This window comes from Pinus tabuliformis, chromosome 6 (genome assembly GCF_031772625.1).
Source record: "Pinus tabuliformis cultivar Carrire ecotype Pingquan chromosome 6, CPIR1, whole genome shotgun sequence".
NCBI lineage: Eukaryota > Viridiplantae > Streptophyta > Pinopsida > Pinales > Pinaceae > Pinus > Pinus tabuliformis.
The window spans coordinates 692,121,236-692,193,324 of NC_142292.1; positions in this window are offsets into that span (position 1 = coordinate 692,121,236).

The window sequence follows — 72,089 nt, forward strand, 5'->3', positions numbered from 1 at the left end:
TCACAACTCCACAATTCCTCATTAACCATTAGATATAATGTTCATTAGTACATCAAGTAAATTGCAATAAAGGACAGTAAGTTGCATAACCATTGACCACCACTATGGTAGTGTAATAACATAAACTGTCTCATAAATCCTTGCATCCATTTCATGATTTCCTTAACCATATTAATTAATCTCATACTTGGACATTATGATTATGCCATCAAATAAAGAACCATCAACAATAAGGATTCATCATCATCAAACTGACACAAAAGGCAATCACACCATTGAACACCGATATACCGTAGAAACCACGTAGGGTGAAAACCAACAAACGTTTAATCTTGTCATTAAATGCTCATGAGGGTTTTCACCCCTCACTCAATGGCTTATAAGGGATTCCATCCCTTAACCATTGTTATAAAATTATTACAATGAATTACCATTAAGATGTCACATAACTAGCTAAAAGCTAATACAGTTTTCATGTAACCCTTTACTTACCTACCGCTACATGCAACATTCCTTGTGGCATGATTGTTCTAGCAATGTACGATCCTACAACTCATACTAATCTGCGTGGACAATTAATCCTTTTTCTGCCACAATGTTAAACATCACTTTTCTTTGGCACCAACCACCATTGTTTCCTGTCAATGTAGTCGTCAACAAGCTTTGGCAACAGGATTAGATACAATATTAATCAATCAATAAGCAACCTCTAAAAGTGATCTTTTAACATCTACTCATGTGCATGAGCAAACATAACATACTAATTAGTTAGTACATATGTTCAAGTGATTACTTGTTTTACTTCCATAATGTTTATTCACACTAATGCATAATTCTCTTTAAGATATCTAACCCATTAGTTCTACTAAAATGTATAACACAATCATGATATCTTCATACCTGTAATAAACTGTTGTTCCTATGCTTATGCACATGTGTTCTTTTCACATAGTTATTTTTCGAGAACTCAAAATAGTTTCTCTATCATACAAAGAACTTATCTCTATATCACATTGACTATTCTTTGTGCATACAACAGCTTATCGTAATAGCCCTTCTTAAATGTACGCAACTCATATTCTCTTCTCTAGAATACTACCATCATTTCATGTAACAAATTACTTACTTCTTTCTTAAAGGAAGTCATTATACCCTCAATTCTCTATCTTCCCATAGGTAGGTTCCCCATGCTCCCCTTTCAAGAAATTATTATAGATTCCATCTTTATGCATAAAAATTCAGGAAACAATAACATGGTTAACTTAACCTTTTATGCACTAAAATCAAGAAACTGACACAACTCATCTAACAAGACAATGTTTTCAAGAGATTATTATTTTCAAGAAAGTTAACATAATCACTTTCACTATGTACACACAAAATCATATTTCCAAAGTCACAATAGCTACCCTTATGTGCATGCAACATGTGTTTTTCCTAACACAATTACTTTTACTTCAATGCACATAATCTTTTCATGAAACAAGTATGGATTCTTGATATGATATGAACACTATTCATATGTCTTTTAAGAATAGGAAACTCTATTTTTGTTTCAAGAGATCTCTCATAAAAGCCATCATTTTTATACATGAAGTATGCACACTTTTCTAAAATGAAACTATATTTATGTGTATATAAAACATACTCTTTCTTCAAGAAAGTTAGAAATGAATATCTATGTGCCTAGAAGCACATCATTAGCTATTTCTATCATGCATGTAATGCATAATTATTTCCCTAGAGACTTAGACACTAGCTAGAATCACTATGCAATTAGCATATATCCATTTCCAAGAAACTTTTATTTAGTAAAAATACATATTTTAACTCAAGGAAAACTTGGCCACTTTTCACACTATGTCCCCAGGAAGTTTATATGCCTCACCATATCTTCTCAAGAAGATATTTTGGCTATATTTAGCAAGGATTTTATTCCAAGAAAATGACAAGAGACAAGCATTTCACACACAAGGCTCACATGTAGCCATTCTAGGAGGAACTACCTATTTTCTTTACTAAGAAAACATATAAAATATTCAGTTTTTTACTGCATGCATTCAAATACTTTCTGTTATATACCTAGGGGGGATAATATGGGGTACCAAGGGATGTACCCAAGGTAATAATGTAATAATGGGATGGGCCATAGTAATAAATAAGGTGGTTAACCCATCTCATTCAAGGGACCACAAGTAGTTAATAATAATGTAATGGGCCCAAGGTATTAGTTGATGGTATGAGGGAACCATGGTAATGACCCATGGTATTGTATGTATGAGGCCTATATAGAGGCTAGAGACTCCAAGTCAAGGAACATAGTCAAGGATTATTGTATGAATAGGCATATGGCTTGTGGAGTGTTCTCCTTCCTTAAGGAGTGAATGTATGGTGTTGCCCTACCTTAAGGGTTTTGATCAATAAAGAAGCATTTATATCTATTTCTATCTTGTTATTCTTGGGTTATTTCTATTATCATATATCTTTGGGTTAGATCTATAACACTTTCTCTACCAAGAAAATAGAAAAAATGTTCAATCTTTAACTACATGCATTAACATATTTTCTTTACCAAGAAAACATATCAATATTCAATCTTTTACTGCATGCATACAAATACAACAATTGGTATTAAAAACACACAGGTGGAGGATGAGGATGTTCAAGTGTATAAGGATTTGAAGATTTCTATGGATAAGTATGTGTTGCATGGTGATATTTATACTTCAGAGATGGATAATATGGATGTTGTTTTGGGATATCCTTGGATGGAATCTGTGGGTACTATTAATATTAATGTGCAAAAGAAATTCCTGAAGCTTTGGTATAAAAAGAAGAAAATTACATTACAGGATATTTCCATCAATAAACAGGTAGAGTCCATGGAGGTTGACGCAGAAGATGTTCCAGGGACTGACATATCAGGTGATGAGCAGTTGATGGTCGACAATCAAACACAAATAGAGGCTGAAGCCGAAAAGGTAACAGGTGCTGACACATATGATGAGGGTTCAGTGGTTGAAGTAATATTGGAAGATAAGGCACCACATCAGGCACCACAACATGCACCAGATAACAGTCAGGCTCCAATAAGGGGTGAATTAAAGAAAAAGACATCGTGGGTTAAAACTTCAATATATCATCACCCACATCACCCCGCAAGACAACCATCAAGATGGAAACCAAGTAGTCACATGACGGATAGTGAGGAGAGAAGATCCACCCACTACACATCAACACAGAAGAGCTGCCACGGTCAACTTCCATCTCAAGCAAGCGAGGCACCAGCGAGATCGAGGGTTCACCTTTCTCTTGGATGGCTAGATGCACGTGCATGGTATCAATGCACTACTCTTTTGAGTAGATCTTATTATTTGTGTTATTCCCATGTTTCGGGGACGAAACATGCTTAGGGGGGTGGAATGTTATATACCTAGGGGGGATAATATGGGATACCAAGGGAGGTACCCAAGGTAATAATGTAATAATGGGATGGGCCATAGTAATAAATAAGGTGGTTAACCCATGTCATGTAAGGGACCACAAGTGGTTAATAATAATGTAATGGGCCCACGGTATTAGTTGATGGTATGAGGGAACCATGGTAATGACCCATGGTATTGTATGTATGAGGCCTATATAGACGCTAGAGACTCCAAGTCAAGGAACATAGTGAAGGATTATTGTATGAACAAGCACATGGCTTGTGGAGTGTTCTCCTTCCTTAAGGAGTGAATGTATGGTGTTGCCCTACCTTAAGGGTTTTGATCAATAAATAAGCATTTATATCTATTTCTATCTTGTTATTCTTGGGTTATTTCTATTATCATATATCTTTGGGTTAGATCTATAACACTTTCTCTACCAAGAAAACATAAAAAATGTTCAATCTTTAACTACATGCATTAACATATTTTCTTTACCAAGAAAACATATCAATATTCAATCTTTTACTGCATGCATACAAATACTTTCTCTACCAAGAAAACATATAAAATATTCAATCTTTTACTGCATGCATTAAACTACTTTCTCTATAAAAAATCTAGTTACTTATCTTATCTTGGCAACCTCCTTGCCTCCATCACCTTCAACACAGAGAAAGAACTTCCTGTCAATAATAATGTGTGAGAAATCTCAATCCTTATACTTAAATCAGTAGGGCATCGAGAAAAGCTCCAAGAATAGGTTAAAACAAGCCCCCAATTATACCAGGTCCCATCACCGTCAACAGGAGCTCGCTTCCATTTGACATAAATGTGGTTGATTAGAACAATAGGCATCCATAAACCATCAGCAACAACAAGTTTCCCTCTAATGATGTAGTTCAAGGCATGAAACTGTAAGTCTCATTGCAACTACTCGAGTACGAGGCCCGTCGCAGACTAGTCTACAAAGTGGTTTTCACTATAAATCCCTAAGGAGCCATCTCCTGAACTCCATGAAAAACCAAATCTGCCCCTTGATCGATTCCCATTGTAGATCTCTGGAGAAGAAGTGGCCTCTATACCATGCTATGGACGCATATGCATTGCAATAGCAGCAGCCAAAAGATTATCGTGAGTCCCTTCATTGTAGAGAACTTATGCTTTCTCCTCGGTAACAGTCGATCTCTGATGAATAAAGAACGTTAAGACCAGTTATCAAGAAATGAACCCTAACTAAAATGGTTAATGGTAAAATTCATTATATATGAATATTTTATTTCACTTAAGTTTTTACATGAGTCTTTACACTAGGGATATTACGTACTCCCCCCCTTAACAAGAACACCGTCCTTGGTGTTCATCTCTCGTTGGAACCTTAGACTTTACTCATGATATAACCATCTAAACCACACAAAATGTGATCCTTCCTCTTTTAAAATCAAAGATTTCATTTGAAGAAATGACAACAAAAATAATAGTAATGATATAATCATAAGAAAGATCAATAGTCATAAGCATTCATAGCTGCAATATATGCAAGTTCTAATTGCCACCACTTGGCCCTTATTCAAATTCAAAAACCAAACTCTATATCAACTTACCATTACTTACCATCTACTCTTGAAAATCATGAGCACCTTCACGTAAGAATTTTAATAGTGGTTGGACAACCCATCAACCCTCCATGGTAAGTAATCTTGTAATGTTTGACAAACAAATTCAATCGCATTAGTCACAATATTCTGAGTCAAATGAAATACTTTTAACTATCAATCAATTGTGCAATGTTAGATGATTTTTAAATCATAGTACTTTTACAAGTACATTAAAGAGCTCATCACTGCTCCATAAGCACACTGAATTAATTCTCACTAAAGACATCCATAGAGTACTTCTAAAAGTACCAAAAGAGCGCCTAGCTCCCTAATCATCAAACAGTCAATCACTGCATCAAGTGAAAATTTCCTTAGCCCCTACTAAGTCATTCACAAAATTAATAATACAATAAAGGACTTAAAATTTCCAATAACTCCTTATTGTGCACTAAGCTCATTTCCTGTTAAATTTGCATAACATAACCAAATGTAAAATTTATTTTTAGCATAACATATAGCTGATTAGTTAATTTCTTTAGCTATGAGAACCATAATAGGCTAAATAATTCCCAACCCATAGGAACTAGTTTCCACAACCAGATCGAGTCATTTTCACATCCAGCCAGTTTCTTTGATAGAGACCTTACAAGGTCTATCATGGAATTCCATTGGCCAACCAGCTCAAGAATTCCAGTGACCACATAAACTCTTTTCCCTTAGTGAGATAATTTATCTCTAGGGAGAGGAAACCTGAGTGGACAAGTACCATCAACCCCACTGGGTAGGTAACTGCCATCAACCCGAATCCGGGCAAACAAGTACCATCAACCCCTCCGGGCAGGTAAATGCCATCAACCCAAGGCATTCTAGCCTTTCACAACTATCTACAACTGTCTGGCATGTTAAATTTCTCTTTTATCACTCTTTCCCAAAGTAATTTACATAATGAACCATATAATCATTATCATTAACAAAACAAACATGCATGTATACCATGCATCTACACTTAACCCTCAACATCTAGATTGATAAGAAACACAACTGACATACATGTTGTATGCATTCTAATTTCCAAATAACACAGTCATGCATATCATATAACATTATCCTTTCTCATTTATGATTGTAATTCTCATTGCAACATTTTACGTGACGAGTTTTTCTTTTTGCCATTAAGCCTACCACTACTTAATCCCATCAGCAACGTTAATTATACATATGCATCATTTAACAAGTATTCACTTCGCAAATCTTTTTAGTTTGTGGCACAATACTATCATGCATAAAAGTATATGAAAATATTTATTACTGTATAAATTCCAATGATAGTTGAGGTAAGAATCTAAACCTTTCCAATTTCCCACAATGCGTTGCCATCAACAAACTGATACAAGAAGTAAATACCATAATCACTTTCTTGCAAACTGTGATAAGCTTAAATCAAATTCAATTCACGCACATAAGTGCTATTAGTTAGTCGTAAAACACTAACCAATCACAAGTACCAATCATCTTAATGGAACCATGGTAAAACTTAGTCAAAAAATTAGTTATTACAATCAAGTCTCACTACTTGACTCATTGCATATTTTCAATATCTAAAGGGGTTGTTCTAAGCTCCTTTAAAAAAAATTTGTCATCCTATTCAAGGATGTTCCCCATAATTTATATTCATGCATTGACTCATTAAATTTAGGTCATTATAACTTCAATCTTGTTCAATGAATGCATCATTGTTATTGCCATATTTGCAAATCAAAACTTGGTAGTTGATTGTCACTTTCCTAAATGAGTGTTCAATATTGTTCATAAGCGTAATGAGTGTTCAATATTGTTCATAAGTGTGACATGAGTTTTATTTTCTTTTTCCTCATCAGGAATCCAATGTCATGAACATAGTTATGCAACAACTTTATTACTTACTACTCAAAGCAGTTATAAACATGAATCACACATATCATGTCGAAAGTAGTGCACTACATAAATCAATATGTGAATGGTTAAACTCATACCTGAGTTAATGCCCACTGACAGCATACCTCAATTTCCTTTTCGCTTACCAACTCCCAAAGGCACCAGTGCTGTAACCTTTAGCTCTGATACCACTTGTAACGTACCTCGATAAACTCACATGTAAGAGCAGGGAGTTAGAATTTTTTTTATACAAATTACCCACAAGTAATTATCCAATTCACAACTCCACAATTGCTCATTAGCCATTATATATAATGTTCATTAGTACGTCAAGTAAATTGCAAGAAAGGACAGTAAGTTGCATAACCATTGACCACCACTGTGGTAGTGTAATAACATAAACTATCTCATAAATCCTTGCATCCATTTCATGATTTCCTTAACCATATTAATTAATCTCATACTTGGACATTATGATTATGCCATCAAATAAAGAACCATCAACAACAAGGATTCATCATCATCAAACTAACACAAAAGGCAATCACACCACTGAACACCGATATACCCTAGAAACCCTGTAGGGTGAAAACCAGCAAATGTTTAATCTTATTATTAAACGCTTGTGAGGGTTTTCACACCTTACTCAATAGCTTATAAGGGATTCCATCCCTTAACCATTGTTATAAAATTATTACACTGAATTACCATTAAGATGTCACATAACTAGCTAAAAGCTAATACAGTTTCCATGAAACCCTTTACTTACAGACTACCACATGCAACATTCCTTGTGGCATGATTCTTGTACCAATGTACGATCCCGCAACTCGTACTAATCCGCGTGGACCATTAATCCTTTTCCTGCCATAATGTTAAACATCACTTTTCTTTGGCACCAACCGCCATCATTTCCTGTCAATGTAGTCGTCAACAAGCTTAGGCAATAGGATTAGATACAATATTAATCAATCAATAAGCAACCTCTAAAAGTGATCTTTTAACATCTACTCATGTGAATGAGTGAACATAACATACTAATTAATTAGTACATATGTTCAAGTGATTACTTGTTTTACTTCCACAATGTTTATTCACACTAATGCATTATTCTCTTTAAGAGATCTAACCCATTAGTTCTACTAAAATGTATAACACAATCGTGATATCTTCATACCTGTAATAAACTGTTGTTCCTATGCTTATGCACATGTGTTCTTTTCACATTGTTATTTTTCGAGAACTCAACATAGTTTCTCTATCATACAAAGAACTTATCTCTATATCACATTGACTATTCTTTGTGCATACAATAGCTTATCATAATAGCCCTTCTTAAATGTATGCAACTCATATTCTCTTCTCTAGAATACTACCGTCATTTCATGTAACAAATTACTTACTTCTTTCTTTAAGGAAGTCATTATACCCTAAATTCTCTATCTTCCCATAGGGAGGTTCCTCATTCTTCCCTTTCAAGAAATTATTATAGATTCCATCTTTATGCATAAAAATTCAGGAAATAATAACATGGTTAACTTAACCTTTTATGCACTAAAATCAAGAAACCGACACAACTCATATAACAAGACAATCTTTTCAAGAGATTATTATTTTCAAGAAAGTTAACATAATCACTTTCTCTATGTACAGACAAAATCATATTTCCAAAGTCACAATAGCTACCCTTATTTGCATGCAACATGTGTTTTTCCTAACACAGTTACTTTTACTTCAATGCACATTATATTTTCATGAAACAAGTATGGATTCTTGATATGATATGAAAACTATTCATATTTTTTTTAAGACTAGGAAACTATATTCTTGTTTCAAGAGATCTCTCATAAAAGCCATCATTTTTATACATGAAGTATGCACTCTTTTCTAAAATGAAACTATATTTATGTGTATAGAAAACATACTCTTTCTTCAAGAAAGTTAGAAATGAATATCTATGTGCCTAGAAACACATCATTAGCTATTTCTATCATGCACGTAATTCATAATTATTTCACTAGAAACTTAGACACTAGCTATAATCACTATGCAATTAGCATATATCATTTTCCAAGAAACTTTTATTAAATAAAAATAGATATTTTAATTCAACGAAAACTTGGCCACTTTTCACACTATGTCCTCAGGAAGTTTATATGCCTCACCATCCTTTCTGAAGAAGATATTTTGGCTATATTTAACAAGGATTTTATTCGAAGAAAATGACAAGAGACAAGCATTTCACACACAAGACTCACATGTAGTCTTTCTAGGAGGAACTACCTATTTTCTTTACTAAGAAAACATATAAAATATTCAATCTTTTACTGCATGCATTCAAATACTTTCTCTCCCAAGAAAACATAAAAAAACTGTTCAATCTTTAACTGCATGCATTAACATATTTTCTCTACCAAGAAAACATATAAATACTCAATCTTTTACTGCATGCATACAAATACTTTCTCTACCAAGAAAGCATATAAAATATTCAATCTTTTATTGCATGCATTTAACTACTTTCTCTATAAAAAATGGAGTTACTAATCTTATCCTCGCAGCCTCCTTGCCTCCACCACCTTCGACATGGAGAAAGAACTTCCTGTCAATAATAATGTGTGAGAAAGTTCGATCCTTGTACTCAGATCAATAGTGCATCGAGAAAAGCTCCAAGAATAGGTAAAAACAAGCCCCCAATTATACCAGGTCCCATCACCGTCAATAGGAGCTTGCTTCCATTTGACATAAATGTGGCTGATTGGAACATTACTCATCCATAAACCATCAGCAACAACAAGTTTCCCATGAATGATGTAGTTCAAGGCATGAAACCGTAAGTCTCATCACAACTACTCGAGTATAAGCCCCATCATACACCAGTCTACAAAGTGGTTTTCACTATAAATCCCTGAGGAGCCATCTCCTGAACTCCATCGAAAACCAAATCCGCCCCTCGATCGATTCCCAACGTACATCTCTGGAGAATAAGTGGTCTTTATACCATGCTATTGATGCATACGCATTGCAATAGCAACAACCAAAAGATTACCGTGAGTCCCTTCATTGTAGAGAACTTATGCTTTCTCCTCGGTAACAGTCGATCTCCGGTGAATAAAGAACGTTAAGGGCAGTTATCAAGAAATGAACCCTAACTAAAACGAGTAATGGTAAACTTCATTATTTATGAATATTTTATTTCACTTAAGTTTTTACATGAGTATTTACACTAGGGATATTACATACTCCCCCCCTTAACAAGAACACTGTCCTTGATGTTCATCTCTCATTGGAACCTTAGATTTTACTCATGATATAACCATCTAACTCACACAAAATGTGATCCTTCCTCTTTTAAAATCAAAGTTTTCATTCCAAGAAATGACAACAAACAAAATAGTAATGATATAATCATAAGAAAGATCAAAATTCATAAGCATTCATAACTGCAAAATATGCAAGTTCTAATTGCCACCACTTGGCCCTTATTCAATTTCAAAAACTAAACTCTATATCAACTTACCATTACTTACCATCTACTCTTGAAAATCATGAGCACCTTCACGTAAGCATTTTAATAGTGGTTGGACAACCCATCAACCCTCCATGGTAAGTAATCCTATAATGTGATAAGCAAATTCAATCGCATTAGTCACAATATTCTGAGTCAAATGAAATATTTTTAACTATCAGTCAACTGTGCAATGTTAGATGATTTTTAAATCATGGTACTTTTACAAGTACATTAAAGAGCTCATCACTACTCCATAAGCACACTAAATTAATTCTGACTAAAGACATCCATAGAGTACTTCTAAAAGTACCAAAAGAGTGCCTAGCTCCCTAATCATCAAACAATCAATCACTGCATCAAGTGAAAATTTCCTTAGCCCCTACTAATACGTTTACAAAATTAATAATACAATAAAGGAGTTAAAATTTCCAATAACTCCTTATTGAGCACTAAGCTCATTTCCTGTTAAATTTGCATAACATAACTATATGTAAAATTCATTTTTAGCATAACATATAGCTGATTAGTTAATGTCTTTAGCTATGAGAACCATAATAGGCTAAAGAATTCCCAACCCATAGGAACTAGTTTCCACAACTAGATCGAGTCATTTTCACATCCAGATAGTTTCTTTGATAGAGACCTTACAAGGTCTATCATGGAATTCCACTGGCCAACCAGCTCAAGAATTCCAATGACCACATAAACTCTTTTCCCTTAGTGGGATAATTTATCTCTAGGAAGGGGAAATCTAGGCAGACAAGTACCATCAACCCCACTGAGCAGGTAACTGCCATCAACCTGAGTCCGGGCATACAAGTACCATCAACCCCTTCGGGCAGGTAACTTCCATCAACCCAAGGCATTCTATCCATTCACAACTATCTACAACTGTATGGCATGTTAAATTTCTTTTTATCACTCTTTCCCAAAGTAGTTTACATAATGAACCATATAATCATTATCATTAACAAAACAAACATGCATGTATACCATGCATCTACACTTGACCCTCAACATCTAGATTGATAAGAAACACAACTAACATACATGTTGTATGCATTCTAATTTCCAAATAACACAATTATGCATATCATATAACATTATTCTTTCTCATTTATGATTGCAATTCTCATTGCAACATTTTACGTGACGAGTTTTTCTTGTTGCCATTAAGCCTACCACTACTTAATCCCATTAGCAACGTTAATTATACATATGCATCATTTAACAAGTATTCACTTCCCAAATCTTTTTAGTTTGTGGCACAATACTATCATGCATAAAAGTATATGCAAATATTTATTACTGTGTAAATGCCAATGATAGTTGAGGTAACAATCTAAACCTTTCCAATTTCCCACAATGCATTGCCATCAACAAACTGATACAAGAAGTAACTACCATAATCACTTTCTTGCGAATTGTGATAAGCTTAAATCAAATTCAATTCATGCACATAAGTGCTATTATCTAGTCATACAACACTAACCAATCACAACTACCAATCATCTTAATGGAACGATGGTAAAACTTAATCAAACAAATAGTTATTACTATCAGTCTAACTACATGACTCATTGCATATTTTCAATATCTAAAGGGGTTCTTCTAAGGTCCTTTTAAAACAATTTGTCATCCTATTCAAGGATGTTCCCCATAATTTATATTCATGCATTGACTCATTAAATTTCGTTCCTTATAACTTCAGTCTTGTTCAATGAATGCATCATTTTTATTTCCATATTTGCAAATCAAAAGTTTGTAGTTGATTGTCACTTTCCTCAATGAGTGTTCAATATTGTTCATAACTGTAATGAGTGTTCAATATTGTTCATAAGTGTGACATGAGTTTTATTTTCCATTTCCTCATCAAAAATCCAATGTCATGAACAGAGTTATGTAACAACTTTATTACTTACTACTCAAAGCAGTTATAAACATGAGTCACACATATCATGCCGAAAGTAGTGCACTACATAAATCAATATGTGAATGGTTAAACTCATACCTGAGTTAATGCTCACTGAAAACGTACCTCAATTTTCTTTCCGCTTACCAATTACCAAAGGCGCCAGTGCTACAACCCAGGGAAAATTTTAAGAACCCCCCCTAAATTTATAAATATAATAAATGGGCGAATCTTCATGGTATATAGGAAAAATGGAAGGCGATTTTATCAATAATATAATATGTATATATAATTTTTTGGCGAATCTCTCACCAGGCATGGCGAATATTTTACTCAATTATAAAATATTGTAAGATCTTGGTGAGTCTTTCACTAAATAATAAAACTTTGTAAAGTCCTAGTGAATCTTAGCATAGGCTACATGCTGGTTTAATTCCCCCATTTAAATAGGCTACATTCCAGGTGAATACCATGGGTCAATACCATGTGCCATTTTGGTGAATACCATGGGTCAATACCATGTGCCATTTTTATTTTTATTAATTCTAATATTAGGGTTAATAATGGTTTTTTGCATGGTATTAATAACAATCTAGTCCATGGTATTTGTCCCATAGTATTTTGGCCATAGGTTTCACCTAAATATAACCCATTTTTTGAGTGTTCGTAAATATAAGGTGACTTATGGAGTAAATATAAAAAAACGTTTTATTTGTTTACCATACCTGTCGTTTATTTATATTTTTATTAATTTACCATACCTCTTTTACAAATATGGTATTTGGCGAATAGGATTCACTTAAATAAAACCTCTTTCTTGAGCCTTCATAAATAGAATGAGGGTTATGGACTAAATATAAAAAGAGGTTTTATTTATTTACGATACGTCTAGTTTATTTATACTTTTATTTATTTACCATACCTTTTGAGTAAGTATAAAAATACGTTTTATTTATTTACCATACCTCCACTTTACTTATATTTTTATTTGTTTACACCCTTACATGTAGATAAGGTGACTTATGGAGTAAATATAAAAAATGTTTTATTTATTTACCATACCTCTCATTTATTTATATCTTTATTAATTTACCATACCTCTTTTATATATATGGTATTTGGCCCATAGGATTCACTTAAATAAAACCTATTCTTCAAAATGGGCGAATGGATTCACTTAAATAAAACCTATTCTTGAAAATGGGCGAATGGAAGGTTGTAAGTCCTAATTTCAAGGGCTAAATTTACCTTTTTTACCCTCTCCCTTAAAATAAGGTGGGTTATTTGAGGTGATTTGTAAAAATGTACTATGATACAAAATATTCGTCCACTAAAAATTTAAAACCCCTTAATTTCGCCAAAGGGCGAACATTCGCCCCTAAAATTATCCTTGCTACAACCTTTAGCTCTGATACCACTTGTAACGTGCCCCGGTAACCTCACATGTAAGAGCAGGGAGTTAGAATTTTTTTTATACAAATTACCCACAAGTAATTATCCAATTGACAACTCCACAATTGTTCATTAACCGTTAGATATAATGTTCAGTAGTACATCAAGTAAATTGCAATAAAGGACAGTAAGTTGCATAACCATTGACCACCATTGTGGTAGTGTAATAACATAAACTATCTCATAAATCCTTGCATCCATTTCATGATTTCATTTACCATATTAATTAATCTCATACTTGGACATTATGATTATGCCATCAAATAAAGAACCATCAACAACAAGGATTCATCATCATTAAACTGACACAACAGGCAATCACACCATTGAACACCGATATACCCTAGAAACCCGTAGGGTGAAAACCAGCAAACATTTAACCATATTATTAAATGCTCGTGAGGGTTTTCACCCCTCACTCAATGGCTTATAAGCGATTCAATCCCTTAACCATTTTTATAAAATTATTACAATGAATTACCATTAAGATGTCACATAACTAGCTAAAAGCTAATACAGTTTCCATGAAACCCTTTACTTACATACCGCCACATGCAACATTCCTTGTGGCATGATTGTTCTAGCAATGTACGATCCCGAAACTCATACTAATCTGCGTGGAACATTTATCCTTTTTTTGCCACAATGTTAAACATCACTTTTTTTTGGCACCAACCGCCATCATTTCCTGTCGATGTAGTTGTCAACAAGATTTGGCAATAGGATTAGATGCAATATTAATCAATCAATAACCAACCTCTAAAAGTGATCTTTTAACATCTACTCATGTGCATGAGCAAACATAACATACTAATTAATTAGTACATATGTTCAAGTGATTACTTGTTTTACTTCCACAATGTTTATTCACACTAATGCATAATTCTCTTTAAGAGATCTAACCCATTAGTTCTACTAAAATGTATAACACAATCGTGATATCTTCATACATGTAATAAACTGTTGTTCCTATGCTTATGCACATGTGTTCTTTTCACATAGTTATTTTTCGAGAACTCAACATAGTTTCTCTATCATACAAAGAACTTATCTCTATATCACAATGACTATTCTTTGTGCATACAATAGCTTATCATAATAGCCCTTCTTAAATGTATGCAACTCATATTCTCTTCTCTAGAATACTACCATCATTTCATGTAACAAATTACTTACTTCTTTCTTAAAGGAAGTCATTATACCCTCAATTCTCTATCTTCCCATAGGTAGGTTCCTCATGCTTCCCTTTCAAGAAATTATTATAGATTCCATCTTTATGCATAAAAATTCAGGAAACAATAACATGGTTAACTTAACCTTTTATGCACTAAAATCAAGAAACCGACACAACTCATCTAACAAGACAATCTTTTCAAGAGATTATTATTTTCAAGAAAGTTAACATAATCACTTTCTCTATGTACACACAAAATCATATTTCCAAAGTCACAATAGCTACCCTTATGTGCATGCAACATGTGTTTTTCCTAACACAATTACTTTTACTTCAATGCACATAATCTTTTCATGAAACAAGTATGGATTCTTGATATGATATGAACACTATTCATATGTCTTTTAAGAATAGGAAACTCTATTTTTGTTTCAAGAGATCTCTCATAAAAGCCATCATTTTTATGCATGAAGTATGCACACTTTTCTAGAATGAAACTATATTTATGTGTATATAGAACATACTCTTTATTCAAGAAACTTAGAAATGAATATCTATGTGCCTAGAAGCACATCATTAGCTTTTTCTTTCATGCATGTAATGCATAATTATTTCACTAGAAACTTACACACTAGATAGAATCGCTATGCAATTAGCATATATCCTTTTCCAAGAAACTTTTATGAAATAAAAAGAGATATTTTAATTCAAGGAAAACTTGGCCACTTTTCACACTATGTCCTCAGGAAGTTTATATGCCTCACCATCTTTTCTGAAGAAGAAATTTTGGCTATATTTAGCAAGGATTTTATTCCAAGAAAATGACAAGAGACAAGCATTTCACACACAAGGCTCACATGTAGTCTTTCTAGGAGGAACTACCTATTTTCTTTACTAAGAAAACATATAAAGTATTCAATTTTTTCTGAATGCATTCAAATACTTTCTCTACCAAGAAAACATAAAAAATGCTTAATCTTTAACTGCATGAATTAACATACTTTCTTTACCAAGAAAACATATGAATATTCAATGTTTTACTGCATGCATACAAATACTTTCTCTACCAAAAAAACATATAAAATATTCCATCTTTTATTGCATGCATTAAACTACTTTCTCTATAAAAAATGGAGTTACTTATCTTATCCTGGTAGCCTCCTTGCCTCCATCACCTTCAACACGGAGAAAGAACTTCCTGTCAATAATAATGCGTGAGAAAGTTCGATCCTTTTACTCAGATCAGTAGGGCATCCGGAAAATCTCCAAGAATAGGTAAAAACAAGCCCCCAATTATACCAGGTCCCATCACCATCAACAGAAGCTCGCTTCCATTTGACATAAATGTGGCTGATTGGAACAATAGGCATCCATAAACCATTAGCAACAACAAGTTTCCCACTAATGATGTAGTTCAAGGCATGAAACCGTAAGTCTCATCGCAACTACTCGAGTACAAGGCCCGTCGCAGACCAGTCTACAAAGTGGTTTTCACTATAAATCCCTGAGGAGCCATCTCTTGAACTCCATCGAAAACCAAATCTGCCCCTCAATCGATTCCCATTGTAGATCTCTGGAGAATAAGTGGCCTCTATACCATGCTATGGATGCATACACATTGCAATAGCAGCAGCCAAAAGATTACCGTGAGTCCCTTCACTGCAGAGAACTTATGCCTTCTCCTCGATAACAGTCGATCTCCGGTGAATAAAGAACGTTAAGGGCAGTAATCAAGAAATGAACCCTAACTAAAACAGTTAATGTTAAACTTCATTATTTATGAATATTTTAATTCACTTAAGTTTTTACATGAGTATTTACACTAGGGATATTACATTACTTTTATTGTTTCTCTTTTATTGTCACTAGAAACAATAGTAGAAGGAATATCCTTCATATTGACTATTTTGTGTTTGTGCATTTGTTACCTAATAATAACCTTATTCTCAATGGGTGGAATGTAAATGTTTAAAGCCTTGTTCTAGGAAAGTAAATGTTTAAGAGGAAGGCTAGAAAAGGGTGTTATTTTTAATATTTAAATAGAAAATTATAAAAGGTGTGTAAATTTTCTCTATTTTCCTTTTCCATATGATTAGAGTAACAATCCTATAAAAGAATGTTTTTTCTTTTAGTAGAATAAAAAATATATTAATCTCCATTTGTTAATAAAAAAACAAAATAAGATTTACATCCTCCATTAGTGTATTTATCAACACTATAGTTCTAGTTGAGCTCATCATGAAGGTAACTCCAAGATACTTGTACTAATTAATTTTTTCTAAGTTGTTGTTTTGAGATAACAACTATAATGCTTAGATTAGTGAGTTTATCAACAATATAGCTCCAATTAAGCTTGCTATGAATATCAACTCCAAAATACGTGTACTAACTAAGTTTTCTAAATTGCTATTTCCAGATACAAAATTAAGGTAACTAATACTCTTAGATTTGATAATCGTAATCTTTGTCTCATTAGTATATTAACACATGTATACATGTTCTAAAATATAATAATATTAAGTGTATAGTATACTATCATGCATACAAAATTTCAGCTAACCTTGTCACATTACCTTAGGGAAAGAAAATGACTTTTCTCCAAAAAAAAAGAAAGAAGATAGAATCACTTAAAAACACAACATAGTAACTCTTTGCTACAACTACAACATATCAAACTAAAAAACTTCAACTTAAAAATAAAAAATCACAATAATATCTCTTAAGTACCCAAATAAAATTTAATTATCAATAAACAATTAAATATATTATCTTAAAAATAATTTATTAGTCCATATCACTAACCCATTATCATTTACAACTTATAACCGCTAACTAATTGGATAATTAAAAATAACATGATTATATAATTAAGATATACCAAAATATTTAAATTGAACTAAATTGGAAAAAAAAAATATATTTAATAAACCTAAAAAAAAAATGTTAGGAAGCCACCACCATTAATTCATTTTATTACAAGCAATCTTTTATGTTTTTTAATGTCCATGCAGGGAAAAGGAAGAAGTGCTGCTCACGAGTGGCTCTACCATCCATATCCATTTTCCAAACTGGAGTTATCAAACGAAAACGAATTTCACTGGCTCATCCTTATTTACCATCCATATCCATTTTCCAACGTGGAGTTATCAAACGAATTTCCCTTCTTTTTTCCTTAGTAGATTTCTATTCACTGTATTTTCTCCTCTAACGGATGCTCAATGTCATTGTTCATCTCTAATAGATGTCTTCTTGTTTCTACTGCAACTTTCTTTGTGTTTTCTTTTCCGGTTATGACTTAAATATGTATTTCAAATTTATTTAAACAAAAAATTTTAAATTAATTTCATTTATATTTCAAAACTTTAATTATAAATAATCGATATTTTATTTTAACCAAGTCTAATAATAGATTATCTCTTAAATATAAATAGTTGATGTTTTATTTTAATCGAATTTAATAATAAATTATCCCTTAAATTTATGCACATCTGGATTTCAAAGCTTTAAGTTTAAATTCATGTCATCAAATATGGCCATAATTTATTTTAGTAAATTTAATAATGAATTTTCAAATTATAATTTAAATATATATTTCAAATTTATATAAAAAAAAGGTCTTAAATCAATTTTATTTGTATTTCAAAACTCTGATTATAGATGGTGGATACCTTATCTTAACCAAGTTTTATAATGGATTCTCTCTTAAATGAGACACATTTGGATTTCAAAGCTTTAGGCTTAAATAAATGTCATGAATATAAAGATAATTTATTTCAACAAATTTGATAATGAATTAGAAAAATTAGAAAGAAACATTTTAGATTTAATATATTCAAATTTAACCATTTTAAGGGAAAATGATAGTCATACTCAACTTTAATGTTAACACAGATTAGATATCTTTTATTCTCATGGTGTTTTAAATTTTATCTAACTTCAAATTTGACTTTAAAGGTCATAAAAATAAGTTACTTTTGATCTTCTATCTTAAGGTTAATGATCATGTACTTTAACTTATTCCCCATTACTTTGTTATATCATAATTTATTATTGAATTTACTTTTCAGAGTGCTTTTAATGATGTCAATATATTTAGAATTGTCTATATCACTTTTTAATAACTTAAAGCTAATTATTTACTTTCTATTATCTTAAGTATCAATATCTTTAAACCATCCTTTCTAAACTTTCACATGGCTTTTATTGTAACTAGAAACAATAAACTTTCACATGACTTTAATTGTAACTAGAAGCAATAATAGAAAGAATATTACTCTTCACATTAATTACTTTGTTTTTGTGCATGGTAAATAATAATAACTATGTTCTTACTCAGTGGAAAGAAAACGTTTAAGAGCGAGGCTAGAAAATTTTATTACTTTTTATTTTAAAATAGTAAATTACAAAAGGTATCTAAAGTCACTCTACGTTTCTCTTTCATATTATTAACTTAACAATCTTATCAAAGAATTTTTTGTTTTCCTAGAATAAAAAATAAGTTTCTCTACATTTTCTTAGAAGACCAAAATAAGTTTTTCTTCTTCCATTAATGGATTCAGCAACACTATAGTTCAGGTTGAGCTTGTCACTAAGGTAACTCCAAGATACTTGTACTAATTAAGTTTCTAGAAGTTGTTTTTTAGATAAGAAACTATAAAGCTTAAATTAGTCAATTTCTCAACACTATAGTTCTAGTTGAGCTTGTTATGAAGATCAAATCCAAAATTTCTATAGCAATTAACTTATCTAAAATTGTTACACCAAATTATGCTAACGAATATTCTTAGATGTGATGATGATGATACATGTTGTAATTTAATCTAACCATGTTACACTACCTTGGTGTGTAACTTATCATACATTGTTCACAACTTTTACCATCTTCATGTATTTGAAAGAAATCACCCTCCCTCTCATTCCGAGGAAAGAAAATGGCTTCCCTCTTTACCCCAAAGGAAAGAAAGATAATAGACTCAGGTAAGACCACATCATAATTATTGTATAGTAAAGTTACAACATATCAAATTGAGAGACTTCAATTTTAATTGAAAAAACCACAATTAATCTTCCTAACCAGCCAAATTAAATTCAACTAACACTAAATAATTATACAATCGTAATAATTTATTGATTCGTATCCGTAACCAATTATCATTTGTAAATTGATAGCATCTAAAGAATTAGATAATTAAAAATAACATGGTTACATGATTACTCTCCCCAGGATATTTAAATTCAGCTCGACGCATAACCAATGAACTTGATCTATATTTAAATTCAGCTAAGTTGATGCATAATCAATGAACTTGATTTTAAAGAGAAAATTACATTTAATAAACATAAACGAGAAAATGTTTAGAGACCACCACCATTAATTCATTTGATTACGCAAAGATGTTTTATGTTTTTCTGGGTCATCCTTACTTACCACCCAGACGCATTTTCCAATATGGTGTTATCAAAAGAATTCGACTTTGTTTTCCATGGGCAGATTTCCATTCACTCTTCTTTCTCCTCTAACGGATGTTCGATGTCATGGTGCATCTCTAATAGATGCCTTCTTGTCTCTATTGCAACTGTCCATGTCTTATGTTTTCAGATGTGAATCGACAGCTCTACAACTTTTCCCATGTGAATTCAATGGGCTTCTTATTTTCAGTTTTGAAAATCAGGCCGTTTTTAACGTTTTTTGGACTTTGATTTATTATCTATGAAAATTTATTGTTTTAACTCTGTATGCGAGTTTTGTCGAGGTTCGATTTTCAAAAAAGATTATTACTATAATATTTTTAATCCTACATGAGTGCTAGATTGATACACTATCTTGCAGAAATTATTATATATTTGTATAAATTGAGTAGTAAAATAGGGTTTATATTTGGTACTTTAGCATTTCATGTTTTTATTCATCTTGTGTTATCAAATTAATGTTCCATGTGTTTTCTTTGTGATTGTCCCTCATATCATGTATAATTATTTTCTGTAGTGGGAAGTATATGGTTTTCTATGCGAAAGATTTTACGGGTAGCTAATTAAAAGATAAAATTGAGTATTATTGAGAAATAATATTTTAATTTTTATATATGGGAATTTTTCATAAAAATAAAATAAAATTAAAAAATTATTTTCTTATTTGAAGTGTTTAATTTATTTTTCTTTCCTAATTAATTCTTTAAAACATGGTGCATTGCACATAGTTTTCAAGCTAAAACATGTTATTGATAATTAAACTTTCATATGATTTGTATGAAGGATTATATATCATGACATACATATATTCATACAACTAATATATTTTTTTTAAATGTGAATACAAGTTAACTAAATATGCATAGTGTTGTTGAAAATGACATAGTGAATTAAAATCAATATTCAACATAGTATTTATATAATAAATAACACATAGATCAAATCATATATATTTATAATGTTTTACATTTAACTACCAAACCATAGATTTTACTATTCCAATTCTCTCAATAGAAAGTCATCCTTCAGCTGGAGTTATGTGTCCACAAGAATGGGCATGGACCTATGGGTGTGTATAGTCCACTCACACAACCCAATACCTAGTATAAACATTGTATCATGAATCCTACAACAATTCCAACTTTCCAATTCTATTCCACATAAGTATGTGGAATCTAGGAGATGATATTTCCACCTCTAACATAGTCCATCATGCAATATCCGTGCAATGGATGGATGCACCAAAAAATGATCAAATAATTTATTTTATAGGAGCTTTGAGAATTCTATCTATCATAGGAGTGCTCACAACCATTTGTATGCAAGTTGTCAGATATTTTTCAATGAGAACTCCTTGTAGGAATACCAAATTAGTAATTATCATAATTGCTAGCTTCAACAAGCTATCTTCAACATACAAACACAAGTTCCTTACTTCACCTAAAACTAAAATATATTTTTCTTCACTTATGGTTTTCTACATAACTAATCATTCCTTATACTCTCATAAATGTCCTCTTTCCCCATTCTTTTTTTGACTCTCAAACTTCGCAAAGATTATTGTTGTAACAACCCTTGTGAAAATTCCATGTAATAAAAGTTAATAAAGGAAAATAATAACCACGATTGAAGGGACACTTATTCCAAGATAAATGTTGGGAAAAATCATAGTGATGGGGATCAATGGTGATTTATGAATGGCTAAGGAAATAGGAAAAGGTAATGGAAAAGGCTTTGGAAAGGCAAAGGGGTATTTTTGGCACATTTATTTATGAAAATAATAGAAATTAGGAGAAAAGAGAGGTGAAAGGTCACAAGTTGCATGTGAGGAGGAAAATGAAGGAAAATAATGGAAAATGAAGAAAATAGAGGCCTCATTAATAAAAAGGCTTATGAGGATCAGTTCACAGACCTTTTTCAATTTAGTTTTGGAGCTCTCTCTATTCTATCTCTCTCTCATACTCTTCGACAATTAGAGTTTTCTTAGAGAACTCTTGGAGAGTGTGTCATACTTGAATTTTTGTACAAAGAAGGAAAATGAAGAGAAGGAAAGCGCAAGAGGACATCGAGATCAACAGCTACAACATGTTTCACTTGCAAGTACCAAGTTGCATGTATGTTTTCCTCACTAGTTTTGGCATGCATGGTGTATGCATGTGGTTATTGGTCATGATCAGTCATTAGCATGGAGGATTGTCTCGATTGACAATGGATTTGCCTAACTTTTCAATTTCTTGGATAGCCATGGTATTGTGGGTTCATTTATTTTTTTCCTGGTTGGTTCTCATGTTTTCTTTAGCTTTGGTTGAGCTACTAGTTCTTGGAGCCTTGCTTGGATAAATGCTCTGGAGTCCTGTATCAGTTGTGGGTTCAGTTACTAGTCATGGAGCCTTGGTTGGACAACTATTCTGGAGCCCTTAGTGGGTTGAGTTACTAGTCTTTGAGCCTTGGTTGGAAAAATGTTCTGGATCCCTATATCAGTTGTGGGTTAAGTTACTAGTCTTTGAGTCTTTGTTGGAAAAATGTTCTGGATCCCTATATCAGTTGTGGGTTGAGTTACTAGTCCTGGAGCCTTAGCTGGAACAAATGCTCTGGAGCCCTAGAAGGCTTGGGTAGAGACCAATCTAGTGATGGTTTGTGATTCCCGACCATGAGGTGGAATCATTGTCTGATGGGTTGAGGTGGTTTGGCCTTTGGAAGCCTTGGATAGTTTTGATTCATGTGTTTTATGAGATCCCAAATTCATGCTTGGAATATGGCACGGGGGTGATTGGTTGAAGAGATATTTTTCTTAGTCATGTCTATAGTTGAGTGGTTCGTGGATGTCCCAAACTTGTTCAGCCTTTGCATCAATAATATGAGCCTATTTCTCCTTGTTATTTCACGAGTATTGTACTATTTTATTTGTGGATTATATGGCTATTGTTCCATTGGTCTTCCTATTGTTATTATGATGGTTATGAGAAAATATTATGATAGTGGCTATGAATTGCTCTCATCATGTTTTTTATTGTGAATGAATGAACAATATATCTATGGCGTGATATATGAAATGGAAACTAACGTGTTGAGGCATCAATTCTTCTTAGCAATTCTCAGATGAGTATGAGACCCCGATGCCCATCTCTATTGTTAAGACTCATATATTAAATATTTGTGACATGTTTGACGAAATGCCTATCATGACTAGTAGGGATCTAGTGAAGTTCTTGTTAAATTAATTGCATTTTTATCATTGTTTTGTTGTTATATTTTAGTTCTGAAGGTGTCTTTAGTTCTAGGTACTAAGGATCTAGGCCTTAAAAAGTAGCTCAAACCCTAGAGGCGCTGGCACAACACTGGGCAGAAAAGTCTCCAGACACATGCATACCCATGTTGTGGGAGTGTTTGGAGCCTCCTAGTCACATGCTTCCCCATGTCAAGGGAGCATCCAGGGGTTTAATGGTTTAAAAATGATCCGAATTTAAACAGGAATGCAAAAAATTACAGAGATAACCATAAACACAAAGATGCAGTGGAAATAATACTTCATTTCGTTAATGTAAAATACTGAGATATGCTTACAAACAGAAAATGGAAATAAACAGCTATGGCGATGGTAGCTTATCTCTGAGAAGAGATGTGGTGGCTACATGCCTCTGAACTGTGTTACGATGAGGCTCGAAGGCCTATTTATTGTTGAGAAAGAATGGAAAACCATAAACATCCAAAAACCTAACCCTAGAAGATGAAACACCAAACTGTGGGCCCTGTTTGGGTAAATTTGTACATCAATTTCCTAGGGTTGTAACATTGGCATACGATCTCCGTTTGATGTGTACAATATCTCGTTAGAAAGATCTATCTTAAAGCTATAACATTGGGAAGAGAAAGATGTCCATGGACCCATGTTGCTCCTATTTTTCCCAAAAAACATCGTTTAGGGCCTCAAAACAACTCCGGAAGTTCAGAACCCAAAAAACTGCTAAAAATAGTAAACTGTGCTACAATTAAGGAAACTGAAAAGCTAAAAGAAACCATGGTGGGGGTCCAAGTGGACTTGGTACATGGCCACCAATATCCACCTAGATCATTCCTCCCCCCTTAGAAAACAATGGTCCCCATTGCATTGAGTTCCTCCATGAGATGAGGAAACTTCTGTTGAACTTGGTCCTTGGTGAGCCACTTGCCTTGGTGAAGGAGTTGGCCTGCTTTGACAACTCAATATAGTTGGATTTTTGGCTAGAGAGTGTGCTTAATCTGTGTGTCCATGATCCAATTAGTTGTAGCTTGTTCCATGCAATATGGATTTAACTCTGTGGGTGTGAGCTGTTCTGCAATGTTGGATGTGTCTAGTAATGGTGGAAAGTATGGCCAAAGGTGGTCCACATTGAACACTAGGTGCAGACTAAGAAATGGGGGAATGCTGAGCTCAAATGCATTGTCTCCCATAGCCTTGGTAATGGTTTAAGGACCATATCAGAGTGGTCTGAGTTTCCGATAGGCTCCGGTAAGGCGTTCCTTTTGCAAATGCAGCTAGACTTTGTCGCCCACCTGAAACTTGTGTGGCACCCAATGTTGATCATGTCGCTTCTTGTACTTGGCATTTGATTTCTCTAGAATGTCATCTACTTTCTAGTGAACATGTTGGATGTGCTCAATGAAGCTATTTGCATTATCTATTTCAGACTAGACATGAGACGAACCTGCATGAGTAGCTGCAAATGGCATGGCCACATCAATGGGACATAGTGGTTGGAATCCCAAGCCCACCTGAAAAGGGTTGTGGCCAGTAGAGTTGTGGAGAGCCCGGTTGTAGTTGTACTGAACATAGGGAGGCTCTCATCCCATGTGCGTGGATGCTTTGAGTTCTACATGCACAAAATGTGTACAATCATCCTGTTGACAACCTTTGTCCGGCCATCAGTTTGAGGATGGAAAGTTGTGGACTTAGTGAGTTTGGTGTCCATCATCGACCAGAGACTAGACCAAAATGTATTGAGGAGCCTGCTATCTCGATCTGAGATGATAGACTGTGGGATTCCAAAGTGTACCCACACTCGCTCAAAGAATATTTTAGTAGTGGCTTCTGCCATGATATTCTTCTTGCAGACTGCCAAAATGGCCATCTTTGAGAACTTGTCAACAAACACAGTCGTTTCCATGCTTAGTGGAAGGAATGCCTAACATGTAATGCATGGAGATCGATTCCCAAGGTCGACTAAGGGTAGGAAATGGGGTATAGAGGCTTTGCTCCTTGATTGTCGGTTTGGCAATGACATAGGTAGTGCATGATCTAATTTACTTCCTGACATCCTGTTGAAGATTCGGCCAATAAAAATACTTCTGTAGTACTGCCACCATTTTCTCGACCCCAAAATGCCCAGCAGCCCAACTGTAGTGTGCTTCCCAAATCATTTTGGCATTCTCTCTTGAAGGAACACAAAGGTGACATAGGTGGAATAGCAAGGCATCTTGGAGGTGAAAATCTAGAACAGGCCGACCCTCGAAGAGTTTCTGTTATGTGTGGCCAAATTTTGGGTCACTTTTGTAGAGAAGTGGCCAATCAGCAGTCTCGTACCCATAAGAGTTGAGCACGGTGGTTAATGACATGATTGGTGGTCGATTAAGGCAATCTGCAACATTATTGGTGATGCCCTTCTTATACTTGATATTCAAATGGAACTGTTGCAGATATGTGGACCACTTATGATGGCGATCATTCTATAGTTTCCCCTGGGTCTGTATGAACTAGAGGGGTTGGTGGTCTGTGTGGATGACCATTTCCTTCCCAAAAATGTAATGTTTCCATTATCAGTAGGCTTGAACAATGGAATACATCTCTTTGTCATAAGTGGGATACTTCCAGACTGTGTCTGAAAGTGTCTCATTGTGATATGCCACTGGATGCTCCTGTTGAGTAAGGAATGCCCCAATAGCATAGTCAGAGGCATATGTCTCGACCTCAAATGGTTGTTGCAAGTATGGAAATGCGAGCACTGGTGCTGAGCAGAGCTGATCTTTCAACTCTGTGAATGCCTTTTGTTGAGATTTAGACCAAAATAATTTTTCTTTCGCTCCTCCCTTAGTGACTTGACTCAAGGGCCTAGTGATATGAGAAAATCCCAACACGAACCTATGGTAGAAGTTGGCAAGACCTAGAAATCTATGGAGCTCCATTAGAGTGGTTGGAGAGGGCCAATACTGAATGACTTGGATCTTGGTTGGATCCACATGCACCACCTATTCATCAATAATGTGTCCCAGATACTGAACCTAGGTCATGCCAAATTGGCACATAACTTGTGTTGCCACAGTGTTTGGAGAACCTATCGGATGTGGTGGAGGTGCTCTTCCCAACTTTGGCTGAAGATCAGGATGTCATCCAAGTCTACCACTACAAATGAGTTGGTGAATGGCCACAAGATGTCATGTATTACCCTCATGAAGGTTGCAGGAGCATTCGTCAATCCGAAAGGCATAACCAACCATTTGAAAAGGCCCTCCTTGGCTTTGAAGGTAGTCTTCCACACATCAGAGGGTGGTACTTGGTGATATTGTAGGTTCTAACCCCATACAAAAATTACCTGCATACGAATTCTAAAACACATAAAATAAACAATGCGAGAGCATAACACATAAAACACATGTACACAGATATTTTCCCCTGGATCCTAAAACCGGGACTACTAGCTTGATTTTTCATTATTTTCCTTTCAATGTTACAATAAATATTTATACATGCTAAAGCATCCAATACCATGGACCGAAAACCATCGTGTCCAAAACCATGGACTAAAAACCATCGTGTCGAAAAACATGTGCGAAAATCATGCACAAAACCATAGGTGGGTCCGCCCAACCTAAAATAGGGTCCAAAACCAAACTTTTTCGGGGCGCTGCCCCGGACCCCATAAAGTGGGGTTATAGGTACACCTCAAACCCCCTGTGACCACCACCCATGCTACACAATTGGCACAATGAAGGGGGTGCTCCGCCCACCCTCTAACCCCCCGGTTAACTATGTGGGCTAGTCGTGGAAAGAATATAACACAACCCAACATTCTCCCACTTGTTGTTTTGTTTCCATAGGAGGCCACAAGAGAGCTTAGTCATTTTTCCTGTCCTGAAACATCCATTGTTTCTCTACAACAAGAGAACTTCTCAGAGCTCATAGATTTTGCCAATGCATCTGCAGTATTCTTCAAAGTGTCCACCTTTACGAGCAACACCTTTTTGTCTTCTACCATATCCCTCACAAAGTGATACTAAACATCAATGTGCTTTGTCTTTGAATGATATGCAGGGGTCTTTGCCAAGAAAATTTCACTTTGGTTGTCACAGTTTATCCTTATAGCTTCTTGTACTAACCCTATACTTGAACGCAATCTCTGCAACCAAACTTCTTCCTTGCTTGCATGAGTGGCTATTGGGTATTCTGCCTTTGTAGTTGATAGTTCCACTACAGATTGTTTCTTACTCATCCAATTGACTGCACCTCCAAATAGGTTAAACACATACCCACTTGTAGATCTTCTTTGATCCAAATCTCTAGCCCAGTCTGCATCAACAAAGCCATGAAAATCTGACACTCTATCTAATCCTGGTCTTCCTTGGTAGCACAAACCATAATCACTAGTGCCACGCAAATACCTGAAAACCCGCTTCATTGTTGTCCAGTGCTCCTTCCTTGCTTTTGACATAAACCTGCTCAATACTCCCACTACATGTGTAATGTATGGTCTAGTACAGACCATTGCATACATCAGGTTACCAACTACACTTGTATATGGAACACAGGACATGTCCTCTTCCTCTTCTTGTGTCTTGGGACATTGTTCAGCAGATAACCTCACACCTATAGAAATAGGAACCTTCACCAGTTTACTATCTTGCATATTAAACCTCTGCAGTATTGTCTCGACATACTTCCTCTGGTTTAACCAAAGCTTCCTCTTTGTACGATCTCTTTTAATTTCCATGCCCAAAATATAGTTTGCAGCACCAAGATCTTTCATGTAAAATTTGGAGGACAATTGGGTCTTCAAATCATGGATAATTTCTTTGCCATTTCCAACTAGCAACATATCATCCACATATAAGAGCAGATAAATAACACGGTCACCAATTAATTTAAAATACACACAGTGGTCTGCTTTTCTTCTGGTGAAGACAAGTCCCCATATAAATATATCAAATTTCTGATACCACATCCTTGGTGACTGTTTTAACCCATACGAAGACTTCTTTAACTTGCATACCAGTTCTTTATTACCCTTCACCGTAAATCCTTTAGGTTACCTCTTGTAGATCTCCTCTTCCAGATCCCCATGATGAAATGTTGTCTTCACATCCATTTGTTCTACCTCAAAATCAAAAGCAGCAGCAATAGATAAAAGTAATCTAATAGAAGTTACCTTGGCAGCAGGAGAAAAAATATCACCAAAATCAATTCTTGACAGCTGGGAATAACCTTTTGCTACTAATTGAGCTTTGTATTTCTCCACTTTTCCTTCTACATTTTTCTTCTTTTTGAACACCCATTTGCTGCCAATGGGTTTCCTTCCAGCGGGCAACTCCACCAGATCCCAAGCCTCATTTTTGTGCAAAGATGCCATTTCATCAACCATGGCCTCTTTCCAGAGTTTTCCATCCTCTGAATCCACTGCTTCCTTCACAGTTCTGGGATTGTCATCAATAATAGACAAAGAAAAATTTGAACAGAAATCAGATGGACTATACCTCTCTGGCTGCCTTCTTTCTCGAACTGATCTTCTCACAGCTGGAGTTTGTGGCTTTTCATCTTTTGATTCCTCCTCTATTGTAGAGTCTGCTTCTTCCTCCTTTAGCTCAAACTCTATCTTCTCAGGTTCCTTTGGTTGGACTTCATGTTTAATAACATCTTTCACCTCTCTGAACACAACATCTCGGTTGTACACAACCTTCCTTGTTACTGGGTTCCAAAGCTTATAACCCTTTAAACCATCCTTATACCCAATAAAGATGTACTTTTTAGATTTTCTATCCAACTTGGTTCATTTCTCCTTTGGAACATGTACATATGCATCGCATCCAAATGCCCTTAGATGTTGAAGAGAGGGTTTCTCACTAGTCCATACCTCTTGTGGAGTCTTATCCTCCAACGCTGATGAAGGTGACCTATTAACCAGGTAACATGTAGTATCCACCGCCTCTGCCCAGAATTCCTGTCCTAACCCAGCACCACTAAGCATGGTTCTTGCCCTTTCCATCAATGTCTTGTTCATTCTTTCTGCAACTCCATTTTGCTGAGGTGTATATGGAGTAGTCTTCTGCTATGCTATACCACACTTCTTGCAGAATTCTTCAAATTCCTTACTGCAAAACTCTCCACCATTATCTTTCCTTAGCACCTTTATCTTCTTCTCTATCTGGTTTTCCACTAGAGCCTTAAATTCTTTAAACCTGTCAAAGACTTCAGATTTCTTCTAAGGAAATATCCATGTATTCCTTGAGAAGCCATCTCTAAATGATACATAGTACATAGACTTACCCAGTGATGGAACTTTCATAGGTCCAAACACATCACTGTGCATAAGCTCTAACATATGTTTCGCTCTCTTACCACTTGAGGGGAAACTCACACGATTCTACTTCCCTTATACACAATTTTCACAGAAATCAAAATCCAGAGAGATATTACTCATACCTTCTACCATACCTTTACCACGAAGTATTTGAAGGCCCTTCTCTCCAATATGTCCAAGCCTTTGATGCCATAGCATGGTCTTTTCTCCAGAGACCACTATATTTTTTGCTCCACTTTCAGGAACCACGGAACTATTGCACCCATCAATAATAGTGCTACCTTGCAGCTTGTACAGAGTTCCAATCTGAACTCCTTGCATCAATACCAATGCTCCCCAAACCATTTTGCAGGTATCCTTCTCGAACACTATTTTTACGCCTGCATCATCCAACTTGCTTACAGAAATCAAATTTCTGGCTAATGTAGGAATATGCAAAACACCCAGAAGTCTTCTAACCCTTGCACCTTGCAACTTCAACTTTAGTTTTCCACGACCAACGATTCTATCCTTCCTATCATCCCCCAAGAAGACATCACCACCATCATATTTCTCATACTCATAGAACCACTCTCTATGGGGAGTGAAGTGAAAGGATGCACTTGAGTCAATCAACCATGCCTCATGATCTACATGTGTACTTGAAGAAGCCAAGTACACATCCCCGCCTTCATCTGAGGTGGTTTTCGCCTCTGCAAAAGGAACCTTATCAGATCCCTTTCCTTTGTTAGGAGCTTTAGATTTACAGTACCTTTTGAAGTGGTCTTCCCTTCCGCATTTCCAGCACACCCTCTTTACAAGTTCTCCAAGAGATTTAGATCTCCCTCTAGATTTAGATCTCCCACTCAATGACTTATTTTTGTTTCTATTCTGGGACCATCCTCGTACAGACAAGGCATCACCATTCTAACTCTCCATATTTTTCCATCTCATCTCCTCCGTCAGCAAGGATGAGACTATTTCATCAAACTGCAATGCAGTTGCATTACTACCTATTGTAATAACCAGACTATCCCACCAATCTAGTAGAGAACACAACAAACTGTTGCACTTGTCTTCATCTAAAATTTTAATATCAATAGATGCTAAGTAACTTAACACAGTATTAAATGCATTCAGATGCTCTGTCACTGAGTCTCCATCTTTCATCCTCAGGTTATACAACTTCTTTCGCAGAAACAGTTTATTAACAAGAGACTTAGATTGCTACAAAGTCCCTAACTTGTCCAACAAAGCCTTCGCCATAGCTTCCCATAATACATTCAACAATACTCAATCTAAGACACACAATCATATTGTGCTCGCTACCTTCCGATCTAGCTTCTTCCATTCTTCATTGGACACTCCCGTCGGTTTAGTACCCAGCTCTACCGTGATCCACTGATCTTTATCCATCAACAAATCCTCCATCTTGAGTTTCCACAACTCAAAACTCTGACCATTAAATTTCTCGATATCTATCTTTCTATTGTTCACCATCTACTTTCACCACCAGAGTTGATCTCGTAGATCTCCCGCTGAACAGGGTCTACTACAAGCCTGAGCAAAACCCCTCAGCAACAAAGGCGTCCCCTTGAAGCCAAAATGGCTCTGATACCAAATGTAGGTTTAACCCCGTATAGAAATTACCTGCATATGAATTCTAAAACACATAAAATAAACAATGCGAGAGCATAACACATAAAACACATATACACAAAGATTTTCCCCTAGATCCCAAAACCGAGACTACCAGCTTGACTTTTCATTATTCTCCTTTAAGTGTTACAATACATATTTATACATGCCAAAGCATCCAATACCATGGACTGAAAATCATTATGTCCAAAACCGTGGACCAAAAACCATCGCGTCCAAAAACATCTGCAAAAATCATGCACAAAACCATAGGTGGGTCTGCCCAACCTAGCATAGGGTCCAAAAGAAAAAAAATTTGTGGTGTTGCCTTGGACCCCATAAAGTGGGGTTACGGGTACACCTCAAACCCCCTGTGACCACCCCTCCCCCGCTACACAATCAGCACAATGAAGGGGGTACGTCGTGCCCCCTCTAACCCCCGATTAACTACGTGGGCTAGTCGTTGAAAGAATATAACACAACCCAATAGATATCCTGACCTCAAATCGATCTTGCTGAAATATTTTCCCCCCTTTAGTTGGTCCAAGAGGTCATCAATCCATGGGATCAGGTATCTATTATGGACAATGATCTTGTTCAGCGCTCGATAGTCAATACAGAGTCTCCAAGTCCCATCATTCTTCTGTACCAATATGATCAGGCCCCCACAGGGCTATCAACTCAGACGGATGTGACCTTTCTGTAGCAGCTCCTGAATCTGCCTCTTGATTTCATCATTCTCTAGAATGGATCACTAATAGATTGGTCCATTGGGCAGCGGTGCACCTGGGGTTAGATCGATGGAGTGCTTGACCTGACAGTGTAGAGGAACCCCTGCGGGGGAGATGAAGATGTCCTCATATTCCTCCATGACCTTGTCCATCTATAGTTGTCATGCAGAGGGGACCTGTCTGGAGGTCGTGGCCACCATATTCTTCTTTTCTTGAGGGCATATCATTAGCAAAGCAAATTTCCTGGTTTTGGAAATGAGCTTATTGCATTATTTTGCAGTAATCAAAGAGATGGCAATAGGCGGTGCTACCTTCGGTATCCTGTACAACTTATTTTCCAAAGTAATATTAACAGCACGGGGCCTTGATTCATACACAGCATGTCACATCGATAAGTATGGTTGTCCTAATAATACATCACAAACTTCAAGGGGAGCAATGTCACACAATACCTCATCCGTGAAGGGCTTGATGTTGTATGGAAGGCGACACTAGTGGCTCATGCGAAGATCCCGTCCTTGGTGAAACCACCCAATGGTGTACAGTTGTAGATGTGCTATGGTGGGTAAGCCCAACTACTTCACAACCTCTACCAAAATGAGGTTCTTTTGGCTTCCGCTATCGATAATGAACTGCAGTGGGGATCCCTTTACCCACATCTGGGAGTGGAATAGAGACTCCTCCTCCTCTCAATCTTCGGGTTCATCTTTTTGGATCTTCGTGGTGGCAATAGTGGCGTTGGTCTCCGCATCGATAATGTGCTTCCCTTTGTCATTCCCCTTGTTGGGTTCTGACTCAGAGTCGGAACATGCATTTGATTCTGAAACCTTTAGCTCAGCCACCAGTGACTGCTTGGCCCGACACTCACTTGTGTTATGAGTAGAGCTCTTATGGAACTCACACCATTTTCTCGTGTCCTTTTTCGACTTCGCGACACTTTTCTTTGCTTGCTGCTTTGGTGTGTTGTCTTGGGCCACCCCGCCTTGGTTTTATCCTTTGTTTTGCGGTTTGGGAGCACCTTTCCCTTGCTTGGGATTCACAGATCTAAAGTCTCGCTTCTTCTGTTTAAACTTTTGTTCGACCTTGACGGCATATCGGTATACCATGCCGAGCGAGGAGACGTTTAGGAATTCTATTTCTTCTTGGATGTACTTATGCAGGTAGCTGCGGTATTTGAGTATCAAATTCTGCTCTGAATCCTTGATAGACAACTTTGTGCGAAGGGTATGGAAAATATTGGTAAACTCCAGCACGTCTTGGTCCCTTCCCTACCGCAACATGGTCCACTTTATGTATTGATCCTCATAGCTTCCGATAGGGTAGTACTGCTCCTTGATGGCATCCCAGAATGAATTCTAGGTGGGTGCAGTGGAAAATAGTGAGCCAATATTTCATCCTTTTGTTTGCAGTAGGTTTCCCACCAGTCCTTGACGTGGGGGGCTACTTTGAGAAGAGCGAAAACAAACCTTTCCCGACTGGAAAAATCATGAACAAAAAAATAACCCTCTAGTAGATTTAACCATTTATTGACGGCAACTATGTCAATCTAACCCTCAAATATGGGGATTTCAAAATTAACTTGTACCTTAAATGGTGTGGCATTTCAAGAGTAGCTATGGGAAGTCGATGCGTCGCCCCTGGGTAGTCACTGAAGGATCTGGGAAAAGTTGTCCATCATAGCATTCCTTTGTCACTCGAGGGCTTCTTTGAGCAATATTTTGATAGTATCTCCAGCCCCCTCATCTTTCTTTTCATCTGCCATGGGAGGTTGTCGGGTTTTGCAAGGCTAGTCTTGCAAAGGTTCGACCAGTTCAAGCCCTAACTCCTTATATCCTGACCTTGTTGGGGACATGCAAAGAAAAACAGAGGAAAAGCAGACCGTTCTGATACCACTGATATGGATTTAAACAGGAATGCAACAAATTACAAAGATAACCATAAACACAAAGATGTAGCGGAAATAATACTTCATTTCATTAATGTAAAATACTGAGATATGCTTACAAATAGAAAATGGAAATAAACAGCTAGGGCGATGGTAGCTTATCTCTGAGAAGATATGTGGTGGCTACATGCCTCTGAGCCATCTTACAATGACGCTCGAAGGCCTATTTATTGTTGAGAAATAATGGAAAATCATAAACATCTAAAAACTTAACCCTAGAAAATGTAACGCCAAACTATGGGCACCATTTGGGTAAATTGGTACATCAACTTCCCGGGGTCGTAACTTTGGCATACGATCTCCATTTGACGCATAAAATATCTCGTTAGAAAGATCTATCTGATAACTACAACATTCGGAAGAGAAAAATTCATCCATAAACCCATGTTGCTCCCAGTTTTCCCAAAAAACTTCATTTAGGGCCTCAAAATGGCTCTGGAATTTCAGGACCCAAAAAACTGCTAAAAATAGTAAATTGTGCTACAATTAAGGAAACTGAAAATCTGAAAGAAGCCATGGTGGGGGTCCAAGTGGACTTGGTGGGTGGCCACCAATATCCACCTGGATCAAAAAAATTAGTTGCTCTTAGGGGATGGTTACCTAAGTGGTTGGGATGGCTCCAAGATTTTTTTTGTTGATGTGGAAGGTATGTATGGTGTGTTTTCGTCAATTCCACTTCCTTAACTTGCACATAGGAATTAGACTCATGTCATAGTAACTTCTCATCACATGTTTACCCTGGTTGGTTGTTTACTTGGTTAGATGTGGGGGGCGCTTGTTATAGACTAGTATTAGATTATGGCTCACCCCTCATACTAGATGAGCTATGTGTTGGACATGCATTCATTCTAGTTGCATATGTGGTTCTTGTGTTGTAAGACCATGTGCTTGTTGCATTTGTATGGTATAGGTTATTGTTGTAGTGAGGTCGCCATGCGAGGTTGATGTTGTTGTTGTGGAGTGTGTTAGCATGAGTGTATGGTTGATTATGCATTGTTTATGCTCATTAGTATTAACATGTGGTCAAGTGTACAATGATGTGGTGGTTGTTTTCATGCATGAAGTCATGGTATGTGTATTTGATATGGTCATGCATTGATGACTAGACTCTAGCTAGAATGATGATTATGAGGTTATATGGCTATGTGTTATGTCTCTATATGTTATCATGATTATGTTATATATGTATTACGTTGATCTTCAGATCCTGTAACATATCCTCCTTGAATTATGTTAAAGTACATTGGTTTATTTTTATTTGGTTTAGCTAACATGATATACCTTGTAGGAATAATTTAAAAAAAAAACTAGAAAGATGGTAGAATATAGTTCCCAAAACTCTCCATATGGATCAAATAAGCCACATGATGTTGAGAATTCTTCTAATTTGGTAGACACACTGAGAAGCTTAAAGGAAGAAATAAGGAGTTGTAAGGCAGAGAATGACATAATCATACAAGAACAGGAGAAAAAAGTAGAGGTAAATGTAGTGATACTTTAGACCTTTTTAGAATTGCAGTGATAAGGACCACTTTGGATAAGCCATGAGTAGGAGGAAAAACTAATGGAGCATATGGAAACAGGTCTCATGGTGAGCACAAGTTGGATAAAGATGACACAGTTAGAGATGGAACATTGTTGGATACTCTGGATAGGAAAGGTGATAGACATAGGTACTATTCTAGCTCTAGTTCTAACATGCATCATGGTCGACATTGTTATCATCCTTGCAGTAGTGACAAAGGATATTTTTCAGGTAAGTTCAATAAAGAAAAGCCACCTACATTTGATGCAGAGATGAAGAAATCAAGGGAGTCAGAGGCATGGTTGCTTAGTATGAGTAAGTTCTTCAGATTGCATGATTATTATGGGAACATGAAAGCCATAATATCTACATTCAGTATCAAAGGTAAAGCATATATTTTGTGGGAAGATGTGAAGAATGCCAAAGGTATTCATGAGGATGAATTGACTTGGAATTCGTTTGAGAGATTATTCAAGAAGAAGTAAATATTGGAAATATACTTTGATGACTAGGAAAAATAATTCTATGAGCTAGAGATTGGATTGATGACAGATGAGGAGTACACTAGCAAGTTCTTAGAGCTATTGAGGTATGTGCCTTACCTCAAGGAGGAGAAGGACAATATTCATAGATTCACTAGTGGATTTCTAATTGCATTCAAAGACGGGATTGAGTTTCATGAGCCTAGACCATTGGAAGAGGCCATCCGAAAGCTAGAGCATTTCTATGATGAATCGAAGCGTAGATCTAAGACTAAGCTGGAATAGAAAGGTAATGCAAGGAACAAAGGAAAATGGGACAAGAAGCAAGAAAGACCTCATGATACAGGTAATAAAGAGAATGCAGTGTCATATAATAAGTGTAATGCATTTGACAGAGGATAGGGACCTCAATCTGAGGTGAAAAATAAGGAGCCCGTGTGGTGTTGGAAATGTGGAGGAGAGCATATTAGGAAAGAATGTCCATTGTATCAGGGTGGTAGACCGCAGATCTACCGTGCTCAGGAAGCACAGATAATGGGAGATGTTGGGAAGAGTATTCCTAGCAGCTATGCAGCGGTGGATATCAAAGAGGCAGATCATCAGACATTTATCATTGAGATGGATGATAATATTTTTTATCAAGGTATTCCTATTTTTATTCACCATGGATCTATAATTATAGTTATGTTAATCATGACTTGGTGGCTAAGTGTGGTTTGAATAAACAGGTTCATGCAAAGTCTTGGTTAGTACAGTTGGATACAGGTACAAAGAAGTGGGTTCATCATTAGGTAAGAGCTTGTGCATTTGATTTAAATGGTATGCCTACCACAGCGCATTTGAATGTATTACCATTGGGATCATATATCATGCTATTGGGCATGGATTGGTTGTACCTTCATAGAACTAAAGTGGATTTCTATGACAGATCCATTGAGTGCTTGGATGAAAATGAGGAACAAAGAGTTTTGTGGGGTAAGAACAAAGCAACATCAGTTACAATGGTTACAGCTATGCAAGCGAAATGTAGTCATGGGAAAGGGTATGCGTTATTTGTAATGGACATCTCTAGTGACAAAGGTAAGGAAGTTGACGATGCAGATGTTTTGAGCAGCTACCCAGTTCTACAACAGTTTCAAGATGTCTTTCCTGTAGATATTTCAAAGTTTCCACCTCATAGGGAAGTAGAATTTTCTATTGAGTTGGTGCCAGGGGTAGCTCTGGCATCAAAGGCACCTTACAGGATGAGTACACCTGAGTTGGTAGAGTTGAAGCTACAGTTGAAGGAAATGGTTGACAAGGGGTACATTAGGCCAAGTGTATTGTCATGGGGCACACTGGTATTGCTTGTGAAGAAGAAGGATGGTACTCTCAGGCTATGCATTGACTACAAGTAGTTAAACAAAGTGACGATCAAGAATAGGTATTCACTACCGAGGATCAATGACATGTTTGATTAGTTGAAGGGAGTAACAATGCTCTTGAAGTTTGATCTGAGATCCGGATATCATTAGGTACACATTAAAGAAGAGGGCGTCTACAAGACATCTTTATGGACCCGTTATGGGCATTATGAGTTTGTGGTAGTTCAATTTGGTTTAACTAATGCTCCAGCTACCTTTATGTGCTTGATGAATAGTGTGTTACACCCATATTTGGATAAGTTTTCTATTGTGTTCATTGATGACATATTGGTAAATTATGAGAATGAAGAAGAGAATGCCAATCATTTAGCAGCATTATTGAGATTGTTGAGAGAGAATCAATTGTATGTTAAGCTCAGCAAGTGTAGTTTCTTTCGTACTGAGGTACACTGCTTCGGACATGTGGTTTCAAAGGATGGCATAGTAGTGGACCCAAAAAAGTTAAGCTCTATCATGGAACAGGTAGCTCCCAGGAATGTGGATGAGGTGAGATCTTTCTTCGGGTTAGAAGGTTATTATAGGAGGTTCATCAGGAAATTCTCTCATATTTCTTATCCTATTACATCATTGTAGAGGAAAGGTAAGAAGTTTGAATGGACAAAGGAGTGTGCGACCAGTTTTGAGTAGCTCAACTAGTTGTTGACACATGCACCAATGTTAAAGATTCCAGATTTGGATAAAGATTTTGTAGTATGCACAGATTCTTGCAAGAGAGGACTTGGTGGAGTCCTTATGCATGAAGGATAACTAGTATGCTATGAGTCATGGAAACTGAATGAGCACAGGCAGAACTACCCAACACATGATTTTGTGTTGGAAGTGCTCTTACATGCATTGAATACGTGGAGGCACTATATTCTTGGCATGAGGTTTGTATTGATGAGTGATCATAGTGGGTTGTGGTGTCTATTTGACCAACCGAATCTGAATGGTAAGAAGGCTCAGTGGTTGGCCATGACTAGTGAGTTCGATTTTCAAATTGGTATATCGAAGATAAAGAGAACAGGGTGGTAGATGCTCCTAGTAGATGGATATGGGTAAATCACATAGCATCTATGAGCTGCAATGGGACATATCTACAGGGTAGGATATAGTAGGTAGGTCAACAAGATGTCAAATATATGGAGATTGTGTACAAGTCGTAGCAGAGTATAACTACAGGTACAGGTAGTGGTACAAGTGCAAGTATAGGTGCACAGGATGTGGACTATTATCTTACAACAAATGGATTGACCAGGTTTAGAGATAGGATATACGTTTTAGAAATTAGTAATCTCAAGAAGGTGATCTTGAGGGAGTTTCATGCGAAATCATATTAAGGTCACTCGGGTTATGAGAAGATGCTGACAAAAGTGAATAAATTATATTATTAGCCGACTTTGAAGAGAGAGATGTAGCAGGGTTTGTGGTTAGATGTTTGGATTATCAGTAGGTAAAGGTAAAGTGTAAGCATCTAGGTGGGTTGTTATAGCCACTTTTGATTCCATAGTGGAAATTGGAGGTCATTTCCATGGAATTTATCACAGGTTAGCCAAGGACAGTGAGACAACATGATTCCATCATGGTAGTGGAGGACAGGTTGACAAAGGTAGTGTAATTCATTACAGTGAAATCTACATTATCAGCGAGTGATGTATCACCTGTCTTCATGAGGGAGGTGGTAAGATTGTGTGGAGTTCTAAAGAATATTATGTTGGATAAGGGTGTGAAGTTCACTTCCATGTTTTCGAAGGAGTTATTTGTATGTTTTGGCACAAAGTTGGCCTTCAATACAACTTATGATATGCATATAGACAGATAGACAGAGAGGGTCAACAAGATATTGGAGGACATGTTGAGGATGTATGTTATGCATCAACAATAGAATTGGGAAGAGTACCTTCCACTGGTAGAGTTCATTTAAAATAATGGGTACCGGGAATTAGTGAGGGTGAGTTTGTTTGAGCCATTCTATGGGTGAAGTTGTAATAATCCCATTAATTAGAGTGATCCAATTAATAGGGTGCTTATTGGACCAGAGATGTTGGCATATATGGAGTAGGAAATGCATGTAATCAAGAAGAATTTGAAAGCAGCACAGGATAGGCATAAGAGCTATGTAGATCAGAATAGGTTGTTCAAGGAGTTCCAGGTTTGAGAATAGGTCTACTTTCACATCAAACTGAAGAAGATATCTTTGCAGATTGGATCATGTGCCAAACTAACACCCTAGTTTTGTATACCTTTCAAGATTATTGAGAGGATTGGGCCAGTATCCTATCGAATTGCATTGCCTCCAATAGTGAAAGTCAATGATGTTTTCCATGTGTCATTGCTTAATAAGTATGCTAAAGATGTTGATCATGTGATTAACTAGTCTATATTACAGATGGAGTTAGAAGGAGAATTCCATGTAGAACATAGTGTATTTTGCAGAGAAAGATGCTCATGCTCTGGAACCAATCAATCGAGTAGGTTAAAGTGCAACGGAAGCACTTTGGGCCCGATGAAGCTAAATGGGAGATGGTAGATCATATGCAGGCTATGTATCCTTCCTTATTGTCTAGTTGAGCATATGTTTTGGTATATGTCTTTGGTCTATGTTTCTGGTACATGTTTTGGTGATGTTGGTATATGTACATATAAATGTAGATGTAAATACCACCACGAGCTATAGTATAAATATCCAATAAGCATTATGGGTGTCATGTGATTATGATGTTAGACTTGTTATGTTATCATGTTCGTCTACTTCTTGGTAGGATAATCATTGTAAATACTGCAATGAGCTAAGTTATATAGCTCCATAGGAAGTATGTTTTTCTTAGATCAACCTTGTTGGTTTTAGTTATTGAGCACCAATGATAGTGTTCCCCCAAGGGAGAGGGTTCTATAACAACCCTTGTGAAAATTCCATATAATAAAAGTTACTAAAGGAAAATCATTACCACGGTTGATGGGACACTTATTCCAAGTTGAATGTTGGGCAAAAGCATAGTGATGGGGAACATTAGTGATTGATTAACAGCTAAGGAAATTGACAAAGGAAATGCCAAAGGCTTTGGATAGACAAAATGGCATTTTTGGCACATTTATTTATGAAAATAATGGAAATTATGAGAAAAGGGAGGTGAAATGTCATAGGTTGCATGTGATGAGGAAAATTAAGGAAAATAATGGAAAATGAAGAAAATAGAGGCCTCATTAATAAAAAGGCTTTTGAGGATCAATTCACAAACGTTTTTCAGTTCAGTTTTGGAGCTCTCTCTTTATTTTCTCTCTCTCATATTCTTGGACACTTAGAGTTTTCTTGGAGCACTCTTGGAGGGTGTGGCATACTTGGAGTTTTTCATCAAGAAGGCAAAGGAATAGAAAGAAAGTGCAAGAGGACATTGGGATCAATAGCCACAGTGGGTTTTTCTTGTAGGTACCAAGTTGGCTGTAATTTTTCCTCACTATTTTTGACATCTATCGCATATGCATATGGTTATTGGTCATGATATTACATTGGAATGGAGGATTACCTGAATTGACAATGGATTTACCTAGCCTTGCCATTTGCTGGATAGCCATGGTTTGTGGGTTCATTTCTTTGTTTTCTGGTTGGTTCTCATGTTTCCTTTAGGTTGGGTTGAGTTACTAGTTCCTAGAGCCTTCATTGGAAAAAATGCTCTGGAGCTCTATATTAGTTGTGGGTTTAGTTACTAGTCCTGGAGCCTTGTTTGGACAAATGCTCTAGAGCCCTTGATGGGTTGAGTTACTAGTCCCGGAACCCTGGCTGGATAAATATTATGGAACCTTGTATCAACTGTGGGTTGAGTTACTAGTCCTGGAGCCTTGGTTTAGACAAACGCTCTAGAGCCCTGGAAGGCTTCGGTAGAGACAAATCTAGTGATGGTTTGTGATGTCTGACCATGAAGTGAAATCGCTATTTGATGGGTTGAGGTGGTTTGAGCTCTGGAAGACATGGATGGTTTTGAATGATATTTTTTATGAGATCTCACATTCATGCTTGGAATATGGCTTGGGGGCGAATGGCTAAAGATAGATTTGGCTCAGCCATGTCTATGGCTAGGTGGTTTGTGGAAGTCCTGCACCTAGTTGGCCTTTGCATAATTAATATGAGCTTATTTCTCCTTATTATTTTGTGAGTATTGTATTGGTTTATAAGTGGCTTATATGGTTGTCATTCCCTTAGCATTTCTATTGTTATTATGATGTTTATGAGCATGTATTATGATAGTGGCTATGAATGGCTCTCATCACATTTTTTCTTGTAAATGAATGAATAATGTATCTATGGACTAGTAGATGAAATGGCAGAAAATGTGTTGAGACATCAATGCTTCTTAGCAATTCTCAGATGAATATGAGACCGCTATGCTCAACTCTACTATTAATACATGTAGATTACATATTTATGACATGTTTGACGAAATGCTTGTTATGGCTAGTAGGGGCCCATCCATTTCCTTGTTTAAAGAATTTCATTGTTATCATTGTTGTGTTGTTATATTTTAGTTCTAAAAGTATCATTTAGTTCTGGGCAGTGACTTGGGCTCTCGGATTGAAAATTTGGCTTAAATCTTAGAGATGCAGACACATCACTGGGTAGATAAGTCCCCAGACGCATGCATACCCATGTTGTCGGAGAGTCTAGAACCTCATGGATGCTTGCTTGCCCATGTCAAGGGAGCGTTCATGGTTTTAATGGTCTAAAAACTCAGTTGGTCTCTGGGGTTGGTTACGTAAGTGGTTGGGATGGCTCTTGTAGTTCTGTTTCTGATGTGAAGGTTTGTATGGTGTGTTTCCATCAATTCCATTTCTTTAACTAATACATAGGGAGTTGAATCATATCATAGTAACGTATCATCAAATGTTTACCCCGGTTGACCGGTTAGTTGGGTAAATGTGGGAGGATGGTGTTATAGTTTTACTTTGCCAATCTTCTCATCACTAAGTGAGTTGAATCTCTCACCGACCACATACATGAGTGTAATTACACCCACGCTTCAATTATTATCTAAGTTTACTATTCTCCAACCTCATAAATGAATTCAATGAATATCCTGAATAATTTACATGGGGATTATGTGGTAATGAAAAATAATTTCGAAAATAATAGAACATTAAATACAATGTATGGGATTATGCTTCATACCCCCTTCGATGATTCTCTCTTACAAAATCATAGCTCCCTATGATAATGCTTGTTTCGGTGTTATAACAATTGGGGTATTTCATTTTATTATTTTCCATACGCAATTTTTGCATATTACTTCGTTATTTCCTTGATAACTCATTATATGTATATGTATATGTAATATATATATATATATATATATAGATAGATAGATAGATAGATAGATAGATAGATATGTACATACATATAATGAGTAATCAAGGGAATAATTATGTAATATGACAATATTGTGTATGGCAAATAATAAAATTAAATATTGCAATTGTTAGAAGATAGAAACAAACAAAGTGATAGGGGGCTATGACTACCTAAGAGAGAAGCATGGAAGGGGGTAAAAGGTATATATATATATATAACATTACTAGCTATGGAGATGAAAACTATATGTTACATTCCCGTTCCCTTTGATTATGCACTAGTACAACACCACATTAAAAAATATTAATGTCATTGATATAGTGGAAGGCTTCATTTTATATACCACTGATAAATATGTAACAATAGAAATAGTAATGAAAAATAAATTATTGCAATAAAAATATTATTATTATCATTATAATTAATAATAATTATTTGTATATAATATTATTATTTAATATTAAATTTTATTTAATATTATAAACCCAGGGGATAATAATATCAGTCTGTTTGGTATATTAATCTAAGGATTCATATTCCTACAATATAATATTATTCATAGGTATATATTATTAGTATTTTAGGTTCAATATAAATCATATTCATTTAAGGGCTTATATACCTTGTATTTATAATATTTGTCCCTTGGGTTTATAATACCTTGGGGTTTTAGTATTAACCCTTGGGTTTATACTGTCAATCCCTTAGGTTCAATACTAAAAACCCCAAGGGATATAAATCCAAGGTAATGATATAAACCCAAGAGAATAATAAAACAAGGGAATTAATACTAAAACTAATGAGCCCCAGAAATGGGTAACTATATGGGCTCATTCTGCCTATTATTTTCATTTAATCCGCCATTATCCATATTTTTTTGCATGTTTTTGAATATATTTATGTTAATTGAGTGAACGGGGATAGTCAATTTACCAAAAAGTCTAATGAGTGTTTATTGTAGTTTTTCATACATTTTTGGACCAAGACCAGACATTTATGAGCAGATTGGCTGCCAAACTCGAAGAAACAAGGCTGAGGACTTATAGGAGGGGTGTATCCTGCATTAAATGACCCCTTCCTCTAGTTCTCCATCAACATCTCAGAGTTCAATAGCCCACAAAAGATGATTCCAAGGGGCAGCCGAGCAGGTCTAGTGAAGTTGTTGTTATCTTCTATTTTAGGTAGCCAAGTTCCTAAAGTTTAGGAGGACTGTTGGGAGTCCTCACTTGTATAAATAAGAATGTTTCAAGCCTTAGTAGGTTAGCCATTTGATAGTATATTTTTCATTTTAGTGCAGCCTTGTACTCAGCTCATTTTTGAGCTCTTTTTGCAGACAGTTTTTGTGATGTAACATTATTTTTTAATGAATGATGATGAATCCAGCTTTGAACCAGCACTAATCTTTCCTAGGGGGTTTTAGCTCTTGGGGTTGGGCCCAACCAAAGTGCCCAACACCTCCTTTGTGTATTTATATGTTTTTTTCTTGCATGCATGAAATTATTTCTGTTATTTAGGTTAAATCTTGCTTTGTTACTTAGGTTGCTTTTGATGATTAGAATAGTTGCTCTTGCTTCAGGTTGATTAGATAGTTTGCTACAATAATAGAAGAAGATCCATAAAAAGGCTACCAAGTAGGCCTTCATCTCCTTTCTCTCCCTTGGGACCATGAATTGAGACCAAGGCACTCTTGCTGCCACCAAAACACTGTTTTTGCTTTCCAATGCAATTGCTAGTGTGAGATTTCGAGTTGGAGAAGTTGATATCAGTTGTATTTACATGCTTAGATCTATTCTTGTTCAGTTTCCATGGATTTCTTGCATAACTTCCTGTCCATAAAGTTCTGTTCAACATTTTTCTGATTTTTAGGTCAGAATTAGGTTAAATAGGTAAAACTCTATTTTTTTAGTTCTTGTTTGGGATAGTTTTGAAAAGTAGTGTGCAACTCACTTGTAGAACACTCCAACTTATCATTCCTCCATCGCACAATCTACTCCAATCGATCTCTCAAGATTTCCTCCACTCATTCACCATACTTTCCCAAACTGCCCTAATTTCTACGTTCTTGTGAAAAATTGCTTCCTTAACCTTTGAACAAATCCAACCATCTCTTTCATGTCTGATCTTCATTGACAGAGTCCTAGACCCTTTTACACCTCCAACTAGCCTTCATTTCCATTTCCCCATTGTTTTTCCACCTTCAAACCTCCAAAAACCACTTGCGGCCTCCTCCTGTAGAACCTCGTGTAGAACTTCCTGTAGATCCCCTACGACCTCCTGTAGAAGTTCATGGGGGTGATTTTTCGAAGTCTGATCATAGTGGAAGTCTCCAGAAGGGTACTAGGGACTCCTTAGGTCCTCTCCACACCTTCCTCACCTCCTACAAAATCCAACTCCATCTCCCTTCGCCACCAAACCACTGCACAGTCACAAATAGTTAAAACACAAGCATAATAATTCTGCATAAAATTGTTCAAAAGTACAAAAAGATGATTTTTCCATATTTTCCTTTAGGTGTAGCTTGAATACATGCATTTTACATTTTCAGTAGTCAATGGCATCCATTTCAGTAGTTTCATCTCTTTTCTTGCAAAAGTAGGGCTAGTGGGTAAAATTAAGGTTTGCTAGGGTTTGCATTTCCTTTCAGTTTTCATCTTCTTTTTGAAAATAGACTAGCCCCTTTTGAGTTAGCTTTCTTCCATCATAGTTAAAAGCTTCTTCTGAGAACTCATAGAATTTGGATTAAGCTCCTAGCGAACTTGTGCCAGCTGATCAAGTGACAGCTTGCAGTAAGAGCTAGTACTTGTGCATACAACACCGTTGCTTCCAAGTTTGTTACGAACTACCGGGTTGATAAAAGTAAAGTAGGGAGTCCCTGGAGTTGCAACATCATTACTACAATACTGGAGCTCACCATCCTTTTGGCACCAATGCCAAGGAAGCGTCAGAGTATTTTTTGATTACTACTTTTCTTCTATTTTCTACTGCAACATTCTGCTAAGTAGTTTATTTCAGCAAGAGTAGAGTAGTTGTTTCATTTCAATTCTTCAATTTCAATTCTGCAAAATTAGATTAGACATTTCTTGCTTTCATTTCAATTCTGCAATTTCATTTCAGCAAGTGTAGATTAGCTATTTCTTGCTTTCATTTCAATTCTGCAATTTCATTTTAGCAAAATATATTAGTCCTTTCCTGCTTTCATTTCAATTCTGCAATTTCATTTCAGCAAAATAGATTAGTCCTTTCCTTATTTCATTTCAATTCTGCATTTTCATTTTAGCAAGATAGATTTTAGTTAGTTGCAATTTTTTATTCAATCCATTTTAGTTTTTGCAGGTACAAGCAGAAAAAGAAACAAAAATTACCCAAAAAGAGATTTCCTTTCATGCCTCGTAGGAACAGAGGCAATTCAGGAAAATTCCTATCCAACACCCCCACCACATCACTAAGTCACTCTTCTATATTCTTTGGTGGCGGTGATCTAGAAGAACCTATAGGTGAACCTCCAAAGATATACAAAGATCCTATAATAGAAGAAGAGTAAGAAACCATTCCTCCTGAGACCATGGCTGAAAACAGAAATGGTAGAGGAAATGGGGAGAGAATAGAAGGTGCCTTTCCCATCCGAGAGACCAATGGGGACACAAAGATGAAAAACATAAGTCCTTCAAACTTACCTCACTTCCATGAATTGACTACTAAAGACCCTAATACCTTCTTGTTTGAGTTTGTTGTCCTTTGCCGAACCTATGACTATGCAGAAGACGAGCAAAAGTCGAAACTCTTTCCCTCTACCCTCAAGGATGCAGCACTACGCTAGTTCATGGGGTTACCTGGAAATAGTATCACAACTTGGGCTCAGATGCAACAAGATTTTAATAACAAATACTGAGACTACTGTAGGTCAAAGGACACAAAGCAAGAAATATTTCGAATGGCCATGGGAAGTGATGAATCTTTAGAAGACTATGAAGAGAGGTTTCAACTCAGTTATAAAAGGGCCAGGTGCACACTTGACCCCGAATCTTTGAAGTTGGTTTTGCTCAAAGGAGTCCGTGAAGACCTTCTAGATACCCTCCATTTGCTAGCTAGGGGAGACATCTACTAGCTACCTTATGATGACAAAAGGACTGTGTTTAGAAACCATTCTAGGGTAGCCAGAAAAATAGGTAGGGGAAGTCAACTTTTAGCCAGTACCCCCTTATCTAGTTCATTCCTTAAAAACGAATTTGCAAATCAGATGGAAGATTTCAAAAGCGAGATGAGACAGACTATTGCCATGCAAATGGATAACTTGAGAATCCAAAAGAAGCAAGAGAAAGCCGAGAGGGCTTTGGCCATCTTTTGTCGTAGGTGCACTAGGAAGCATCCTAGGAACGAATGTCCATTGCACTCCGTAGAAGTGTGTTTTGTCTATGAAGAAGACCATCCTACAAATCAGTGCCCTTCGTTACCTGGATTTAGAGCTATGTACTAAGGGGCTGAGGGAGCCACTGAACCACTCTACTTCATGAACCAAAGGAGGCCACATGGACCCAGACCTTACCAGCAGGGAATGCAAGGGATATCCCAAACTTATTACAACCCCAATCAAGCCACTCCCATACCTTCTTAGGGTCCCCCTACTGATTCTTCCTGGTCCACACCCCCTCCTTGGTCATATCCATCTCAATACCATACTCAACCAGCTACTCATTCGTTTCATTGTCACACTCAGCCACAACCTCAATGGAATGCACCTCATTAGGGATGGAGGCCCCAATACAACTCTCCTCCCGCTCTTTTGCCTCCACCACCTGCTCAACCACAACCATTACCTCCTGCTCCTCCAAGACAACCCCAAATACCTACTCAACTAAACCTAAACCCCAATAACAGACAGGCCCAGTAGGTATATACTAGAGAAACAACATGCCCTACCTATGCTGTGGAGATTCAGGAGATCAACCTACGATCTGGGAAGGTCCTCCCAGACATCCAACCTCCTCCTAAGGAGGATGAGGAAGAGAAATAGGAAAGTGAACCAAAAGCCATTCCTCCCTTTCCTGAGAGACTAATTAGAACCACACAATTGACCCCAGAAGAAACTACACTTCTGGGAGAACTAAAATAGTTATGTGTAAAAATACCACTTCTCCAGGCCATAAAAGATACACCAATCTACAACAAGTTGATCAAAGAGAAATGTTTTAGGCACCCAGGCAAGTGCAAGAGAGATTCCCCAACTATCAATGTCATAGGACAACTATCCAACATGATGTTGGGACAGGTAATCTGTCCAAAATATCTAGACCCTGGGAGTCTTGTAGTCGATGTCCACATCAATGGCACCATAATCCCCCACACCTTGATTGATCTAGGGGCTTCCATTAATGTAATGACTAGGGACACTATGCTTAAACTTAACCTTGAGGGTTCCCGAAGAAATACCTCAACAATATTGCAGTTGGCAGACCGCTCCACTGTGACTCCTGAGGGGATTATGGAAGATGTCATGGTCTCCATTGATTCCTAGGAGTACCCTGCTGACTTCTTGGTTCTTCAGCCAAAGGCAAAGCTCACTGGGTATCCTCTTATCCTGGGAAGGCCTTGGTTAGCTACTGCAAATGATTACATTAGTTGTCGAGCTGGGAGCATGACCATCAAGAATGGACATATGTCCAAACAGTTAGTCCTCTATCCTCCTACCTAACCTCTGTTAGAACATGACTTACCTCTCTGGTTGGAGGAGGAAGATGACGATGAAGTCTACTCTGCTCCATTGTGCACAATGGAAGCTACCAAAAGGGGTCCTCAAACCGAGGGTGATCTTATTGAGAATTTGATTCAAAATCCACCCGTAGTGTGTTTCCATTAGAAGAGTTGGTGGAAGAAACCCAAGCCAATGCTTTAGTTGATCTCTGTGTGGCTAATCCAACCTCTCTCTGAGTTAAGAATGTGGAATTTTGCCCAGAAAGAACCTTGAAGATCAACTCATCCCTATCCACCTCTCAGGAGAAAGAGCTGTGTAGCTTATAGAGAAGCCATTTGGATGCTTTTGCTTAGAGCTATAAGGAGATGAAGGGAGTCCACCCTTCAGTCTGTACTCATCACATTTACATTAAAGAATATTGTAAACCAGTCAGGAAGCCTCAAAAGAGGATGAATCCATCCCTTAAGGACATTTTCAAAGAAGAACTACAAAAGTTTCTGGATGCAGGATTCATCTATCCCATCTCTGATAGCAAATGGGTTTCTCCTTTGGTGCTTGTGCCAAAGAAAAATGGGAAGTGGAGAAGCTATGTAGATTATCGAGAACTTAACAAGGCCACCAAGAAGGACCATTTCCCTTTGACTTTCATAGATCAAGTATTAGATGGCCTGGCAAGTAAGAAGTTCTTTTCCTTCCTAGATGGGTTCAGTGAGTACAATTAGATCCAAATCAGCCCAGAAGACCAAGATAAGACCACTCTCACTTGTCCGTTGGGTACCTTTGCCTACCGGGTCCTTCCCTTTGGGTTGTGCAATGCTCCTGCCACTTTCCAGAGAGAAGTACTCAGCATATTTGCTGAGCTGGTTCATGATTTAGTGGAAATCTATATGGATGACTTTACCCCTTATGGTTCTAACTTCCAAGAAGCTTTGACTAACCTAAGCAAAGTTTTAGCCAAGTGTATTGAAATGAACCTATCCCTAAGTCCTGATAAATGTGAATTCCTAATGATTGAAGGGACTGTGCTAGTTCATACAATTTCTCAGCAAGGATTACAGGTGGATCCCAGCAAGATTCCTATCATCCAAAGGGTCCCACCTCCTCGAAAGGTAAGAGATGTTCCATTGGCTGGATAAATCATTCTTGCAGACAAGACCGATCTCCCTAGTATCACAAGATAATCTAGCAACAAACAAACAAATAAATCTATCTTTCTCTAGACATATGCAATTCACAAATAAATACTATAGAGGTGTTATGATCCTACCTTAGATCCAACGCTTGTTCGTTGTACTCATCCCTCGATCGTCCGAAAGAGTTATCCTTTAAAGACCTACAAACATGAACAAGAAAACATCAAATAGCACCTGCATAGCAAATATCATAAATCATGTCTATTATGGTGATCAAGGAATCCATAAAATAAACCATAAATGAACAGCTTGTTGAGAAAAACAAACTTATTTGTATTAACTTTGAATTAGAAGAACCTTACAACCTTTTCAGCCTTGATGTTAAACAAGCTCTTCCTGGGGTCCGAAACAGGAATTTCCTTTACTTTGACAAGCCTTGCACTCTTCCAAATGAGATCTTATAGGTATGTAATCTCTCCTCATAAAAGCTCAACTAAGAAGACTAAGTTTCAGCATCATTTCAACTCAAAAATATTCAGCTTTTTAACCTCCTCAGTAACTAGCCCAATGCTTCATTTTATAGTGTAGAGAAGGAGGTTAGAGGTCCACCTATGACGGGATAGAGTCCTCCTTCAAAGGGATAAGCTCCTCACATCAAGGGGTTAGCTCCTTAAGGTATGGGATGCATGAAGCTTAAGAGAGCAAACTTGCCACCTCAAGATTCCTTCCAGAAGCTTCTAGAAATGACCAAAAGTGAGTTTCTAGAATATACCCATGCCTTTTAACTTTTAGAGGGGTCCACACCCATAGCATAGATATAGAGCAGTCAGGTGCGCAGGAGACGTGACCATTTGGTGCGGAACCACAGGTAATGCAAAGAGAAAGTGCAGAACCAGAGTTTTAGAGACTTTTGAGGGTTTTCTCTTATTTTCAAGGCTTGATATGAGGAACTGAGGCTTAAGACTTGTAAAGGAGGAAAGTATGAGTGATAATGGACTCACACAGATTGCAGAATGCCAAGGTGACAATTTTTAGTGCAACATGTTCGGAGTTTCCTAGGCTTAGTAGGGTATTATAGAAGATTCATTAAGGATTTTAGTAAGCTAGCCTCTCCATTGCTTGGTCTTTTGGGAAAAGATGTTGAGTTCATATGGACTGACAACTGTTAAGAGGCTTTGGATTCCTTGAAAGGTAAGCTGATAACTAACCGAATCTTGAGAGGTCCAAATTGGGCCCTACCTTTCCACATTCACACAGATGCCTTGAAAAAAGCGATAGGAGCAGCCTTAGGACAAGTTGAAGAGAAGCTACTGTATGCCATATATTTTGTCAGTAAGAACCTGTCCAAGGCAGAATTAAACTACACTGTAACTGAAAAAGAGCTCCTGGATATAGTCTATTCCCTAAAAAAGTTCAGACACTATATCACTGGCTATCAAACATTCGTACATACTAATCATGCTACAATTAGGTATTTGATAAATAAACTTGATGTAAATGCCTGTATCATTAGATGGTTACTTTTATTGTACCAATTTGATTTGACTATTGTTGATAAGCCAGGTAAGGAAAATGTTGTTACTGATTTTCTGTCTAGACTAGATATACCTACAGGTGAAGAAGGAATGGTGGATGATCAAATGCCAGATGAACACCTATTTTCTATTTCAGTACTCTCTCCATGGTTTGCTGATATAGCAAATTATTTGGTTTCAGCATAGTTTCCGCCACACCTGTCCTCAGAGAAGAGCAAGATCATGAGGAAAAGTGCCCCATTCACTTGGATTGGGGGCAATCTTTTTAAACTTGGCCCAGATTAGATATTGAGGCGATGTGTCAGGGAGGAGGAAGTTTTTGACATCCTCCTAACTTGTAATGATGGGCCCTGTGGGGGCCACTTTGTAGCAAAGAGGAATGCCTTCAAAATTTTGTAGGTAGGCTACTATTGGCCCACTCTTCATCAAGATGTCAGGAGATACATCAGCCAATGTGACCAATGTCAAAGTATGGGGAAACCTACTCCAAAGGATGAGATGCCCTTGTAGCCTCAAGTGAATTCCGAGCCATTTGAGAAGTGGGGCATCGAATTTGTTGGTCCTATCAACCCTCCTTCAAAATAGAAGTCTTACATCATTGTGTGCATGCATTACCTAACAAAGTGGGCAGAAACAAAGGAAATCAAAGCAACAACAGAACAAAAAGTAGCTGAGTTTTTTAGGGAAAATATCTTCTACAAGTTTGGCCATCCAAGAGAATTAGTCATAGATCAAGGAAGTTAGTTTACCTCCAATTTTATTGAAGACCTGCTCACACATCACAAGATTAAGCACAGAACTTCCACCCCTTATCATCCGCAAGAAAACGGACAGGTGGAAGTCACTAACAGAGCTTTGGAATGGATTTTGACTAAGGTAGTAAGCAGCAACAGAAAATATTGGGTAGATCGATTGGTTGAGGCCACCTGGGCCTATAACACTACTTGGAAAGCCACCACAGGTTTCACACCCTATGAGTTGGTCTATGGGAAGAAGGTTTTGTTGTCCATAGAATTTGAATATAACGCATTGAGGATGGCAGCTCAATTGGACCTAGATCTCAGCCATGCACAAAAGGAAAGATTGCTTCATCTAAATGGATTAGATGAACAGAGAATGCAGGCCCTTCTGCACTCAGAAGTATTCTAACTTCAAAGAAAAATATGACATGACCGGCACCTCAAAGAGAAACAATTTCAGCCGGGAGATTGCGTGTTGCTGTATGATTTGAGATACAAGGATTTCAAGGGTAAGTTGAGGACAAGATGGCTGGAACCATATACAGTAGAAAAATGCAATGAAAATGGTTCAATCCTTATCCGAACCATTGATGAAGAAGCCATCCCCATGCTCGTCAATGGGAATAGATTGAAGATCTACAGGAAGCCCTTTTCCAAGTAGAAGTTCATTGAGACTCTAGGTAAATCAGTGTTGGTAGTGGAGTAGGTCCCTGTCTCCACTCCACCCACACCCTAAACAAAAAAAAAAAAGAGAGAGAAAAGAAACAGAAAAACAGAGAAAAACGAAAATGGAATAAAATATCCCTGGGTGAAAACCTCTTGGAGGCGCCCAAGGCAGGCAGTGAGAGTGAAAACCTCCTGGTGGCACCCCAGCTATCTTAGAAAAAAAGAGAAAAAGAAAAAGGAAAAGAAAAACCTAACTTCTTTTGAATAAATTACAGGTTGCAGGAAGGTCATTGAAGGTTGTAGGAGGGTCGCAAAAGAGGAAAAATACATGGCCATACTGCATGCACCCTTCACAGTCCATCCCCCCATCACCGTTATCCTTTCCCAAGTTTTGGTCTCATTTGTTCTAAAATTTCGCATCCTACAGGAAACTCTGTGTATTCTACAAGAGGATCCTATAGAAATTACAGAAAGGCCAAAATCAATCTCAGAGAAGGACCCGAGGGTTGGAAATTTGTATATGAAGACTTTGAACCTCCCTGCCACCATCCATCTTCTGATTTCACCATTTCATCCCTGTACACCTACATTTCCACTCATTTATTTTGTGTCCCTCCACAGTCACATACAAAAATTCTATTTCTTTCATTCCGCAAACCAAAAAAAATGATGACAAATAAAAGCAGCGACATTTTTACTCATTCCTACCTGATACCTTCCAGCTGTGATTTCTTTTTAGTAGAGACCTTCTTCAGCAGTTTTAGCCCTACTCAAATGTTAGCTTGAATTTCAGAAGGAGAAGTAGCTACAGAAAATCCTACACGATTCTTGTAGCAGTTGATCTCTTTGAAAAACATACTCCAGAGATAGGGTCAACACAGTGGGATGTATGAAACATGCAAGGAGAAATGTTTGAATGAGAGATCATCAGCATAAGCCCAAGGCCAAGCATGCAGAGCGCAAGTAGCAACAACAACGAGGAAATGAGGTGCCAAAGTCTGAAATATGCATAACACAGCAACAACTAAGCAGGTAAGTGCCTAAACATATTCCTTGATTGCACGGATAATATTTCAAAATTGCATGAACTGTGGGAATGGTCACGATTGAATGCAATCGGTGGCTAGCTAACTGGCCACCCTCGTTCAGTTACACACCATTGTGGAATTCAAATGTGCCCCGTCAAATTCAAATTTCTGATCAAATAGGCAGCCAGCACGTGTGGTATGTCAATTCGGGAAAAACATTTGGGACTAGTAGTGGTGGCGGTGTATAATGGGAGTAAGGGAGGTGATGGCAGTCAGGCGGCATGTAGGACCATTATGACCATGACGTAGGACCAACGGTCTAGATGGGGATAACGTACCCATCTGGCCACCTGTTATAGACATTTTTGTGCCTCGCAGCATGGAGCATGAAATGTCGATAATTACAGGGATCCAAAGTCCCTAAACATGTTGTTCTTACCCCTAGAGGAACAAGGTCAGCAAACCACAGCACTTCCTATCAGTTCTCCACCTGAAAACACTCAAAAACAGGCTATTTTTGGATCATGTTAGCTGCTCCACTGAGCATCTGCGCTGAATGTCAACTGCTCCTCCTTGTACCTGCGCTGAAAGTCAAAACCAATGAAGGCTACCTGCGCTGGGCGAGATTGGCCAAGTGGCACAGTCATTCTGCAAGGTGTCAACTGCCCAGGAAGCTTCCAAACTGACACTTGGTTCAAGGAATTCGCCCTATGATGAGTAAGAGGTACTTGATCTCCATGTGGAAGCAAGGATCTCCAAGTGGACTCAAGAACTGAAGTTTAACTGAAGAGGGAGAGGACACAAGGCAGCTTTATGTCAGTCTCAAGCTGACTCATCCTTTCTCCTTCTACCCTATATATAGAGCTCTTCTATGAGGTCTAGGGAGGCGGGAATTTTGTGCAAAGTAAGGAAGTGCTGTTGGTTTACAGTTAGAGTTATTGGGTGATTGCTTTTATAGAGGAGAAGAGGAGATTTCTTGCTGCTGGGGAGGTGCTGCTGGATTGGAGCCATTTATGGTTGTAACCTTCTCAGAACCTTTATCTTCTATCAATAAAGCTTTTGGTGTTCTCCTATATACTTGTATTGCAATGATGTATTGTTTTTATCTGTATATTTGATCCATTCTAATCCATGCATCAGTTATGAGTACATGTTTCTTGTAGTTTCCCTCTCTTGTTTTTGCAGGATCTTTGTGTAGCTGGACCGGCAAAAGGAGCAAGGAGCTGGGAACAAGAGGCAAAGAGAGAAGACAGGATCGACGAAAGCGAAAGACATCGGTTGGTCAATCTTTTCTTCCTTCTCTGTACTTTCATAAAGGAAAAATATCAAAGCTTTACTTTCAGTTGTTGCTAAGGAACTATCACCCTTAGAGTTGGGATAGGGTCATTCCGAGTCGGATACTTTTCCCCACAACAAACTGGCGACTCCGCTGGGGAGCTAGTATCTTGTTGGTTTATTGTGTTTCTTGCTATTCATCTCATAAACAAGGAGAGCACCAAATCGAACTGCAATTGAGTCCTTCAATTGCAAAGTAGAGGGCAGCTGCTCTGGCTCAGTTTCTGAGCAAGTTTATGATTTGAAGAGCTGATCCACAAGGACTCTTGTGCTCTTTGTGATAGATTTTCATCCTCTTGATCATCCCTTAGCTTGTACTTGACCTATAGCTTTTTATTTCAGCAAAAACAGTGAATTTTTGAGCTTTTTATGACCCGGAAACCCTTGTAAACGCAACTCCCGTGTCTCAGTGCAGGCTGCCCAAAGGCAGTCTGCATTTCAGCGCAGGGGGAACTGCGCTGAGAGTCAGTTTGACAGACCAGAGCCTGCGCTGAACCAGTTAGGCTATGTCTTCCTGAGGTTTCCCACTGAGTCTTGGCCCTGTTTTCACTGTTATTTTGCTGCTGATTGCTTGTCATTTGTACTTGCTATAAACCAACATTCCTTGACATTATTCCACCTCAGTTGTGTGATGAAACTGTAATTGTTCTTTCAGTATTTCTTGTTTCAGTTACAGTTTCCCATTGTGAAAAGCAAACCAGTATAGTTGTGGCCTCTTAGATCCTGAACTGTAAAAGTGTCTTTGTGATCTTAAGAGCTAGTTTTATTACTGTTCATGGCTGTTTGAGTTTGTTTGTTTTTCATTTTATGGTTTGAATTCATACATTTTTAGTGTCGAAACAAATACCTGTAAGGCGTCTTTTGATTTTAGACAAAACTTGTGTGTTTACGCTTCAAATTGAATTCGAAAATTATACGACAGTTTCCTTTTGTCTTACATCAACATTAAGGGAAAAGAAAAGAAATACATGCATCTTGCATTTGCATTTTTTGATAAGTTTGCGTGATTGATCTAGGAGAAAGTGCATTAGTTTGTGCTTTGTGCTCTGTGTGGAAAGATTATGTTTTTTCTCTCCCCTCAGTAGTTAGGATTTTCAAAGCTAAAAAGATTGTAAAGCTTGCTTATCATTTTAGCTGCATTTAGGAATTTGTACCAATACATCTCGTGGTGATCCTGAAAGATAAACTGCTAAACAAGATCAACTTAAAATATATTGAATGAATCTAAAAACGCTTTGTAACATAACGCTCACAATAGAGGTCTAGGTAGAGACGTGTTCCGGCGTCGTTAAACGTAGTGACTGTCGATCTCTACGAAGGTGGGTGATTCCTCCTGAGGGACGATAGCACTAATACGGACTTGTGCTCCCGCGTACCGTCGCGTATATTGGGAGACCCCTATAGGCATTTATCCTTTATCCTTAGGAAGCCGTGTCGGCCGCCCTACTGATCGCGATGCAGTGAACACAGCATTCACGAAGATCGACCACCCGTACCGTAAAACGTATTCTGTGGTTTCGCGAAAGGTTTGGCACACCCTCTGCCTAGATCTCCAGAGCAGTTTCTTTTGGCCTTTTTCAAACTCTATAACTAAAAAAGTCCAACCGAGCATTTGTCACTTCGGGCTCGTTAATACATCGAAGGCGACTAGAGTCATCTTTAGCTTTTTCTCGACTCTTAAAACATGAAAAAGCAAAGTTGTGTCTAAAAGCGTCTAATAAAATTCATTCAATACGGAAACATAATTCCCCCCTTTTGTATTTTAGTTGATCGAGTAATCTGCAACCGTGGAGGAAAGTCAATTAAAACTCCGTCGTTCGAGGAGACTCGCGAGTCAACCGTCTTTGTCTCCGGAATCGAGAGTAGTACAGACGAAGCGAACTCGCTTGACCAGGTCAAAATCTCCCATTAAAGTTAGAACAAAAGTTCCGACAACATCTGAGATTCTGGTCACTCCTAATATTTCTGGAATCCCTGCCTCTATTGAAGAAGTTCAATAGCAACAGAGGGACAGTTGTACTGATCCCAGTCTGAGGACAAGTACTTGCATAACTGAACCAGTTCCATCTGAAACCGGTCCACAGAGTCTTGTTGCTCAAACAACTGTCGCTGTCGAAGCAACCCCTTCTTCGGCACCAGAAATCTTTTACGGACCTGACGGTCTTCCTCTTCCTCCTGGTCTGATTGCAATAGAGGAAATCGTAGAGGACCAGCAAGCAAATACTCCAACTCATTTTGGAGTAGGCGCCACTCTTTTTCCTTCTGCATCAGAAGTTTGTCCATCACCACTGGAAGTTCCTGTAGAATCGTTAGGCAGTTTATTGGATAGACTTAAAATGTCTGAGCAACCGTCGACATCTAGGACTGTGCCAAATGACACAGCGACAGCAGAAGCTCCTGCTGTCACTCCAACGATGTTTGCCGGCATACCAGTTGTCCCGACTAGCTCTCATCAGCTAGAAGGAGTCCACCCAGGGACTATTACGACAACTTGGTCTGTTCCAGTTTGTTCTTCCGGTATAATACCCGGTAATTCTTATGTTGAAACTAGACAAATTGATCCCTTTGGAAATCAGTCTGGGCCATCCAGTCCTCAAAGGCAATCTATACCCTTGAGTTCCGGATTGTTACCATATGGGGGGCAATATGCCCTTTCACTTCCCCTTCCGGGGGGATACCCATACGGCAGTTTTCAACAACATTCAGGTTTGACTGAAGTAACGACGAGTGGTTGGGTACCTATGTTACCCCAATAACCAAGAGTTGTATATTCCATGCAACAGTGTGTACCTATGTCTAGTATCCCGATGACGCCAGCAATTGTAACCGTGTCGCAAGTTCAATCGATGCCTGTTGTATGTCAACCCCAAGTTGTAATGCAACAGCCCATTGAACCTGCAACACAACCACAATCGCCAACTGCCGGGACGACATAGACACAAACGGGAACCATAACCCCGCATCTTGGTCCGTCGGTTAGTATCGCACAGCAAAACATGGCTTCGCAACCATGGATGGTGCAATACCAACAACCTCAGTTTCAACAGGTGTACCAGGGATCTGAACAACAGATCTTTGTGAATAGTGGGCAACCCTATATTCAGAACGGGTTAAATCAACCACTTTACAGTGGCCAAGCCCACCAGCCATATCAGTCATATCAACATCAGTTGCATTATGCTGGTATGCAAAGGCCTACTGCTCAGGCGATTCCATCGTATCCTGGGTACGCCTCGCCAAACCTGAATCAGCAGTTGCCATTCGTGGCAACTCTAGAATTACCAGATTTACATCGGTTGACGAACGATCCAATCGCCTATGCCCATTGGTGGCCAGCGATTCCTCACAAACTTCCTTCGGACATTCCTAAATTCAATGGAAATCCTGGCGAAGACCCGTCGAATCATGTGATGACATTCCATCTGTGGTGTTCGTCGAATACCTTGAATGATGATTCGATAAGGCTTCTCCTTTTCCAGAGGACATTGACTGGTCCGGCGGCTAAATGGTATATTGAATTACCTAGAGCCTCTTTCGACAATTTTAGTTCCCTAGCCACGACTTTCTTAACACACTTTCAGTTACCTATAAGGTACGAAACTGGAACAGAGATCTTGACCAATTTCAAGCAGACAACGGCCACACATATATCAGATCATATACATGAGTGGCGTCGTCGTCGCAGAATGGTAAAGACCTATGTTCCAGATCAGCTATTAGCTGAGTGGTTTATAAAGTCGCTTCTTCCTGCTATAACAGAAGATGTGGCCAAGGGAGACGTCGTAACAGAGGAGTAGGTTATTGCTCATGCTCAATATTTGGACTTAGTATATACTCAGTCGGGCACGCTCTATGATAAGATACCTGACGCCCCCAGACCGGAATTTTCAATCCCTCCTCCTCCCGGATCGAATAGTGACTCTCATGCCGGTGATGGCGTGATTGGAACTGCAAATGCTAAGTCGACAAAGGATTCAAATAAGAAAGCCCGTAAGACTTCGAATCAAAAAGCAAATCAAGAGATTCTTGCTTCGGAGATAAATGTTGTATCTACGGATAAAGGCAAAAACTCCAATCAACCAGGAAGCAAGAAGAAATAAAACAAAGGGAAGAAGAAGAAACAGGGTGAGTCATCCCCTCAAAAAACTCCTTCAAACCCTCCTGGGCAAGGGAAACAAATTTATCCATGTCAGATATGCGATGAAAAGGATCATTCGACAAAGAACTGTCCGTTCAAAGCTGAGTTAAAGAGGTTCTTTAAAAGTTCCCAAACTTCAGCTGTGTTGACTGATCCATTTCCCACCCCAGGTCAAAATATGGTTGATAGTGGAAATGCTTCCCCGTCACAAGTGCTTATGTTGTCGGTTTCTAAGCAAAACGATGCTTTGATCTCGACCAGGAATAAAGATTATGGGAATCCGCCGGTGTCGAACGACAAAGGGAAAGATCAACCCAGTAGTTCGACAACAACTTCGGCAGAAGCTGTACCCCCCCTCACGCATGAATTAACAATAAAGCCACCTAAGGGAGTAGTACACAAGTCGACATTTAATCCTCGCGCCAGAGCGGCGCAGCATTATAACATAGTGGAAGATTTGGCCCAATCGCCATCTGCTATGTCGACTCTTGAGGTACTGCAAAATTGTCCATCCCAAAGGCAGGCATTGTTATCAGCAATAGGTGGAGTGGATCCTAAAGATTCCAATCTTGTATCCTTTGATCACAGAGGATATGATCCTCAGTTACCAGCGCAACTAGCTTTCCTTATTCAAGTGAAAGCACTCAACAAAACTGTTCATAGAACGATTATTGATGAGGGAGCATCGACATGTATCATGTCGATGAGTTGCTGGAAAACTCTTGGATCTCCAACCTTGTCGCGATCTTCGACGACATTGAAAGCATTTGACGGTAGGACGTACACTCCGTACGGTATCCTAAATAACTTTAAGGTTGAACTAGGAGGAAAAACAGTGGAAATTGATGTTGAAGTCATTGATGGCAATCTTGACTATAACATCCTACTGGGAAGACCATGGATATATGCCATGGCAGCTGTAGTGTCGACATATTTTAGGAAGATCGCATTCCCGTTTGAAGGAGGGATTACGATCGTCGATCAACAGAATTTCCTCCCTAATGGTTCACAAATTACTGGAAGCATTCCCATGATCCATGGGAGCGACCATTCAGTGCAAGATATCGGAGTAGGCTTGCTAAAAGATCCCACAATGATGGGAACTTTCGCGCTGCCACCTCCTTCCCATGTAAGGGATATCCCGTTTGTAGCAACATGCAACATGGTATCTTCTTCGAAGGTCGCAGGAGACAAAGTCGTCATGGATTATCAAGAGGTTTTGCCACCTAGCCCTATAGAAATATTGTAGCAATCAATGTTTCGGGCATGGGAGGCAAGCCCAAATCAACGCTCGTCAAGCGTTTGGGTAGATAGGTCTGGAGAATATGGTACCCCATTAGATCCATGGTCAAAGGTTCATGGGACTGACGAAGGAATCTTACAATCAATGATGATTGAGGGGGCACCATGGAATGATCACCACCATCGTTCCCTTCTTCCAGAGTGTGAAGAAGAAACTCAACACGACCTATATCACCCTTCAGTGTTTGAATTCCTAACAAATACTGTAAATACGGTGGATTCAGAGCGAAACCTATCCAATATTGAAGAGACCATAGCCATAAACATCTCGACAAAACCTGATATTGTAGAGAATATTCATGTCGGCAAAAGTTGTTCCCCTTCAGAACTGGAAATATATGATGCTCTCTTTCGCGAATTTAGAGATGTCTTTGCATGGTCATATGATGAAATGCCAGGCATTGACTCGAGCATAGTTGAACATGAGATTAAAATGTATCCTGATGTCAAACCAGTAAGACAACGGCTTCGGCAGGTGCACCCCAAGAAAGCCGCTGCCATTAAGGCAGAAGTTGAAAAACTTCTCCATGCTGGATTCATCTACCCGGTTCCTCTAACCGATTGGGTATCGAATATTGTCCCTGTTATGAAAAAACAAGGGACGATAAGAGTGTGCGTCGACTATAGGGATGTAAACCAAGCTTGTCCAAAGGACAACTACCCTACACCCTTCATCGACCAGATAATTGATGAATGCGCCGGATGTGAAATATTTTCCTTTATAGATGGATTTTTCGGGTATAATCAAATAAATATCCGCCCACAGGACCAGTCTAAGACTGCATTTATTTGTCCGTGGGGCACATTCGCTTATCGAAAATTACCCTTTGGTTTAAAGAACGCAGGGGCGACGTTTCAGAGGGCAATGAATTATGCCTTCCATGACATCAAGAACATCGTTCAACCTTACCTCGACGATCTTCCGGCTCATTCGCGGAAGCGGACTGATCATCCGCGACATTTGAGAGCAATATTTCTACGTTGCCGACACTACAAGATAAGACTCAATCCGCACAAGTGTGTGTTTTGCGTCAGTTCTGGTCGTTTACTTGGCTTTGTAGTCTCTAAGGATGGGATTCGTCTCGACCCCTGTAAGGTTCAGGCAATCATTAATTTGCCTCCACCTTCAAATTTGCTTCAGATTTAGAAACTCCAAGGGAAAGCAAACTTTCTGAGGAGGTTCATTCCAAATTACGCAGAACTTGCCAAAGGTTATACTCGTCTTTTGAAAAAAGATGTACCTTTTGTCTGGGACCAGGTTGCGCAAGCTTCCTTTGACGCTCTGAAATATTCCCTAGTAAGAGCGTCATTAATGTACGCCCCGGACTATCAAAGAGATTTTAACCTGTATCTAGCTGCAGCAGATACGACCATTGCGATGGTCTTAGTGCAAGAAGTCGATGGAATTGAACATCCTATTTATTATTTAAGTAAAAACTTAAATGACACCGAAAGTAAATGTTCCTATGTTGAAAAACTAGCGCTTGCTGCTGTTCAAGCGATTCAAAGGTTTCGACATTATGTCCTCTTTAGGAAAACTACCATTCTGTCAGATTGCAACCCCATGACGTATATACTGTCACGACAGTTGCTTGGGGGCAAATATTCAAAATGGATAGCAATCCTTCAAGAGTTTGATTTGGATTTTGTAAAATCCAAATCGAAGAAAGCTCTAGTTTTCGCGGAATTATTATGCGATCTCCCATCATCGTCCAACGATGAAACATCAGAAGAGTCAATCGTGGATGAAAATTTGTTTCTGATATCAGTAAGCGATGAGTGGTATGGAGACATCATTGTTTATCTCCAAACCCAAAAATTTAGGCCTAATACTTCACACTCGGAACAAAAGCGTATACGATACCAATCTAAAGACTACATGATCGTCGGTGATACACTTTACCGTCGTGGTGTCGATACGGTTCTGAGGAGGTGCCTGACCCATGAGGAGGCCGAGAAAGCCCTGAATGATTGTCATTCAGGCACGTGCGGGGGGCATCAATCTGGATATGCAACAGCACAAAGAATCTTACGAGCAGGATATTTCTGGCCAACTATGTTTAAAGATTGCATAATAGCTGTCAGAAGTTGCCATGCGTGTCAGATCTTTGATAGCAAAACCAGGAGACCGCCCGCACCTTTGCAGCCTATAGTTTCTGTTGGGCCTTTCGCCAAGTGGGGCATCGATTTCATGCAATGTAACCCCACCTCGACCGGGGGGCATGGGTATATTATAGTCGCTGTTGACTATTTTACCAAATGGGCCGAGGCGATGCCTACATTGGATAACACTGGTGAAACAGCTGCCCTTTTCTTTTTTAATCATGTAGTCGCCAGGTTCGGCATTCTGCAGGCTATAGTGACAGATCATGGATCGCATTTTCGCAATCACATGATGATTGAATTAGCTGCCAAACTAGGGCTATCTCACGACAGCTCTACCCCATATTATCCACAAGCCAACGGACAAGTTGAGGCAATCAACAAGGTCCTGAAGCGTATGTTGCAAAGGATGATCGGGGTTCACAAAAGAAGATGGCACCTACTCCTGTACTCAGCATTGTGGGCTTACCGAACCTCGGTAAAGAACGCCACTGGGTTCACACCATTCCAATTGGTGTATGGCCTGGAGGCAGTCTTACCGATCCAGTGCGAAATTTCGTCTCTTAAACTCGCAATTGACCTCCTCCCCGAAACCTCAGAAGAAGAGGCTCGTTTCTTGGAATTGATCCAGTTGGATGAAAACCGTCGTGATGCCGCTTTGGCGAACGAAGCCCATAAGAAACGAGTCAAGGCACAGTTCAACAAGAATGTCAAACCTCGTATCTTCTCTGAGGGTGACTTGGTTTTGCTTTACGACCAAGAATCCGACAAATTAGGAGCAGGAAAATTTAAGTCCTTATGGATGGGTCCCTATATTGTTAAAAGGGTGTTAGCAAAAGGAGCCTACGAGTTAATGGATTATGACGGGATACCACTGGCGCAACCCCGCAACGGGTTGTACCTCAAGCGTTACTATGCCTGAATAGTAACCTGAGTGCTTTTGTTGTATTTTGTTTTCGCTAAAGTGTTTGTTTCGGTTTAGTAATCCACCCTTCTCGTTTGTTGCAGATGTCGAATTTTTCTGAGACATATGTAGGATATGCCGACGGAGCGAGTCGTAGTACGCGGAATTTGTCCTCCGCAGCCTGGGCCATTTTTGATCCAAGCGGCGAGTTAGTGAGTTTTAGAGGTGTGTGTATTGGGCAGTCAACGAACAACATCGCTGAGTATAGCGCGTTGATTGAACTCCTCTCTGATACCATCGCTCATGGTATACGCCGACTAATTGTTAGGCTAAACTCACAGCTTGTGATACTACAACTCACTGGTATATATTCAGTCTGCAATCCAGCTATTTATCGAATGTTTCTAAGGGTTAAGATTTTGGAAAGAGAGTTTGATTCAATTCAATACCAACATATTTCCAGAAACTTGAACACATTAACAGATTCATTAGCAAACTATGTATTAGATAGACATTTACGACATATATAAAAAGAGATGCATCGGTGCTAATGCAAGTGGATCACAAATAAACCAGAATAAACCCCGAAAATCAAAATATATAAAGCTGTTTATAGTTTGTACATGATGTGCTGTAATCAAAACAAAATTGGTCGTATGACCTAGAACTCAAAAAGATGCTAGGGGGCACCCTAGCCTAGTGGTGCTCATGATAGTACGTCACGGTCTGTGCAATCATGCGCAAGAGACGAGTCCATCGTCTAGGCACGCCAATAGTGTGCCGCTGCAACTGTAAAGGTAACTCGTCAATCTGTACATCCGGAAGACCACGAGTAAGGCTCTCAACCTGCTCCTGCACAACTGTAAGTGTCTCAGTATCACCAAGGTCGCGAATAACAACTCTCCTAGCAGGCTCTGCTGCTGGGGCAGCAGCTGGCAATCGTGGACGGGCTGCTGGACGAACAGGACCAACATCTGCATGCACCCAAGAATTTGATTAGTTTTGCACAGTAACATCATGAGTAAAAACAATAAACAGTAATATGGTCAGTGATTTTACCAATAGCGCCCCATTGCTCGCCATCCGGTAGCACCAAGTCCGGATCACCTCGGTAGTCCATACCCACATATGGATACTTAGAAAACACCATCTCCTGACGCTCGAATCACCTAAAGAAGGCCTTAGTGAAAGTAATCTGAGGTTGACCAGCATGTCGGGACATGTGGTCAACCCACCTCTGCATGTGTGACTCGGTCGGAGAAGGCAAGTCAAGTATGATGTACTGAGGCTGCATCAATGGGATTTTCTCCAAGGCGAAGGCAGTCAGAATAGAACCAAATCCAAAGTTCTTTAGCCTCCCGTCCTTTACCTTGGTCAATTGACTTTTCATCTGAACAAGTACTGCATCACACCAGTTAAACACTTTCGGTTGGAGACACTCCAAGGCGTGCTGCATGTAAGATCTGTTGGCAACATGTAAAGCTGCACTACCGGCCATCCTACCAATGGTAAACAGAATGGACCTAAGAGACCTGTTAGTGATGTCACGGATATTGATCTTGCCGTCTTTGCTCGGCTGTGAACCTTCCCGGCAATACAGGCGGATATAGTCTCTGGTGGAATTAGTCCCTCGAGCCGTACCTGACAAAGAAATGGGGGCACCCCGCCTTGACAACCCAGTCAAGAAGTACATGTCCTCTATGGTCAAGGGGATGGTTTTCCCCCTAATCTGGAATACTTGGTTAACAGGATCCCAAGCATCAAGCATATACTGCAGTAAAGAAATCTGTGCTCTCATGCTAGAGATACGGAAGAACTTCAGTAGGCCACAGTTCCGAAGCGCGTTCACCGTGACCGGGTCATGGAGTGCAACCATGTCCTCTGCTTCATGTTCTCGTTCTCGCCATGTAAGGGACATTTTGTTCAAAGTTTCCTGCAAGCAAACAAGAGAAGGAGTAAGTTCCTAATTTTGATGAAAAACTGGCGAAAAATCATCGAAAATCACATGCAGGATCAGTTTTTCTAGGCCCAGCGCAGGCAGAGAGTCTCTCCCTTGCGCTGAGGCGCAGTCTGCCTTAAGACAACTTGACATGCAGCGCAGGTTTCGAAAGGAGAACCTGCGCTGATGCCAGGGCGCCTTGATGAAACCCCTGAGGCTCAGAAACCCTGAAAAATGTGCATGAAACTGAAAAAGGAAACCATGAAAGTGAAGGGCTAAGGTTTAGCTCCGACCTGGTCCAAACGGCGCCGAAAATCGTCCACAGAATCTCCCGGAATCAGCTGGTGAAAATCAAGGAAGAAGAGGCACCTCCAGAGCTCCAACAAGCAAAATGCAAATAAAATGGTAAATGAGAGGTAAAAACACCTTTTTATGACTTTTTACACAGTTTAAAGTTAAATATTAGGGTTATAATCTCATTTTCATGCAAATATTGTCCATTTCTAACAAAGTTTGTTGCAGCAATTGAAGGTGAAGTACTACATTTGAAAAGAGAAAAGCTAGTAAAAGTAAAAAATCAAATTTGACCATGAATCGAGCAGTTTTACCGCGGAATTTATGCTCGTTAAAAAATAGAAAAGCGTGAGCAAAAGTTTCCACCAGAGTTCAAGCTCATTAAAAAATGAACCTGTCCCGGTAAATAACCATTGCGATCGTAAATTTATCAGCCTTAGAAGCCTTGGTCGTGTTTTCATCCATCACCTCCACCGTCATTTGGCCGGTCGTTCACCCCCATATGATTGTTTACCCATTTTGAGGAACATCTGCGAAGAGTGATTTCACCTAGCCATCCTTGTGACACTGCCGTGATTGGAAAATTCCAACTTGTACCTGGAATCAGTTGCTATCCCTGTTCATCACTCGTTCCTCAAAAGACGAGTCCTCTTTGAGCTCTTTTCTGACTAGTAAAATATGAAACGTTTGCCGAGTTCTGGCCTTCCAGCTCGTTAAAGGGACCGGAAGAGCTATCCCTCTTTTAGACTTTAATCTTTTTGGACCTGAGGGATTATTACACAAAAAGATCGAGCGCTTGTCTTGTTCGGCTCGTTAAAAGTACCGAACACCCATCCCTTCTGTATTGTTTTATACTTTTTCAGACTTAAGGGATTAGATGACGAAAAAGGAATTATGGAGTTAACTTTCTGTACCTTTTCAGACTCTCTAAAAATGAAAAGGACCGAGTTTTCCTTGTCGTTAGACTCGTTAAAATGATTAAATAGCGACAAACTTGTCTTTAGACGAGAACGAGTTTCCCTATCGCTAAGCTCGTTAAATCATAGCGATGGGCTTGCCCGAAGGGCAGGTTATAGAACAAGCATATGTTATCCTCCTCAAGCTTGACAAAAATAAAGAGGTACTGGTCAGAAATGACTAGGGAAAAATTGGGAGAACATCGAAGCTTAATGGTAGCAAGTCGCTCTTGAACATGACACTTTTCTTCCGTACCACATCGGGTTGGGTTGTTTCATTCACCGGTCTCATCACCATGGTCTTCGCCAAACCATCCACATTTTGGGGTAATGCTACCGATCCGTCGCATCAGTGTCGTTATATGTTCAAGAGAGGTCATTCTGAAAGTGTCAACCGTGTCCCATCCACTGCCATACATTATCCTTCATCCATTCATGATCGCCACCCTGAATCATATATCACAGTTTGTTTTCACCTCCACTAAAATCATTAGCTCCGTTCCGTGTCATTGATGTGGGATTCATTAAGGCCCTCCTTTGACGGATCGCTTCTTGTCGACTTCAGCTCATTATCCAAGAAGTTGATCTAGGAATAACCCCATCAGTACTTTGAAGCTTGCATGCCTCAATGGCAAGTTTCTCACTTCCGGCGACAGGTATACATCAATGGCCTTCGACCAGAAGATTTTGCGTGGCGTTCGACGCCAAGTCCTTTATTCACGCCACGTGAATTGTACTGCAGTACCTTGAGGGTCATTATCATTATCGGTGATTCCTCTCGCGCTTGTTAACGGTTTTCATCATTGACCGGTAATCAAGCGATGTCTTTCCATGTTCGACTTCAGCGAAATTCTCACATGGATCGACTTGTACTTAGAGTGAAGATCGAACGAGTTTGAAGACCCCGGATCTAGTTTCATCCATCCGGGCTGCGATACATATTCAGGAAATATAAAATCATTTGTCATGTACATCATTGCAGCAGATGATCATCCTACTCAAAGGATGATAATTTCAGCAGAAAATTATCAGTCTACCATCAGACGATCGTCTGTTCTATGTACCAAAATGTATTTATAAAGCTGAGCATGGGAATGCCTGCCTCAGCTAGATCATGAAAACAGAATGAAAAATAATGTATTGTATTGTATTGTATTACAGGGCACCTCTCAGCACTTGAATGAACTTCGGACCCTCTGGATAAAGCATTTCACCCGATAAACGGCCTCATACTTTAGGGGGCAACTGTTATAGACATTTTTGTGCCTCGCAGCATGGAGCATGAAATGTCGATAATTACAGGGATCCAAAGTCCCTAAACATGTTGTTCTTACCCCTAGAGGAACAAGGTCAGCAAACCACAGCACTTCCTATCAGTTCTCCACCTGAAAACACTCAAAAACAGGCTATTTTTGGATCATGTCAGCTGCTCCACTGAGCATCTGCGCTGAATGTCAACTGCTCCTCCTTGTACCTGCGCTGAAAGTCAAAACCAATGAAGGCTACCTGCGCTGGGCGAGATTGGCCAAGTGGCACAGTCATTTTGCAAGGTGTCAACTGCCCAAGAAGCTTCCAAACTGACACTTGGTTCAAGGAATTCGCCCTATGATGAGTAAGAGGTACTTGATCTCCATGTGGAAGCAAGGATCTCCAAGTGGACTCAAGAACTGAAGTTTAACTGAAGAGGGAGAGGACACAAGGCAGCTTTATGTCAGTCTCAAGCTGACTCATCCTTTCTCCTTCTACCCTATATATAGAGCTCTTCTATGAGGTCTAGGGAGGCGGGAATTTTGTGCAAAGTAAGGAAGTGCTGTTGGTTTACAGTTAGAGTTATTGGGTGATTGCTTTTATAGAGGAGAAGAGGAGATTTCTTGCTGCTGGGGAGGTGCTGCTGGATTGGAGCCATTTATGGTTGTAACCTTCTCAGAACCTTTATCTTCTATCAATAAAGCTTTTGGTGTTCTCCTATATACTTGTATTGCAATGATGTATTGTTTTTATCTGTATATTTGATCCATTCTAATCCATGCATCAGTTATGAGTACATGTTTCTTGTAGTTTCCCTCTCTTGTTTTTGCAGGATCTTTGTGTAGCTGGACCGGCAAAAGGAGCAAGGAGCTGGGAACAAGAGGCAAAGAGAGAAGACAGGATCGACAAAAGCGAAAGACATCGGTTGGTCAATCTTTTCTTCCTTCTCTGTACTTTCATAAAGGAAAAATATCAAAGCTTTACTTTCAGTTGTTGCTAAGGAACTATCACCTTTAGAGTCGGGATAGGGTCATTCCGAGTCGGATACTTTTCCCCACAACAAACTGGCGACTCCGCTAGGGAGGTGCTGCTGGATTGGAGCCATTTATGGTTGTAACCTTCTCAGAACCTTTCTCTTCTATCAATAAAGCTTTTGGTGTTCTCCTATATACTTGTATTGCAATGATGTATTGTTTTTATCTGTATATTTGATCCATTCTAATCCATGCATCAGTTATGAGTACATGTTTCTTGTAGTTTCCCTCTCTTGTTTTTGCAGGATCTTTGTGTAGCTGGGCCGGCAAAAGGAGCAAGGAGCTGGGAACAAGAGGCAAAGAGAGAAGACAGGATCGACAAAAGCGAAAGACATCGGTTGGTCAATCTTTTCTTCCTTCTCTGTACTTTCATAAAGGAAAAATATCAAAGCTTTACTTTCAGTTGTTGCTAAGGAACTATCACCCTTAGAGTCGGGATAGGGTCATTCCGAGTCGGATACTTTTCCCCACAACACCACCTGATCTCCTCACCACAAATTACGCCAACAATTAAAGGACAGTGCGGTCGAAGCCTTCGCCACCCTTTGTTTCACTCTTCATTCACGATGTTCTCGACTGCAGTACTCACCTACCACTTCTAGAGCAGAAAACCAGTCATCCTTTGCCAGTTTTCTGCTAATTTTTCTAAACCATCCCTCCTATCAGGCTCTATAGGAGCACTTCTGCATTCTACAGGGGCCGGAAGATTTCTACAGGGAGATTTCTACAGGAAAGGCAGAGAATAGCTCTGCAGAAGGAAAACCTGATATTTTTGACAAAATTTGGGCTTGAAACGAGGTATGCTTGGGAAACTCCTCTGCATATGAAATATTTGTATAAGGTGGTGGATTAAAAACATAGTATTGGGTTGAAAGGAAGGAGAATGAAACTTAAAAGTCTGCCTGCATATTTTCTCTGAGTTCAACATAGTTCTCTGTTTTCTTCTCTAAATTTGAAGTATTTCTCCTTCTTTCTCAAATTCTATTATAAAGAAAATACATGCAACCATAGAAACCGGCCTTTGTGAAAAAAAACCGAATTTGCATATCTATGTACTCTCTGAAAAAACCTGTGTTATTTATCCTTTGTTTTGTCAAAAAAAAATTATTTCCAAAAGTAGAGAATTAAAGTCAGGATAAAAGTAGTTTGAAACAGGGGAAATATTGCAATTTGATGTTGTAAGGAGAAGCACACGAGAAATTCCTTATTTGGTTTTAGAGAAAGAAAAAAAACAAAATTCAGCTATCCCTCTGTTTTCAGTTTTGCCGGCTTTCTCACTTGAGTACTTTTAAAAATCACTCAACACCATGTTAGGAGGATTCATGAGAAAAGAACCTTTGAACTCTAGCAAATTGCATGAGCACCCTGAGGTGGTGGCCCTCTTCACCAGGGCAAACTGGATACCCTTCTTTGAAATAATTCAGGGATATGATGAGGAGGTGATTGAAGAATTTTTGATGTCCCTAAGACCCCATTCGAAAACACATGCTACAGTTAGTTTTAGGGGTCTGACCCTAGAGCTTAGACCTGATTTCATCAGTAGAACCACAGGTCTTCCATTGAGGATCCCTTGGAGCAAGAAGGAGAAATCATTGGGACAAGTTGCTAAGAAGACATTTTTTAGCCTGAGGAGCATCCTATAGAGGATAAAAATGGGGTCAGAAGGACAAGCTTGCCTCCTCTATGGAGTGAAGTCAACTACCAAATAATGAAGTATATCACATGTGAAGGGAGGTTCAGCATAATTTATGGTTATCACTTCAGGTTGTTGCATGAATTGAGATATGGGATGGACCTACCTCCAGCTAGAAAACTCAGTCTCCCATATTTCCTCCTCTAGTCTTTGATAGAATGTGGCACTAAGCTAAATGTAGGGGTCCCAGATTAGCTGGGCCACCATGGGCTCATCAAACTGTTGGTAGAAGATGCCTTACACACATATACCATCCCCATAGCTTGGGAATTTTTCAAGAATATGTCGAGAGATGATGACATCAAAACTTTGACTGAGGACATTAGCCCATCCGGCAGTGAAGAGGAGGAGCAAACCAAGGAAGTTGAGAATAATAGTAATGAGGAAGCACAAGACATTCAAACATAAGGAAAAACAGAGGAGAGATAGGAAGAAGAGGAGAAATTTGACAAAACTACTGCTGAACCTAAGGTAGAAAAGAAGACAACCTCAAAAACAGAGAAGAGAAAAGGGACAAAGGCTGAGGGGAAAAGGGACAAGCAAGTCCAAAAGAAGACTGCCACAGGCAAGGCAGGGACCCAACAAGAAAAAGAGAAGACACCACCAGAGATAGCAGAGACACAAGCAGAAAGAGTAGACATAGGAAAGGCTGCAGGAGATGAAGGAAAAGAACAGTAGAAAGAAACATCCCCTGAAACATTGGCAAGGGAAGAAGCAGTTGTGCTTGCTGCATTAAGCACACTAGCAAAACAAAAAGGAAAAAGAAAAAGGAAAACCTCTATGTATTTTAAAGCCAGAAGGAGCAGCAGGATTAAAGTGGGCAAGCCCCAGCCACCATCAAAGGAACTAATTGTCATTGAAGATACACATACTAAAAAGAAGGAAGAATCTCCCTCCAAGATCTCTATCACCTATGAGAGAGGAAGTCCCAAAACATCCACCTGGAAGGAAAGAATCAAGTTGATGGACTCAAAAGCAGTTCTACAGGAAGTTGAAACATCTCTACAGGAAACACTAGCCAAGCTGAAATAAATTGAAAAATTAGAAGAGAAGGCAGTAGAACAGTCACGAAGGGAAGGCAAGGTCAAAGAAATACCTGAACCAAACCCTCAGCCTAATTTAGTCTCCTATTACAATCTTCCAGAAGGTGGGAAGATCATCCCACAAAAAGTCATTGTGCCTCTATTATTTGATTTAGAAAAAGAAAGGGTCAGAACCCACACCGAATGAAAATTGCTAAATGTAAAGGACTTGAAGACATAGGGCACATGGAGGACAAGATGAAGGAATTGAGAGGGGAGTTGGCCA